Here is a 57,562-nt window from a genome sequence, read left to right as displayed (position 1 = left end):
ATTCTCCTCTTTCATCAACTATATAAATTCTATGGTGTTAGTTGCCATAGCAAAAGACATCTCAGAAATCCTTAGAGTTGGAAGTTACTTCCATTCCGTCATATACTAAGACTGAAAGATGGCTTCACTCTTTCTTCACTATTGATTTTCTGTCTCATTTTTTCCCCCCTCAAAACCGGCATTCTTTTCTATTTCGAATTGTTCATATTGAAACTGAGACTTCCTGGAATGTCAACATCTGACAGTATCTTTCACACTAGGTAAGCTCATTTTCATCACAAAGCCCATAATTACAGCACCGAACAATAACATGTGTTCTTATAAGCAAACCTTTATAAAAATAAAATTGCATATGATTAATCATCACAATGGCCGTAAAAATTTGTTTTTTAAGCCCCCACTCCCACCCCAGGTGGGTTCAAATCTAAAAGGAAATGGCTCTAGTTTTAACAGATTAATTTATTTATGGAAGAATTTTAAAGGTTAGGTGTATGATGCATGGGGCGAGGATCCTGACACTGTAAAATTATCATTAATTTGGGCAAATTTCCTTCTCCACATTGGCAAGACATTAAAGAGGGTTATATAATGCTTTTCCACATTGCCTAATAGACTTAATAAGTAGAGAAATGTAGAGTGAAATTCCAAAGGCTCAAGGAAGGACCTTACCTAAAGAAGATTCATCCACACAGACTGAAAATATTCTTTTTCCATTCCCTGTGGGTTCACGCATAAGGTCTGATGGGATCATAACAGCGTGGACCCAAGGGGAGCATGAAGAACAGACACCGAGGCAGGGTGTGGGCCCCTCATACTTGCTTCCAACTGGCCTCATTAACTAGGAGAGTAAGTCTCCCCTGTGGAGCATAGCAGCAGCTGGAAGTTCCAAGCATGGGATACTTGAAGCCAGGAGGTTGAGACGTCATAGTCTAGGGTGAGTGATTCATTCAGAGCAGACCTCTTGAGCCAGCAAATGATGGGTCTAAGGGACAGGACTTGATGCTTTGTGGGAAGAGACTGGCAAGAACTGACCACAGCCAGGCAGAGCATCACAGCCTCGTGATAATATAACAGGGATGTGGAACCAAGCCCCAGGACTGGTAGGAATTGGGTGCCTTGAAACAGAGCTCAGCTCTGCTGATCAGGAGAGGTTGCAATTCAGCAGGTAGGCCAAATAACATAGGACGTGCCTCTGAGTTTCAGTTTTCCTCATCTGTAAAGGAGGGATAATACATTTTCCTACTTCAGAGAGTTAAAGGGACTTACCCCACCCCAGGGCAGAGGCAAATAGCTGTCTGAGTACACACAGGGAGTTATTTAGTGGGGAGGCCAAGGGTTGAGTGGACAGAATATAAAAGTAATAGATTTTCCGATGATAATCAGAGGAAATGGGGATCCCTGCTATCAGCAGCAGCATTGGGAACTGAACCCAGGTCCATGTCGATATGATTCAGACACCCATTATTATGTATTCCTATATATCTACGTCGATGTATCTGCCATTTATTGAGCACTTACTGTGAGTTAGGCACTATGTTAAGCACTGTCACTGAATTATCTTATTTATATTGCACCAAGACCCTGTGAGTTCAGTACGGTAATCATCCTTATTTTACCAACGAGGAAACTGAGGCTAATGTAGGACAAACTAAAGTAAGGGGAAAAAAAATAGGTCAGACAGATGGTATTGGATACATCACTACTGAATGGCATAGATAGAAAAAGTCTGCACTGCATCTATGTATTTTTTTGGTCTCTTCTTTGTTTTTGTTTTTGTTTTTAAATATATTTTATTGTCAAGTTAGCTATCATAGGGTGTATACAGCGTGCTCTTGGTTTCGGGGGTAGATTCCTGTGATTCACTGCTTCCATACAACACCCAGGGGCTCCTCCCATCAAGTGCCCTCCTCAATGCCCATCACCCATTTTCCCCTCTTCCCCACCCCCTCCCATCAATCCTCAGTTTCTTCTCTGTATTTACGAGTCTGTTATGGGTGGCTCAGTTCGTTAAGTGTCCGACTTCGGTTCAGGTCACGATCTCATAGTTCATGAGTTCAAGCCCTGCGTCGGGCTCTGTGCTGACAGCTCAGAGCCTGAAGCCTGCTTTGGATTCTGTGTCTCCCTCTCTCTCTGCTCCTCCTCTGCTCACGCTCTGTCTCTCTCTCTCTCTCTCAAAAATAAACAAATATTAATAAAAAAAAATTTAAAGTGCACTGCATATATATTTGTTCCCTGAAAACTACATTGATTGTGGTATGAATTACAAATTGAATTCCACTCAAGATTGCACTACAATGAGAAAAAGCCAAGTATCAAGTAATTCAAAATAACTGGTGGTATTCAAGGGCATCAAAGCACCAAGAATTGCCAAGAAATGGGCATAAGGTTGCGAACTTGAGAGGGGCAGCCTTGCTGACCAGAAGGCCAGGCTGGAGAAAAGATCCTGTTTTGAGAATCATAGTCTAAGAACAGTTCTCATTTTCCCTACAGATAGCACAACAAGGTTGGGGCAGTGTAAAAACACTGAAAAGTGAAGCAGATGTGAAAGTATTGAGCTTTTACCACAGACCATGCTCTTTACTAGCTTTACATATATTCCCCTCCCCAATAATGAGAGAGAATATTATTCCCATTTTACTAAAGAGGAAGCTGAAGATTGGAGAGAGTAATCCGTATTATTCCAACGTTACAGAGCTAGCAAATGGCAGAGCCTGGACTCAAACTCAGGTCTGCATAACTTCCCCCCAAATGCTGCCTCGGGAGTTGATGCCAAAAAAGTGAACAATAAAAAAAAGAAGTCAAGAAAGGCTGACATTGAATCAAAGAATAGACATTCCAAGGCTGGCATAGTGAAGTGATAGGAAGGAAGTATGGAGCCTGAATCTCATGCCCCAAATATAATAATAATACCAACAACAATAATAGCAGCTAGCATTTATTGAGCATTTTCTATGTGCTGCACATTATTAAAAGCATTTTATATGTTTAACTGATTAAATCCTCATAACAGCTCCAGGAGATAGATATTATTGTCTCCATCATACAGTAGAGTAAACAGACACAGAGAGGTTAAATACTTTGTCCCAGGTAGTAAATGGCAGAGATAGTATGGGATACTGGAATTCAAGATATGGTTCAAGGAAACTCTCAAAAAGACAATTCTAATGATACAATTATAAATTACACTGATGTAGCAGAAAAAAATAAAGTGAATACCTACATAAACCAGAGAGCTGTCCAGGGTGATGGATAACATGAGAAAAGCAGACTCTTTTAAATCCTATTTTGTTTCTGTCTTCCCTGTCAAGAGAATTATTTCAAGCTGAAAAGTGTAAAACACAACCATTGCTAAGAAGAAAGTTAAGCCTAGGAAGGTTGAAAAGATTGTAAAACACATGCATGCATGCCAAAACCTAGGATTCTAGTGTTTTAAATGCTTTTCTTTCTTTCTCTTTCTTTCTTTCTTTCTTTCTTTCTTTCTTTTCTCTCTTTCTTTCTCTCTCTCTTTCTTTTCTCTCTTTCTTTCTTTTTCTCTCTTTCTTTCTTTCTTTTCATTTCTTTTCTTTCTTTCTCTTTCTTTCTTTTCTTTCTTTTCTTTCTTTTCTTTCTTTTCTTTCTTTCTTTTCTTTTTCTTTCTTTCTTTCTTTTCTTTTTCTTTCTTTCTTTCTTTCTTTATTTCTTTCTTTTCTCTTTCTTTCTTTCTTTCTTTCTTTCTGAAAAACTGAACAAAGAGAAGTGATTTTATCTGGCACAGTTCCAAGGTAGAAAAAGTGGAGCCAGGAGGGCCTTGTATATCACCCTCCCCCATGGGGGGAGTGGTAGAGACACACACGCAATCACTATAAATTGGGAGAAGAAAAACACAACAGATTCCTGGCAAGGGGGGGCGGAGAGAAGGCAACGTACATGGGGGAGCCCAGAGGGGAGACATGGGCCCTCTACTCCTCCCATGAGAGTTTCCCCTTTGACCCCAGGTGAAGACTTGGCTGGCACAGCCAGGAGGCACAGCTAGGAGCATTATGTCTTCCCACTCCCTGGCTTCCATGTTCTCTGTGCTCTGAGGTGAAGGAATGCTACGGAAAGAGACAAGTTGTTTCTGCACCATCCCTGCTCTAGGCCACCAGGAAAATAGATTATCCCATTTTCTTTAACTTCTCTTTCCTTTGCACCGTCACTTTGTGAACGTACAACAATATGAATAGACGGCTCAAGATGGCCTCTGTTCATGGCCACCAATGCCTGGGTGGGCCATTACTTCTTCAAGTGACTCATGTTCCTTGGAGATAAAAAAAAACCATCCCAGGGACTCTTATTTGCTACTCTTGGCCCTCTTGTGTGGCCTATACTCAGGATACCGGGTCTCCTTCCACATTGAATTCCTCATCTGGAGACAGGCTGCCAACCTAATTCAGGAGAACACAACCCTGGGCAACCTGGCTTCCATTACTGTCCTACAACCCTTCTACTCTTTGGTGCAGCAGACCCTCCACTGGTCTTCGTGGATTACTCAATGACTGCCTTCTGCCTCTTTACATGGAACAAATGGTTTAAGGTGTATAAATCCACCTTTCAGTCTCCTGGGACATATGAAGTAAATCCAAGAATGTATACAGTTGGTGAATCTATATTAATTGTCTTTGAGCATTCATGGAGAAGAGAAGAAATCATGGAAGACTGCCAAAGATGCATGCCTTTCTTCTCTCTCCCTCTCTCTCTCTCTCTTAAGATGAGAAAGAATGCAGATTCCACACTTAAAGACAGGCAAAGTGTCTCCATTCTACTCTTGCTCCTGTACAATTAATTGTCCACACACAACAATTAGACTCTTTGAATAATGTAAATCAGACCATGAAACCCTGCTGCTTCCTACAAACTTCACTGCACTTAGAACAAAGTATACATTCTTTATCATTGCCATCCTACCACCCTCACTGCAGTTAGAACAAAGTCTACATTTTTCACCATTGCCAAAACTGTGTTGCCTCCCATTTAAATCCAATCACTTATTATTGCCCCATTATTCACTATGCTTCAGTCACATTGATCATCTTTCTCTTCCTTGGACTCTTCAAGATCTTTCCTGCGCCAGGGCCTTTGCATTGTTGTTATCTTTGCCTGGACTATTCTTCCCCTACATATTTGTGAACTAAATCCTTGTCAACTAGTTCGCAGCTAAAATACCATTGTCTTAGAAAGACCTTCCCTGACTCATCTAGTTACTGCCCTGCCCCCATTTCAGTAACTTTTTGCCCAATGTCGTTATCTTATTTTCTTCAGAGCAGTGACCACTACCTAAAATTATCTAACTTCTGTGTTTGTTTACTGTCTGACTCCCTCACTAGTACCTAAGCTACATGTAACCAAAGACCTTATCTGTGTTTTAGCCCCAGTGTTTAGAATAGTTCCTGGTACAGAGCAAGAACTAAATAACTATTTGTTAAATGAATGATTGACTACCTGAGTCACGGGAAAGATTCTATGATAGATTATTAAAAGAAGTGTTCGTGAGCAACTAAAAATGTAAATGATATTAGCTTAAAGTAACTTCATTTCATGCTCCGACATGGTCAATGGTCTTGAAAATCAGAGGTACGTGATATGCAAAGTATACATATCCAAAAGCATCGAACAAGGTCCTTCATGCTATGCATGTGCTCAAGATGCAGAACCATTGGCTAAAAACTGCTCAAATAGATATTTTAAGTGATTGAATGAATGTGTAGTCAAAGTATTTCTACGCCATTCTAGAATACAATGCCCTAATTTCTTTCGTCTATGCACACCTTTAAGAATATGATAAAAAGCTAGGGGTGCCTGGGTGGCTCAGTCGGTTAAGTGTCTGACTTTGGCTCAGGTCATGATCTCGCAGTCCGTGAGTTCGAGCCCCGTGTTGGGCTGTGTGCTGACAGCTCAGAGCCTGGAACCTGCTTTGGATTTTGTGTCTCCCTCTCTCTGCCCCTTCCCCACTCACATTCTGTCTCTCTCTCTCTCAAAAATAAATAAACATTTTAAAAAATTGAAAAAAAAAAAAGATGGGGCGCCTGGGTGGCTCAGTCGGTTAAGCGTCCGACTTCAGCTCAGGTCATAATCTCGCGGTCCGTGAGTTCAAGCCCCGCGTCGGGCTCTGGGCTGATGGCTCAGAGCCTGGAGCCTGCTTCCGATTCTGTGTCTCCCTCTCTCTCTGCCCCTCCCCCATTCATGCTCTGTCTCTCTCTGTCTCAAAAATAAATAAACGTTAAAAAAAAATTAAAAAAAAAGATTTAAAAAAAATTTTAAAAAAAGAATATGATAAAAAGCTATGGAATTTTGTCCCAGAAAAAAATAGACATACACACATTTGCATAAAATTCATCAAGCTTCTATTGGTTCATGAGTCCCAGGTTAAGAACTTCTATACTAGAATATTTCCAATAAATAAACTTCCTGGTCCTTCTTTCCTTCCTTCCTTTCTCTTTCTTTCTTTCTTTCTTTCTTTCTTTCTTTCTTTCTTTCATCTTTCTTTCTTTCTTTCTTTCAGACATTTATTCCCTCACAGAAATTTATTCTTTCATAGCTCAGGAGCAAAGAAGTCTGAAATCATGATATCAGCAGGGGTGGTTCTTTTTAGAGGCGTTGCTATTTCATGTTCAACAACTGTATCAATTATTTGGATGAAGAAAGAGAAGGTTGAGCTGCCATAGTTGGAGATGGCAGAAGGCAGAAGAGATAGAAGACACATTAAGAAGCATAACCAAGGGGCGCCTGGGTGGCGCAGTCGGTTAAGCGTCCGACTTCAGCCAGGTCACGATCTCGCGGTCCGTGAGTTCGAGCCCCGCGTCAGGCTCTGGGCTGATGGCTCAGAGCCTGGAGCCTGCTTCTGAATCTGTGTCTCCCTCTGTCTCTGCCCCTCCCCCGTTCATGCTCTGTCTCTCTCTGTCCCCCAAAAAATAAATAAACGTTGAAAAAAAAATTGGAAAAAAAAAAAGAAGCATAACCAAAAATTTTAAAAGATCTGGTTGTGATAGATCATATATAATAGAAAGTTTAAATCAGAGTTTTAGTCAATAGGAAGTTTGATATGAGAGAACATTGTGATATGGCCAACAAAAGCAGCATTCTGTCTGCTACCCTCTGAGAAGTATATGTACACATATTCGAAAGCACTTGACAGAGATGGTAAAGAAACATGAAATCGGTTCTTATAGGGAACCATTGACTAAAATGGAAACGTTATGCTGAGACGAAAGAGTAGTGGAAGAGAGACGTCGTCAAAATTGAGTTGGTTCCAAAGATTCGAGAGGTCTTAAGGTGAAAAAAAGTGATTCAGCTTATTCCCTCTGGCGCTAAGTCATACATATAGGACCAATGATTATGAAAGGACATTTTAGGGGCACCTGCGTGGCTCAGTCACTTAAGCATCCAGCTTCGGCTCAGGTCATGATCTCATGGTTCATGAGTTCGAGCCCTGTGTCGGGCTCTGTGCTGACAGCCTGGAGCCTGGAGCCTGGAGCCTGCTTCGGATTCGGTGTCTTCCTTTCTCTCTGCTCCTCCGCCACTCGTATTTTGTCTCACTCTCTCCAAAACAAATAAACATCAAAAAAAATTTAAGAAGACATTTTAGTTTCATATCAGAGAGCACCTTCTAAATAGTAAAAGCAGTCCAAAGATGGAATGTTCTGCCCTATTAAGCAATAGAGAATGTCTATCATATCACTGAATCTGGTGAAGCAGAGGCTCCCTAATTAATTGGCAGCAATTAGACAGGAGGTTGGATACCAGTTATATTAGGTGACTGAGAAGACAAATGCTCCAAATTCATCTATGCGAACTCCACGCCCAACCCGCCAATATCCGTATCTGATGGTCACTCTAGTTTAGAATATTATGGAAACTCATTCTCTTCAAGCCTGTTAAGCTCTTTAGCTTCTTGAGGTTGTTTTGTTTTTTCAACCAAACACAATATATTGCAAATGATCTTTTCTTATAAACACATAAAAAAATGTCCTCATGGAAATGTGGTAGGCAGCACGGAGGCGCTAGTCAATGGTATTGTAGTACATATTCGAGACCTGCCAGGAAAGTGGATCTTGAAAGCTCTTATCACGGGGCGCCTGGGTGGCGCAGTCGGTTAAGCGTCCGACTTCAGCCAGGTCACGATCTCGCGGCCCGTGAGTTCGAGCCCCGCGTCGGGCTCTGGGCTGATGGCTCGGAGCCTGGAGCCTGTTTCTGATTCTGTGTCTCCCTCTCTCTCTGCCCCTCCCCCGTTCATGCTCTGTCTCTCTCTGTCCCAAAAGTAAATAAACGTTGAAAAAAAAAAAAAAAAAAAGAAAGCTCTTATCACAAGAATTTTTTTTCTTCTTTTTATGGTGATGGATAGTGACAAAACATTGTGGTGATGATTTCACAGTTTATACGTGTGTTGAACCATGACATTCTACATCATTTCACAGTGTATATGAGTGAGGAATCATTACATTGTACACCTGAAGCCAACATAATGTTGTATGTCAATTACACTCAATAAAAAAGTTCAGACATCTTCCTACAGCACAAGCAGAAGAACTGCATATGGTAACACTGGGGAAACAACAGAGCCAAATAATGTCGAGTTTTTGTTTTTTCTTTTTTTTCCAAAAGGCAGACTGCTGACAGTTTGATAGGTTTGGGGAGAAGGGGAGTGAAAGAGTGAATTCAATCCTACCACAGCTGCAATAATTTTTGTTAGGTAAAGTTCTGATTACAAATTGCAAAAATGTTTCATGTTTCATGTCTGTGACAGGATCATTTAAATACGTCACCCGTCAACAACAAGCAGACCCAATCAATTGTGGACATTGCTGTGCTCTGGGACATTTACTACCATGAGGACAGAACTTGCACAGAATTGTTTTCTAAATGTCATGCACTAAATAAACCAGGACATAAAGCCACACAAGACACCCGTAATTTCTGTAAACCCAGTGAATCTCCAGAGGGAGAGAAGGAAAAAAGGATTAGTCAGAATGTACATGGAAGAAAGCAAGAAAGAAATGGAAGAAGAGTATAAGATGAATGCACGTCGATTATTTACGAAATCTATGCTCGGTGATTTCACATATTTTATTAACCCTACCCCACAAACATGAAGCAGAAATAATCGTCCTCACGTTAAATGGCAAAGTTGCATACTTAAAGCCGTTAACTAACTTGCCCAATGTCCACCATAAAGAAATGACTGAACAGGGATTTGTCTGACTCCAAAGACAACGATCTTTTCACAAAAGCACATTGTCCCCTACAATGTGTTGAGTTTAAGAATATTTCAATGGTAGGGAAACACAAATCAAAACTACAATGAAATACTGCCTCACACCAGTCAGAATGGAAATTAACAAGTCAGGAAACAACAGTTGTTGGTGGGGATGTGGAGAAGGGGGAACCCTTTTGCACTGTTGGTGGGAATGCAAACTGGTGCAGCCGCTCTGGAAAACAGCATGGAATTCCCCAAAAAATTAAAAATAGGACTACCCTAAGACCCAGCAAATGCACTACTAGAAATTTATCCCAAGGGCACAAAAATGCTCATTCAAAGGGGCACATGCACCCCAATGTTTATAGCAGTGCTATCAACAATAGCCAAAGTATTGAAAGAGTCCAACTGTCCATCAACTGATGAATGGATAAAGATGTGGTACACACACACACACACACACACACACACACACACACAATGGAATACTACTTGGTGATGAAAAAGAATCCAGTGTTGCCACTTGCAACAACGCGGGCGGAACTGGAGGGTATTATGCTAAGCGAAACAAGTCAGTCAGAGAAAGACAGATATCATATGATTTCACTTGTATGTGGAATTTGAGAAACTCAGTAGGTAAACATAGGGGAAGCGAAGGAAAAATAAGATAAAACAGAGAACAGAGAACAAACTGAGGGTTGCTGGAGGGGAGTGGGGGTGGGGGGGTGGGGTTAAGAGATGACGGGCATTAAGGAGGGCACTTTTCAGGATGAGCACTGGGTATCATATGTCAGAGATGAATCACTGGGTTCTACTCTTGAAGCCAAGACTATAATGTATGTTAACTAACTTGAATATGAAAAAAAAAGAATATTTCGATTGTATAACACTTAGTGTCCTTCACTGACTTTCAGCCATGTTCAGCGCACCAAGTCCTTGCCCCTGTTTACTTCTCCAGATTCTTCTTTCATTACCCCACTCCTCAATCTGTACAGGCCAGACAGACTGAATACCTGTGGATCTCCGGAATGCGCCAGGCTATCTCAGCCTCCTTGCCTTTGTGCATTCTGTTCTCTCTGATTTCTTCCTTCACCTGCTTCCCAGCTCCTAGCTTTCCTTCAAGATTAACCAAAGCCCAGTGTTCCCAGAAAGCTTTTCTTGTTTATCTCAGGCAGGTAAGTGCTTTGCCTCTGCTTTTCCACAGTACCTTGAGGATACCTCATATCGCATCTTTTATCAGACTGTGCTCTTTTACTTATCCTTTCTCTCCACTCTAGACTGAAGCCTCTCCAAAGCAAGAGCTTCGACTTGTTTTCACATTCCATCTCGAACATCCAGAATAGTGCACAGAATTTAGTAAGCACTTGTAAGTGCTGACAGAATAGATGACTGAACAAATAACAACAAAAACCACAGAACGAACAAATGAGGAAGGCAGGCCCAGGTTAGTAACAGGCAGACAGATTGCATGGGATCCTAAGTAAAACATCTCAGATGAACAATTTCACAGTAAATCAGGGAGTGTTCCATTAAACCGGGAGTTTTCATCTTCTCTTTGTTAAAAGAAAAGCTGTATCCTCCAACTGGATTCGAATCTCTTCCGAGTTGTCCTCCTTCCACATCAAAGTTGGAGCCCTTAATAGGGAGTAGTCTACTCCCTTTAGTGTCAACATCCACATCTTCTAAGGCTCTGAGCAATTTAGAAGCAGAGTTCCTGAAGCTACAGACTAGTCCATCTCTACTGAAAGAGACAGTTGCAATTGCCTGTTTGCACTCCACCAATGAGCAGCTGTTTGTTTGCTTTCCCTAATGGATGTGTCCTCCGCTCCATGCAGCATTTGCATGGTCTTGCCCCGCTTCCAACGATTCCCCAGCTTCCCTCGCCTCTTGATCCAGAGACAAAAACAGAAAGGAACAAAGAAAGAAGCCACATATATCATTTTTCAATTTTCTTGTGTGAAACCCTGTGACTGCCTCATTTCAATCGGGAGGAAATTAGGTCTTTGCCCTTTGAAGTGAGCTGAGTCACTCATAATTTGAAAACAATGCAACTGTGGAGAGAGACAGAGTCGTGCCTGGAAAGGAATGCATGTAAGATGACAAGCCACTTAACCTCATCAGGCTTTGGTTTCTTCATCTGTAAAATTAGGAGATTGGGCTATATGATCCCTAAAGTCCCTTCTGGCTTTTCAATTACGTCTTGAACACACAAGCACGGAGGCAAAGTGGTTTCACCACAGTACGGAAACCTACATTTTAAAAAATTACTGATTCATTCTAGGTACAAACCTATAAGCCTATTTCCACTTTTTCATTCCTCTGTTTTTGTCTGGTTGAGTGCATGTTTGAAACAAGTGATTCCAATTCAAATCTGATATTCTTGGCCTGCCAAAAGGGTATTATTGGAGACTGCAGCCTCGATACTCGGTTCTAAGTGCCCGGACTAGTTTCTGAAGACCCTAAATTTCCTCTGTCCCATAGGACATTGTGTTGATCCTATGGGACAGGCCACATACATCATTCACCTGACCCCATGCCCACCTCCTGATTCACCTGACTGCGTTTTCTGTCAACATTGGGAAATTGCATTATGGAGAGAGGGTGGGAAACTGGAACTAAGGGTTTGCATAACACGTGAAAATCACAGTCTAAGTGAACTAACAGGTTAAAGGTTGCAGGAGGCAATGAGTCATAGGTGAGGGACATGGAAATAGAAACCTTGAAAGCATATGTACCAACGCTTAAGGAAAGAAAATTGAAAGTCAACGTTTGAACAGGTAGACACGAACCTGGTGTGGTCAAATTCCAAATGACAACATAGCTAGTAAAGCTCTGGGCCAGGGGTTCTGGCCTAAGAGAGCCTCGTGAATCAAAAGCACAGGACAAAGCGGACAGGAGAACAGACAGGAGTTTCTGACTGCCCAAGAGACCTTGATTTTAGTCTCTGCAGATACTCGGTACTAGGAAAACAGTCATTCCAGAGTATGCACACACAGGCAAGTAGATGAGTGAAACCATCTGTCTAGTCTGGGGAGTTAAAAGTAATTAACTATTAAAGGTAGAGCCTGACTATCCACCTGGCTCATGGAAAGCTGTGGCACCATCATGTCAGAATCCAGTCTCACAATATACGGAGCCCCAGATAAAAACAAAAAACAAAAAACAAAAAAGAAGGACAGTAAGACCACATTCCCATCCAGGTTTCAAGGGGTGATCTCATCAGTGAGCAGACAAGTAATCACACTGGTCTCAGAGGCCAGATTCCTCTCAAAGCCTCCCTAAAATCGACGGGAAAAATTTACCCTGGTCATAACTTACTAAGGTGAGAGAACTTGGTAGAACATCAGGAAGGACCGGGCCAGCCGAGATCAGACTGAGATGACAAGACTGAGCCTAAGAGATAGCAGCAACTGCCACTCCAGAAATGGCAATTGCTTGGCAAATTTGCACCTACTTCCAGGTTGATGGCACACTGTTATCGAATCTCAACGTTCCGTCCAGATAAACCTGGGGATCTTTCTCAACGCAAAGCTCACTAACACTTGACCAAACAAATGTTGCCACATGTGATTTAAGTATATGTTCCATCTGCATTGCGATTGTTAGAGAAACTATAGCCCCAGACTTCATGAGGCCTCAGAGAACTTCTTCTGGGTTGACCATATAGTCTCAATCCCCAGTGCCAACGCATAGCCCACAGATGCTACAGGGGGCCCTGGGATTAAGGACAAAATCATGTGACCCAGGTAAGCTTGTTATATAGATTCACAGTTATTGACAGAGTCTACCCAACCATGCTTCGGTCTTGCATTTTGTGGTTAACCCCTCATGACCCGTAACAATGACCTGAAAGTAACGTAACACTGCCCTGCTGACCCAGCCACAATGGATAGCGTCTTAAGGTTTAAGTCTGCAGGACCATCCCACATGCCATTCATGATATTTTCCATTTTTCTAGAGTGATCCAATTTCCCGAAGAAATCATTCTTGAAAAAGCTATCACCTTCTTAGTAATTCTTCAGGCAAAATCGTTCCAGAAGCTGGATGCAATGGCACCTTTCCAATTGAATGCATAAATCAGAAGGTTCGCCTTACTTTAAACAATTTCCACCTATCAAGTTCAACTCTTCCTTTGGAGAAGATTTGCTTCTGGTGCCCTGACCTGATTTACAGGCAATGTAAACAGACTAGTATATACCCCCTTTCTCATTTGAAGATTCACAAGCAAATGAAAACAGCTTGTTAAGTAGAGCAGTGATAGGGCCATCCTGCATGATTGTGCTTAAGAAAATCCATTAGGGACAAAGCAGCCCTATGTTTTCTAATAAGTTTAAGGCCCAGGAAACATCTGTTTTTCCTACCTTTAATTTAGTTGAACCTTGATAACATTTGTCAGTTTGAAACTAAATCGAAAGTAGACAGGTCCTCAGAAAAATATCATATGTTTTTTTTTTTTTAATCTAGGGGAAAAGATTATAAATTTTAGTGTTTGAAAGCACGTTTTAAAGGGAGGTGATTTTATTAACAAGAATTTGCATCTATAAAGGCAAGCAGTTTTACTTTATGGAAAAGAAACTTCTGTTTCAAAGAATCAGAGTGACTGTTTCATTTTGTCGTTTTGCTATTAAAGTCCCACATACATCTCAAATACATCCTGAGTGCCAAAGAACTCTCTTCAAAAGTTAATGGTCCTTGCAGATTTAACTCAGTAGTATCTTGAGTATGACTCAAATATTTTCTTTTTTTAAATTTTTTTTAATGTTTTTATTTATTTTTGAGACAGAGAGAGACAGAGCATGAGCAGGGGAGGGGCAGAGAGAGAGGAAGACACAGAATCTGAAGCAGGCTCCAGGCTCTGAGCTGTCAGCACAGAGCCCGACGCAGGGCTCGAACTCACAGACTGTGAGATCATGACCTGAGCTGGAGTCCGAGGCTTAACCGACTGAGCCACCCAGGCGCCCGACTCAAATATTTTCTAAACAAGAAGAGTGAACTTAACTGAAGCACATTCAATTGTCTCAGAACTGTTGAGATGCACTTTTTAAACATCTGGAGTAACTGTAACAATTTTAAAAAGTAATATCATCTTATAGTCATGAACTTTCATAATTTTTTATTAAGACTTTACATAGGAGTTTACTTAGGTCTCTCTACTGTGTTCTTTTGGCCGATACGTATTTTTGTGCCAGTATCATACTGTTTCGATTTCTATAGCTTTGCAATACAGTCTGAAATCAGGAAGTGTGATGCCAGCTTTGTTCTTTCTCAGGAGTGCTTTGGCTCTTCTGGGTCTTTTGCGGTTCCATACACATTTTAGTTTTTTTTTTTTTTCTTTTTGTGGAAAAAAATGCCATTCGAATTTTGATAGGAAACACGGTGAACCTATAGATGCAGTCAACTAATATTTGGGGGGGCTAAAACTACTCAATGCAGAAAGGATAATCTCTTCAATAATTGTGTTGGGAAAACTGGACAATCACATGTAAAAAATTCAATTGGACCTCTATCTTAAGCCACCTACAAAAATTAACTCAAAATGGATTAAAGATTTTAACGCATGACCGAAAACCATAAAACTCTTAAGACAAACACATAATGAAACAACTCCTTGACATGGGTCTTGGCAATTGTTTTTCGGATATGACACTAAAAGTATAAGCAACAAAAGCGAAAATAGACAAGTGGTACAACAACAAACTAAAAAGTGCCTGCAGAACAAAAGAAACAATCAACAAAATGCAAAGATAACCTACAGAGTGGGAGAAAAGACTTGCAAACCATATATCTGATAAAGAGTTAATATCCAAAATATGTAAAGAATATAAGTATTGGCAAGGATGTGGAGAAAAGAAATCTGCGTACTGTTGATGTCAGTGGAAATCGGTGCAGCTACTATGGAAAATACTATGGACATCCCTTAAAAAGTTAAAAATAGAACTACCATATGATCCAGCTACCCCACTTCTGGGTATATATCCAAAGGAAACGAAAACATGGTATCCAAAAGATATGTACATGCCCATGTTTATTGCAGCCTTATTCACAATAGCCAAGATATGCAAACAACCTAAGTGTCCATCGATAGATGAATGTATAAATGCAGGTGATATAATTATACAATGGGATATTATTCAGCCATGAGAAAGAAGGAATTCCTGAAATTTGTGACAACATAGATGGACCTTGAGGGCATTATGCTACATGGGATAAGTGAGATAGGGAAAGACAAAGGAAAATGACCTCATATGTGGAATCTAAAAAATCCAAAGTCATAGAAACAGAGAGTAGAGTGGTAATTATCAACGACTGGGGGTGAGACCACTGGGCAGACGTTGGTCAAAGGGTATGAAGTTGCAGTTAGATGATGGATAAGTTCTGGAGATCTAATGTACAACCTTGTGATTATAGTCAGCAATACTGTATTATAAATCTCAAACCTGGTAAGAAACTAGATCTTAAAGAGTTTCCCTGAAAAATCAAATAACTCTGTGACATGACACAAGTATTAGCTAACCCTACGATGATAATCATATTGCAATGTATAAATGTATCAAATCAACACATTTTATACCTTAAATTTACAAAATGCTACATGTCAATTTTTATCTCAATTTTTTAAGAAGATTATTATTTTAGAGCAGTTTTAGGCTCACAGCCAAGTGAAGGGGAAGGCACAAAAATTCCTCATATGCTCCCTGCGCCCAAAACATGCATAGCCTCCCTCAATATCAACACTCTCCACCACCAGAGTTGGTATACCTGTTGCAATTGATGAACCCCCATGGACACATCACAATCACGCAAATTCCAAATTTGACATTAGGGTTCATTCTTGGTGTTATACAATCTGTGGGCTTAGAAAAATGTAAAATGATATGTATCTATCATTATGGTATCATATTGAGTGTTTTCATTGCTCTAAAAATCCCTTGTGCCCCACCTATTCATCCCTCCTCCCAACCCCCAACCCTGGCAATCAGTGATCTTTTGTGTCCATAGTTTTGCCTTTTCCAGAATGTTATATAGTTGGAATCATACACTATGTAGCCTTTTCAGATTGGCTACTTTCACTCACTAATACCCATTTAAAGATCCCTGCTGTCTTTTCACAGCTTTGTAGCTCATTTGTTTCTAGCACTGGATAATATTCCATTGTCTGGATGTACCAGTGCATTTATCCAGTCACCTACTGAAGGACATCTTGGCAATTGACAATTGGCAATTATGAATAAAGCCGCTAAAAGCCATCATGTGCAAGCTTTTGTGTGGACATAAGTTTTCAGAACTTACATATTTTAAAAACAGAAAATGGTTGAAAGATTCAAATATTTAACATACAAATATTTGGCATACATCTGCTACATTGCTATTTATATTTCTATTGAAATAATTAAATTTAAAGGTAACACAACTTAGGTTGTTCGAAGTTAGATGCTTGATTTAAACTTTCTACCCTAGAAATAAAATAGAGCTGAAGTTTTCCAGATTCAGATGTCTTCTAATCTCAGCTATTAAAAGCAAACAAGAATCCTCAAAAAAAAAAAAAGAAAGAAAGAAAGAAAGAAAGAAAGAAATCATGAAAATAACTAAGAAGCAAAAGTGCAACGTTTATAGGCTTTGTTGTTAATGATTATTTCACTGGTCAGAGAAAAGGAGTAAAATATTACACAGCCTCCCCCTACTTCTTACCCAGGGAAAGAAAAGGGCAGGAAGGGAAAGAAAGAGAGAGATCAGAGAAAAACAATGGAAAGAGATAAAAAGCAGAGGGAGAAAAGGATCTATGTTACAAAAACCAAAAAGAGTAACAAGCAGCAGACCCAGGGACATCTGTGATCAGAGGCAACAGATCACATTTAAGGAGAAAAGAGGCGTCTATGAGAGATCTGGGGGCTTACAGCCAAAGGGGAAACTAAGGCCTCACTCACAATTGAGAAAATCGCTGAGCTGGGCAGTCAGAAGAGAGAGAGAAAGAGAGAGGGAGGGAGGAAGGAAGGAGGGAGGGAGGGAGGAAAGCAGGGAGGTAGGAAGGAAGGAAGGAATGAAGAAAGAAAGAAAGAAAGAAAGAAAGAAAGAAAGAAAGAAAGAAAGAAAGAAAGGAGGAAGGAGAGAGAAAAGAAAGAGGCAATATATCTGAAGACAGTCACTCACTATAAGTTCACACGATATTCCAAACCTTAATAGTTTCTAAAGGTTTAGTTTCCAAAGTAAAAGAATTGATATTTTTTTTAGCTTTCTATAGCTTTCAGAGGAGGAGAGGTGACTGAGGGGCTGGGTTAAATGGGAGATGAGTATTAAGGACACTTATTGTGATGAGTACTGGGTTTTATATAAAAGTTACGAATCGCTAAATTCTACTCCTGAAACTAATATTACTTTATATGTTAGCTAACTGGAATGTAAATAAAAACTTGGGAGAAAAAAAATAACTTAATTTTTAAAAATTAAAAAAAAAAATCAGGGCACCTGGGTGGCTCAGTCGGTTAAGCGTCTGACTTCGGCTCAGGTCATGATCTTGCGGTCTGTGGGTTCGAGCCCTGCGTCGGGCTCTGTGCTGACAGCTGGGAGCCTGGAGCCTGTTTCAGATTCTGTGTCTCCCTCTCTCTCTGCCCCTCCCCCGGTCATGCTCTGTCTCTCTTTCTCTGTCAAAAATAAACATTAAAAAAAAATTTTTTTTAATTAAAATTACAAAAAAATCAAAGAAAACAAACTTGAAGGAAAAAAAGAATTGACATTCATAAAAACCCTGGATCAATCACATTCGAAAGTAAAAAGAAACTCTTTAGAAAGGCAGTGAAGTTTACGGTATATTTTAGGAAGATGTTCACTATAAACAAAGTTTTTAAAACAAACGCCTGAAGGGAAGAGCTTCAGTTCTCTGAAAAAACAAAAACTCACAAATCCAAGACCCTTAATACCCAGATCGTGTAAGACAACGGAATAATCGTTCTCCATGGAAGAGCCCCAAACTGTCAAATGTTCTTTAAAGTCATGCTAATGGGTGAGTATGGATGACGCTCGGAGAGCTATTGACCTTCACGTTAGAGATGGTACACCGCAGTGTTTAAGCATGAGGGTTCTGGGGCCACAGAGTCTGGGGTCAAATCCTGGCCTTTCTTCGGTTAACCTTACTCAGCTCGTCGATGGTGACCTCATCCTAAGTTAACAGTTTAGGTAAATTTCTTAACTGCATTTGATTTCTTGATTGCTCTGTGCCTCAGTTTCTTCATCTGTGAAGAAATCAAAGGAGATAACACGGAAACAAACAAAAAAGACATGAGCACAGTGCCCAGCATATGGTGATGTTAGCAGTTATTATTGTTGCACATAACCTGGGCATGGCAAATAATCTGCCTGCCTTTAGTCTCTCCTGACGCCAATCCCTGCTACCCACTGCCGTCACACCAATCTTCTTAAAACCAACCTAAGAGGGGCGCCTGGGTGGCTCAGCCAGTTTAGCATTCAACTCTTGATTTCCGCTCAGGTCATGATCTCATGGTTAGCGAGACTGAGCCCCACCCTGGGGCCTGCTTGGGATTCTCTCTCTCAAAATAAATAAACTTTTTTTTTTAAACAAACCTGCTTAAAAAGAGTTTGATGACTTCTTGTTGTGTAAATCCGCATTTCTTATCTTGAAATTTAAGGCCATTAAGATCCTCCCACGATTTAGAACCTCTCTCCTATAATTAACAGTCATTTTGTATTAGTATGACCACCCCCCCCCCCCCCAGTTTTACAGACAAAGAAACTGAGGCTCATTCAGTTAAGAAAAAATATGTCGTGCAACAGTTTTACAGCTTTGCTTCTGGCTCACCAGCCTCTAATAAGCCTTGAAGTTAACTGTAGACAGTAACTTTATTTTAATTTTTTTAATGTTTAGTGTTGAGACAGAGAGAAAGAGAGAGCATGGGAGAGAGCGCGCACACACAGGGGGGAGGGGCAGAGAGAGAGGGAGACGCACAATCTGAAGCAGGCTCCAGGCTCTGAGCTGAAAGATGCAGGACTCGAACCCACGAACCGTGAGATCATCACCTGAGCCAAAGTCATGACTGACTAAGCCACCCAGGCACCCCACACAGTAACTTTATGTTAATCCCCCAGGTAATACTGCTTCGTCTCAGTTCACAATAACTTCAAGCCATGGAGAAGAATCTGAAAAAGGCCCAAAGACCCAGACGGTTCTGTATTTTCCGATACCTCTGTATTCTTGGTGGCAGCGGGGAAAGACTTTTCAAACGCCTTGTAACCAACTTCATGCTTCTCTCTAGTTAACGACATAAAGGGAGACAGAATACGTGAGGAAGAGTAGAAATGGAAAGGAAGACCGAATAAAAACAAAAAGGGATAGGAGGGAGGATTAAGGGCTGGTCTAAAGAAGTTTCCATCACTGCTTGATACACATTGTTTTCTGAGAATAGGCAACACAGTTAAAACTACGCACTGGTAACAGTATCTTTCACAGAAAGAAGGTAATCTTCTCACCATTTGGTGCTTGCTATAGAGTTATTCTTTTTCTGCATTTCACATCCTCCCCGTTCAGAGTATGCTCTGAGGCACTCAGAAAGTAAAATGCCTTCTCTGTCATCATATTGAGGTGAAGACCAGGCCATTTTAGCCCCAAATAGAAAATGAAACAGAAAACAAATACCGCATTGCCAGAGAAAGCTGCACACCGTAAGCTATTATGGGAAACGGCTGATAATCTGGAACAATTTTACGAAACTCTTTGCTTTCCCTCTATTTTTTTTTTTTTTATATTGGCAAGAGTTTCTTAGTTACCTATCCAAACTCACAAAAACCATCCTCTTGGCTGGATCTATATGAGGTCCTTTCTAAGCATTTTAGCACAAATCAATTTGATAGTATGTAAAAGAAAAAAAAGAAAAACTTTACTAGTGGTTGTTTTAACTCCTTTCCTTCCTCAGACTGGAAGGCCACTGGACAGGCCATCGTTCAGGTTTGAGCAAGGTTCTAAGTTGGACATCAAGTCGCATGGAAAATGAACACCACACCTAAATTGGGAAAACTCTCAACAATGCAATGTGCCTATGAACTAGAAATGATCCTAATAGAAAGGAGGGTAATAAAAAAAATTTTAAAAGCGGAGGGGGGCGGCGCCTGGGTGGCTCAGTCAGTTGAGCGTCCGACTTCGGCTCAGGTCATGATCTTGCTGTTCGTGGGTTCAAGCCCCAGATCGGGCTCTGTGCTAACAGCTCAGAGCCTGGAGCCTACTTTGGATTCTGTGTCTCCCTCTTTCTCTGCCCCTGCCCTGCTCACATTCTGTCTTTCTCTTCCTCTCAAAAATAAAGAAACGTAATAAAAAATTTTAAAAAAAAAAAGAAAGGAGGGAAGGTTGTGGTGTCTATGTGGACCAATGACGTCACACAAGTAGCTTTCCAATTATTTTTAAAATTTTTTTAATGTTTATTTTACTTTATTCTTGAGACAGAGGCACAGAGCATGAACAGAGGAGGGGTATAGAGAGACGGAGACACAGAATGCAAAGCAGGCTCCAGGCTGCCAGCTGTCAGCACAGAGCCCGACACGGGGCTTGAACTCACAAACCCCAAGATCACGACCCGAGATAAAGTTGGACTCTTAACGGACTGAGCCACCCAGGCGCCCCATTTCCGATTATTTTTAGAAGGATTTTTTTTTTATGGGAAGAAAAGAGAGGCCACTATAGAATAGTCATGTATCTGAAGAGTAAATACCAGTCTACGAAATGAGTACCGTGTGACCGCAGATTTCTAGTTCATAACGTGCATCCAGGGATTCACTAAGCAATGCAGAAGGGTTGATTTGTGTCCTCCGAAATAGAAATAATAAAGAACAGTGTATATAGCATTTAGCAATTTGATCCACATGAGAAGCTTTAAGGAAGAAATGATTAATGTCTCCATTTTATAGAAGAGAAAATGAGAGGTCAGAATAATTGACCAGAGCCACACTGCTAACTAGGTGGCAGCCCAGGGACTGGAAGCCATGGCTTTTTTTTAAATTTTTTGTTTAATGTTTATTTCTTTTTGAGAAAGAGAGAGAGAGAAAGCATGAGCATGAGCAGGGCAGGGGCAGAGAGAGGGAGACACAGAATCCGAAGTAGGCTCCAGGCTCTGAGCTGTCAGCACAGAGCCCGATGCGGGGCTCAAACCCACGGACCACGAGATCATGACCTGAGCCAAAGCTGGATGCTTACCCGACTGAGCCACCCAGGTGCCCCTGGAACTCATGACTGCTTGCTGCAAAGCCCATGCTTGTTCTTTGCCGCATCCTTTTAGAATGTATTGCCATGTAATTGAGAAAAGTGAGCCTAATTTTATTTCTGTTTGTATTTCACAGAAATTGATATATTTAAAATACACAACTGTTAGAAATTTGTTTACTCTAAGACATAACACGTTATGAATATAATTTAATTTTGTATCGTTTCTACTTAAACAACAATGCCAGGGAATGTAGTTTATTTTTTTTTAGCATGAAAAGTACAATTTTTTAAATCACTGACTTATTGGAGGCTTCAGTTGTAAAGTAGGCTTCATTACTTTTAACCTAAATTGGGAAAGCTGTATTTAAAAATAGTTTTTTTTAACTTAAATAGTTTTTTTCCATTTATAAAAGTCATATATTATTATTACATAAAATTTGGAAAAGACAGAATTTTAGTGCTTTTAAAAATACATTTTCTTCTTTTTTTTTAATGTTTATTTATTTTTGAGACAGAGAAAGACAGAGCATGAATGGGGGAGGGGCAGAGAGAGAGGGAGACACAGAATCGGAAGCAGGCTCCAGGCTCTGAGCCATCAGCCCACAGCCTGATGCGGGGCTCGAACTCACGAACCGTGAGATCGTGACCTGAGCTGAAGTCGGACGCTCAACCGACTGAGCCACCCAGGCGCCCCTAAAAATACATTTTCAATCATGACCCCATAATTATGCTCACATTTTGGTTTCACAAAATTGTGATCATGTTTTATTATATAGTATTATAACTTAATTTTTGTTAACAAAATATCATCACTACTCACATCACATAGAATATTTTTTGAAAATATGGTTTTTTATGCTCGTAAATTATTCATCAAATAATGTATCCTAATTTGTTTAACCAAATCCTTCGTTTTGGAGGTAGATCTTTCTAGTGTTTCATATTTTATTATTTTATTTTATTTTTATAACTTTTTTTTAATGTTTATTTATTATTTTTGAGAGACAGAGAAAGACACAGCGCGAGTGGCAGAGGGGCAGAGAGAGAGGGAGACACAAAACCCGAAGCAGGCTGCAGGCTCTGACCTGTCAGCACAGAGAGCGATGCAGGGCTCGAACCCACAAACCGTGATATCATGACCTGAGCCAAAGTCGGACGTTTAACTGACTGAGCCACCCAGGTGCCCTGTCCAGTGTTTCATATTTTAAATTATGGTTACTCTAAACATGCATGTGTATGTTTGTGTAGAAAAGGGAGCTTTACTTGGAGCTGTTGGTACTGTTGAATCCCCTCAATGAGAGCAATGTTACTGTTCTTTTGAAGTTGAATAAACAAAAACCCATTAGTTTAGATGGTCTACCTACTACAGACAAAATCTACTTGGGGGGGGGGATTTTTTAATTAAAATTTGATTTTTGAGATAATTTTTAGATTCACATACAGTTGCAAGAAATAGTACAGAGAGATCCCACATACCCTTTTTAACCAGTTTCTCCCAATGGCAGTATCTTGCAAAACTATAGTGCAATATCAGGGCGTCTGGATGGCTCAGTCGGTTGAATCCCGCCCTTGTTTTGCTCAGGTTGTGATCCCAGGGTCATGGGATGAAGCCCTGCCTCAGGCTCCGTGCTGAGCATGGAGCCTGCTTAAGATTCTCTCTCTCTCTTAAAACAAAAACAAAAACAAAACCCAACTATAGTGCAATGTCACAACCAGGAAATTGTCATTGATACAGTCACGATACAGAACGGTTCCATTATCTCAAGGATTCTCCATGTTGCCATTTTATAGCCAAACCCACTTCCCTCTCCCCCAGTTCCCTCCTTAAATACTGGCCACCACTACTGTTCTCCATTTTCAGTTTTGTCATTTCAAAAATATATAAATGGAATCACTTGGTACACGACCTTGTGGAATTGGCTTCTTCATGCATAATCTTCTGGAGATTCACGCAGGCTGTTCCATGTACCAATAGTTCACTGTTCTTGCTGAGTAGCATTCTGTTGTATGAATGTACCACAGTTTGTTCAACCATTTGCCTATTAAAGGATTGACCGTTCCTGGTTTTGACTGGTACACATAAAGCCACAGTAAACATCCGTGTACATGTTTTTGTACAAACATAAGTTTTCATTTCTCTGGGATAAATGCCAGAAGGGTAATTGTTAAGTCATGTCGTAGCTGTGCGTTTGTTTGTTTGTTTGTTTGTTTTTTAAACTGCCAAACTATTTTCCAGAATAGCTGTACCATTTTACATTCTCATTATCAACGTACATGTGATCTAGTTTCTCCATGTCCTTATCAGCATTAGGTGTTGTCACCTGTTTTAATACATTCTGATAGATATGTCATGATAGCTCATTGTGGTTTTACTTCCATTTCCCTAATGGCTAATAATGTTGAACATTTTTTCATGTGCTTATTTGCCATCTGTGTATCCTTTTGGTGAAATGTCTCTTCATGTTTTTCGCCCATTTTCTAGTTGATTTTTTTTTTACTGTTGAATTTTGAGGGTTCTTTATATATTGCAGGTACTGAGTCCTTTGCAAACATATGCTTTGCAAATATTTCTTCACAGTCTATAGCTTTGTCTTTCATACTCTTAAACAGGGACATTTATAAAACAAAAGTTTAAATTTTGATGAAGTCTAACTTATCAATATTAATATTTCCTTTTATGAACTGTGCTTTTGGTGACAAATCTAGGAACTCTGTATATCCCTAGATACCAAAGATTTTCTCCTTTACTTTTTAAAAAAGTTTACATTTTACTTGTAAGTCCATGATCAATCTTGAGTTATTTTTTTTATTTTTTAAAATTTACATCCTAACTAGTTAGCATATAGTGCAACAATGATTTCAGGAGTAGATTCCTTAGTGCCCCTCACCCATTTAGCGCATCCCCCCCTCCCACAACCCCTCCAGTAACCCTCAGATTGAGTTAATTTTTTTTTTAATTTTTTTTTCAACGCTTATTTATTTTTGGGACAGAGAGAGACAGAGCATGAATGGGGGAGGGGCAGAGAGAGAGGGAGACACAGAATCGGAAACAGGCTCCAGGCTCTGAGCCATCAGCCCAGAGCCTGATGCGGGGCTCGAACTCACGGACCGCGAGATCGTGACCTGGCTGAAGTCGGACGCTTAACCGACTGCGCCACCCAGGCGCCCCCGAGTTAATTTTTTAATAAATCTTCAAATTGGGTAGACTGATTCCTATTTTATTTTCACGATACTTTTATTCTAGTATATGTATTATTCTATTAAGCTATTCTTTTCCTCGTAAATTCTTAAATAATCTTGTCTATATCTATAAAAATCTTGTAGGGATTTTGAAAATAATTAAGTTAAACTTGAATATTAATTTGGAAAGAACTGATATCTTCATATATTGAGTCTTTCAATCCATGAAAAAAGTATGTCTGTATTTATTTAGGTTTTTTATTTCTTCCATCAGTGTTTGTAGTTTTCAGCATATAAGTCCTATATATGTTTTGTTAGATTTCCCCCTATGTATTTCATTTTTTAAGCAACTGTAAGTTTAATTTTCAATTTGGATTTTAATTTTTAATTTTGGTTTCCGTGTGTTTGTTGCTAGTATTTAGGAATAAAATTATTTTTTTATAATTTTATTTTTTATTTTTTAAAATATAGTTTAAATTTAGTTTAAAATTAGTTAGCATATCGTGAAACAATGATTTCAGGAGTAGATTCTTTAATGCCCCTCATATGAGGACTTTAAGAGACAAAACAGATGAACATAAAGGAAGGGAAACAAAAATAATATAAAAACAGGGAAGGGGACAAAACAGAAGAGACTCATAAAAATGGAGAACAAACTAAGGGTTACAATTAATTTTTTTATATTTATCTTGTATCCTGAGACTTTGCTAAACTCACTAATTCTAGGAGGTTTTTTGTTGATTCCCTGAGATTTTCAACATAGACAGACATGTTATCTTCAACTCCGGAAGGTTATATTTCTTCCTTTCTGATCTGTATGAATTTTATTTCCTTGCCTCACCTTATTGCACTGGCTAGAATTTCCAGAACAATATTGAATAAGTATGATGATATTGACAATCCTAACTTTGTTTCTTATCTTAGGGCAAACATATTCAGTCTTTCAGCATTAAGTATAAAGTCAGGTGGAGTATTTTTATAGATGCTCTTCAAAAAATTGAAGAAATGCCTCTCTATTCTTATTTTTCTCAGCGTTTTTATCACGAATAGGTATTGAATTTTGTCAAATGCTTTCTCTGTGTCTGTGATGTGTTTTTGCCATTTGTAATCAAATCCAGCACATATAAAAATATACATACCAAGAATGTAAGTGTGTTTAATATACAAATAGCAATCAATGTTAAACATCGTATTCATAGAATAAATGGCATATCATAGGGATGTTGAGGACTTTTACATCTATATTCATAGGGATATGGGCTTCTCATTTTCTTTTTTTGTGATGTCTTTGTCACGTTTTAGTATCAAGGAAATACTAACTTCATAAATGGGGAAGCGTTCTGTCCTTTGTTTTCTGGAAAGGATAGTGTACAATTAGGCTTAATTCTTTAAGTATTTAACAGAATTCTCCAGTGAAACCATAACTAAAGTTTTCCTTTTGGAATGTTGGTTTTTTAAGTCATGAATTTAATGTATTTAATAGTTACAGGACAGTTTAGGTTATCTATTTTATCTTAGCTGAGATTTTATAGCTAGTGAGTTTTCAAGAAATGGATGTATTTTCTAACTTGTCAAATCTATAAACGCAAAGTTGCTCATAGTACTCTCTTATTAGGTTCAGAATGGCTACAGGATCTTTGGTAATATTCCCAGCTTATTTTTGATATTGATGATCTGTGTATATTCTCTTTATTTTTGTCAGTCTTGCCAGAGATTTGTCCATTGCTGTGACTATTTTCAAGGAACCAGATTTTCATTTCATTAATTTTTCTATATATTTTTTTGATTTCAGTTTAATTGACTTCTGCTTTTATCTTTACTATTTCCTTCCTTCTTCTTGCTTTAGGTTTATTTTGCTCTTCTAGTCTCTTAAGGTAAGGACCTAGATTATTAATTTGAAATTTTTCCTCTTCATTCAGTTGTATATCTGTTTTAAATTCTAGTTGAGACCTCCTCCATGATCCATGAATTATTTATATTTGTGGCTTTTCATTTCCAAGCATTTAATGATTTTCCTTTGCCTTTGTGTTATTATCTTATTCAAGTTTGTGGTCGTCAGAGATTACAATTCTCTTACATTTCTTAAGATTTGTTTTATAATCCATGAGATTGCATCTCATGGTGAATATTTAATGGGTGCTTTAAAAGAATACATATTGTGCTGTTTTGGGGTGAAGTGCTCTCTCTATATATAAATTAGATACTCGGAGTTGATGGTTTTGTTTATATCTTCTCTATCTTTGATGATTTTCTTAAACAGAGAATCTGTTAAACTTAAAAAACTACTCGGGCACTTGGGTGGCTCAGTCAGTTGAGCGTCTGACTTTGGCTCAGGCTGTGATCTCACGGTTTGTGAGTTCAAGTCCCACATCAGGCTCTGTGCTGACAGCTCAGAGCCTGGAGCCTGCTTCAGAATCTGTGTCTCCCTCTCTCTCTCAACACCCCCCCTTCTCTCTCTCTCTCTCTCAAAAATAAATAAACATTACAAAATAATAATGGAAAACTATTTTTTTAAATTTTTTTTAACGTTTATTTATTTTTGAGACAGAGAGAGACACAGCATGAACGGGGGAGGGGCAGAGAGAGAGGGAGACACAGAATCGGAAACAGGCTCCAGGCTCTGAGCCATCAGCCCAGAGCCCGACGCAGGGCTCGAACTCGCGGACCGCGAGATCGTGACCTGAACTGAAGTCGGACGCTTAACCGACTGAGCCACCCAGGCGCCCCAATAATGGAAAATTATTAAATGTAATTCTATTCATTGCTGAGACTTGGGTTTTGAATTTCCCAAATACAACTGTGGGTCTATGTCTCTTTTCAGCTCTGTCAGCTATTGTGTCATGTGCTTTGAAGCTCTGTTGTTTGGTTTGTATGCATTTAAGATCATTATATCTTCCTGGCATATTGATTTTCTTTTTATGATGTGATGCCTCTTTCTTATATATACAATTTCCAGAGCTGGATATATAGTTGTTTTTAGCAGGAGGGATAGGGAAAAGTATGTCTGTTCATTGTCTCTGGAACAGAAGTCTCAAAACTTACTTTTAAACATGAACAGATTGAGTGAAATTATGTTATTTCAAAAAAATGAGGATCTGTTTAATTTCCATTGGTTGTTTTCAAGGTAACTGATGAAGGAAATCTACTACTACAAAAAGCAATGCTACAGGAATATTCCCAAGAGGTATGTTCAAGGCTGTGAATGTCAACAAAACAGATGAGAAATAATCTAAATGCCCATCAGTAAAGGATTGATTAAATAGTTTGGGGCCCATCCATGGCTGATATTTAGCCAGCATTAACAAATGCAAATAAACTTGCTGGTAAACTATTGAAATAATTCCAGAATAGCCTGTTGATAGCTGCTGCTTTGACTCCCATACCAAGTACACCCCTCCAGCACTCTGGCCATTTTGATCCTTTCCCTAGGACACCTTGAAACTCTCCACAATCTAACAATTCAAGACTTAACATTTGCATAGCAAGAAGCTTCAGGGCCATGCTTTACCACTATGACCGGTGCCCGTTCTGATTGGTCAGAACCCATGTTCTACTAGATGTTAAATACTTTATGTATCACTCCTTGGTCCATATATACCACCGAATACCATAGAATACCATACAGCTATTAAAAAAGAATGAAGGGGAGCGCCTGGGTGGCGCAGTCGGTTAAGCGTCCGACTTCAGCCAGGTCACGATCTCGCGGTCCGTGAGTTCGAGCCCCGCGTCGGGCTCTGGGCTGATGGCTCAGAGCCTGGAGCCTGTTTCCGATTCTGTGTCTCCCTCTCTCTCTGCCCCTCCCCCGTTCATGCTCTGTCTCTCTCTGTCCCAAAAATAAATAAACGTTGAAAAAAAAAAAAAAAAAGAATGAAGGGAGCTCCAGGTAAGCATAACAGATTGAATAAAAACATTTATCTTCACTCATTTCTAAAATCTCACTAAAGTGACAGCAAAGAATTTTAACACTCATAAAACCCAAAAGGACAAAGAGAACACAAGAAATGACAGCAGAATAGAAATGTCAACACAAATTTTAGAAGCTGGAAAGCAGATGGACAGGTGGTAACTGATTTAGCAGAGTAGATAATACTGAAACCTAAGCCTGAAACTGGGTAGAAGCCAAAAAAAAAAAAAAAAAAAAAAAAGAAAAGAAAAAGGAAAAGAAAAAGAAAGAAAAAGAGAAAAAGAAAAAGAAAAGCAAGGCAATTCATGCACCTCTACAGGCGGGGGTGTTTGTAGGACTGAAAACAGAGAGATTGGCAGTTACTATGAGGAGTATGCAGCTCCTCTTAAGTTCACTCATGCACTCCATGGAGTAATTTCTCTGTGACAACGCATGTAGAAGACTGGGGCGGGGAGGGGGGCGGGGACAATTCTTGCTGGAAAAGTTTAGAAGGACTAGAGTGAGTTGCCACGCTGAAAGCAAAGATGCAAAGATGTGAAGTCCGCATATTACCTAGTGTTATATCCAAGAATATCACTACTCGGGCTTATCGCCTTAGAGGAAACTGGAATATTTCTCTCTGTGGAAACTGAAGTGTCCGTGGAAAAGACCTAAAAATAGTGACATTTTGGAGAACCCTAGTGGAAAAGTGGAGTTGCAACCTTTCAGCTCAAAGGCAAATGTACCACATAACAGTGCTTATTCATGTACAAAGAACTTCGAATCAGTGTCTTCATCTCTTACTATGATATATAAACGGGCCATCCAGGAAAGAGAGATGAAAACAATAAAACAGGGGTGTCTGGATGGCTCAGTCTCCAGGTTGTGAGTCCAAGCCGCACACTGAGTGTAGAGGTTACTTTGAAAAAATACAATCTTAAAAAAAAAAAGATTCTAAAAACAATAAAACAGAAAAAGTGAGCTTGTAGGAAACAAAATTCAAGGAACCGAAGAAAATTTATAAAAAAGAAACCTTCCTTTTCAGAGAGATGAAAATATACAGCATTCATTAACAATTGGGTACAGGGGCGCCTGGGTGGCTCAGTCACTTAAGCTTCAGACTTTGGCTCAGGTCATGATCTCATGGTTCGTGGGTTCAGGCCCCCATCGGGCTCTGTGCCGACAGCTCGGAGCCTGGAGCCTGCTTCCGATTCTGTGTCTCCCTCTCTCTCTGCCTCTCTCCTGCTCGTGCACTGTCTCTCTCTCTCTCTCAAAAAAATAAATAAACATAAAAAATTTTTTTAATTAAAAAAATAAAGGAGAAAGCATTAAGAATGCTAAGCAACAAGGTTTTCAAGGAAAACTTTTCCAAAAATGATGGGAAGACACCTAAGAAAGTTGTGAACAGAGGACGATGATACAGAATTGTATTTTCAGCACTACACGGAGAATATCCCACCCAAGGTAGTCTTGAAAGTTACCCCGGTGGACGGATGGCAGAATGGCAACCATGCTGTCTAACCTTATCTAGAAGTCACAGGTAAAGGCTGGCTTTCAGGAAGGTGGAGCCATCAGGTAAAGTTGGTGTAAGTATCCTGCCACTTCTCCGTTCTCTGTGTGCACCCAGACGCCTTACATCATCATGCTTCCCTTGCCCATCCAAAGCTTACCATTACTGTACCCAGACCTCTCCTCACCTGAACCAATATCAAATCTTGCAGACCTGCTATCCACCTCACCAATATCAAATCTCGTTCTTGCCAGTCCTTTTCAGCTAATTATCTAAATAAACGTCTGCTAAATAAACCTGTGCTACGATGTTAATGACAGATGACAGATTCATACACCTCCCACCGAGAGTTACTTGGATTTCAACAGACTACTCACAGAGGTCAAAGACCTTCTAATTTCAAATGAGCTAGTGAGGGAACTAGTTTTTTAAAGGTAGAAGGGAAGGAAAAAGACGATAAAAACAGAGAGGGAGGCAAACCCTAAGAGACTCTTAAATACAGAGAACAAACTGAGGGCTGCTGGAGCGGAGGGGGGTGGGGGGATGGGCTAAATGAGTAACGGACATTAAGGATGACACTTTTTGGGATGAGCACTGGGTGTCATATGTAAGAGATGAATCACTGGGTTCTACTCCTGAAGCCAAGACTATACTGTACGTGAACTAACGTAAAGTTAAATGAAAAGAAAAAAAAGGTAGGAATCCTCAAATCTCACAACATACACAGTCATCTAATTCACCAATGGGCAAAGCTAGCTAGAAATATGTGTAATACAATATATAGTCAGGGACTTGGCTATTCACATGGTCATGGTGAGCCATAAATCGCGGCTCCTCACCCTGCTAAATAATAAAGAGATCCAAAAAGGAGAAATGTTTTTCAGATCATCACATGGTTATCCTGGCTTGAAATAATTTTATTTTTTTATTTTTAATTTTTTAATGTTTATTTATCTTTGAGAGAGAGAGAGAACAGGAGAGGAGACACAGAATACGAAGCAGGCTCCAGGGCCTGAACTGTCAGCACAGAGCCCGACGCGGGGCTCGAACTCACAAACCACAAGATCATGACCTGAGCCGAAGTCAGACGCTTGACGGACTGAGCCAGCCAGGTGCCCCGAAATAATTTTAAACATGATCCAAGAAATGTTAGTGGTTAATGAGTTTGCCGCTAAAACATACCTCAAATTTAAAATCCAGTATGTTTAGAATGAAAGCACTGAGAGATGATCAAGTCCACTTAAAGCTGCTTTTTATCAAGATGCTATACTGTAATCTGATACAATGGAGCGTCTGAAAAGAAATGAGATGTTTTCACAATAGAAGATACAAAGGGATTGAATGCAATCAACTCATTTATAGCGGTAATCCAATCACACTAAAACATGTAGACCAAGGTAATTGGCAAAAGAACCATGCCCAGAATAACACTTAAGTCATATCAGGTCATTCTGAGCAAACATACTGGACAATTCCATAACTTTGAAATCTAAGGAAAGTGATAGGGGACTGAGGGATTTTAGTAAACGCAGCAAGCACATATCTCAAGTTGAGAGCTATCAAATTCGCATTGTGAACTTTAGCACAAATCTCGCTGCGACTCAGGGGGCATGTTCTAATTGTGGCAATAACATTTACTGAAGTGTTCTGAAGGTCTTCAAGTAAATCGTATCTAAGTCAAAGTGTAAGATCTGAGTTAGGGCATAAGGAGGAATACCAAAATCAATACGTTGGGATATATAACGTGAGGATATTATTTAAATGCTTTGCAATATGCGATGGGGCCAGGAACTCACTTTGGTATGCTGGGTACGGTGGCAAGAGCCCAATACTCAATGCCACATTCTCTGAGGGGCAGGCGGCAACGATGCCATAACATTCCACAAATGTCCTTTCACACGGTAAAAATATTTCTGACAGTCACTCTGCCCAAACCTTCCTATTCATAACACTGTCAGCTGGCGTGTCACTCACAGTGACAGGAAAGGAGAGAGGGAAAGATGATGGTAGGAGTTAAATCACTACATGGTGAACAAGCAAGTTGCACCTGAACTGCCCGTTGTCACACGGATGGCTGACACACTCCTGACTCAAAGGGCTGCGGGGGGGAGGGGGGGAATATTCTGGTTGCCTTAAGGGAAATGAATAGTGCTAATATTCAAATGATTGCAATCCAAAAGAATGGCATGAAATCCAGTTGAAATCGAATGTCAAAAGATGGTAAATCCTGAAGGGATCTTGATGGGAGGGACACTTCATCCGGTGATTTTTTTTTTTTCCCGTGGTAGCCTAGCTTCAAATTGAATCCTATACAGTGTTCAGTATTTTAAGTAAGTTAAAGAGACCCACTTTGACTGAGGGGGCTAGCTAGTACTCCCCTCTCATCCCCCACAACCGCCAGGCTCATCTCTAAGGCATTCCTGACCTCTCCAAGCACGTGATTCTGCCCAGGGTCTCCTGGAGTCAGTCCAGATTTCTCCTAAACCTATGCATCGAAACATTGCCTGCTTCAGGTCATATGATCCTCCTTAGTTTCCCCAAAGAAGCGCTTGACATTGCTATCTCTCATTCACTGAGCGGCTTCGGCAACGCAGAAAAGCTTTACTGTAAAGAAATCTTATAGAATATAGATTATACGTAAATGTAAGTGATGTTTATTTCAAAGAAGTGGTCACAATGTTAGAAACCAAGTACGGTCAGTCTTAAGACGCTACTACAGTTTGTTACCATATTTTGTTTCATGTTTGCTTTTTTTCTCATTAACATTCTGTGGCATTCTGTGGCATTTTCAGAAAGGATCTGTAATATGCAAACTTAAACATTGCCTTTTTTAGGTACCTGCAACATTTTTTTAGGAACTTAATTGTCTTGGTAGGAAAAAATGTTACCAAACTATTTGTTGCATATTTGGTCATGCTAAGCTGTGAGCTATGTAATAATATGTGACTAGCCGTCTTGCATTTAACCTTTGTTTCAAGAGAAAAAAAAAATCGAATAGGTTTGCCTTAGGGCATCTTAATGACCAAAACAATCGCATCATTTCATTTCAGACTCTTCAGAAAAGGTGGCGATAGATCAAATCCAGATTTTTTTTTTTTTCCCCTGGCCATGATTTGTAATAATGGTCTCTTAAGACACAGAATCAATTTGACTGATTTTGCCTTTGCGTCCATTCTAATGTGTTCCTTCTGAATGACCCTCGGTAGGCCTGTGGTCAGGAGTTTCACAGCCACAGGAGTTACTTTTCACATGAAGCTGAACTTTCTTTGTCTGACATTTATTTTTAGGCAGCCTGAGAGAAGACTGTGGCTCTTGTGCACTGAATTTTTGTTTCCTTCATTGTTTGAAGCAGCCGTGATTTTCTGCTTTAGGTCTGTTTGGTTTGGGACAAGGTGACAACATGACCCAGGAGGGTAGGCATTTGTATCCAGAGTTGCCTGAGAATTTTTGTTATCTTCATGACCCCCATACACCCCAGCTCCACTGCTCCATTCTCCATGGTTCTGCTACTTCTCCAGGCCATGCAAGATGCTTAGTTCTCTTCCCACGTATCCTGTTTGATGTCTGGAAAGGCCTTTTACTTTGATCCAGTCAAGATAAGGTGACTCATTGTAACCAGACCATTTATAAAGAAAACTGAAGGAAAATAAAGCAAAAACAGAAATATAGCAAGGGATGATATCTCAGACCAAACTAGTTATTCTAACTTAAAATCCACTTTAGCTCAGTTTGGCTAGTGCAATTTCAAAAAAAAAAAAAAAAAAATCTGTTTCTTTCTTTTGCCTCACTCTTTCTGGGAAACAAAGAGCATGCTAGAATAACCTATTAAGAGTTTTATTCTGGAGTAGATTTAGGTTGACACCAGTTTCAGATAAGTGGGATCCTTATTTTCTCTTAGAACTTAATTTGCGGGGCACCTGGGTGGCTCAGTCAGTAAGGCGCCGATTTTTTTTTTATTTTTTTAATGTTTATTTTTGAGAGAGAGAGACAGAGAGAGACAGAGACAGACTGTGATCAGGGGAGGGGCAGAGAGAGAGGGAGACACAGAATTGAAGCAGGCCCCAGGCTCTGAGCTGTCGGCACTGAGCCAGATGCGGGGCTCAAACTCATAAACCAGGAGATCATGACCTGAGCCGAAGTCGGACGCTTAACCAACTGAGCCACCCAGGCACCCCTCTTGTTCACTTCTTTTAAGACATATTCATCAACCACTTGAATTCTTCTCCTAATGTTCTAGTCATGGTGGCCCCTTCAAACCATCAGGGACTCTTTACCTCTTTCTTTCGGATGGAACTCTGCACTCTTTGGAAATACCCACTAAGTTCCATTTGTCCTGTATTCATTTTCAAAGTAGAGCTCACCGGCATGCCCTTGGCCCAATGGATGGTCAGGACATTCCAGGTTACCTGGTTTTTCTGTGTTCCTGGGGGGCAATCATCCTCTCCTTGGATACAGCCTCCAGAATTGAATCCAGAGTGATGTGGCCAAAAAGTAATGGCATTCCTCATTTCTTATTCATGAATATGCATAACCTGAATATAAATAATATGTGTACTTAGCCTTCACAATAGAAGCTAGTTAAGGGGCGCCTGGGTGGCTCCGTTGGTCAAGCCTCCGACTTGGGCTCAGGTCATGATCTCACGGTTGGTGAGTTTGAGCCCCGAGTCGGGCTCTGGGCTGACAGCTCAGAGCTCAGAGCCTGGAGCTTGCTTCAGATTCTGTGGCTTCTTCTCTCTCTGCCCTTCCCCGTCTTGTGCTTTGTCTCTCTCAAAAATAAACTTTAAAAAATGTTTTAATTTTTTTTTATTTTTTAATTTATTGTCAAATTGGCTTACACACAACACCCAGCCCAACAAGTGCCTTCCTCAATGCCATTCACCCATTTTCCCCTCTCCTCCACCCCCACATACACCCTCAGTTTGTTCTCTGTATTTAAGAGTCTCTTGTGGTTTGCCTCCCTCCCTCTCTGTAACTATTTTTCCCCCTCCCTTCCCCCACGGTCTTCTGTTAAGTGTCTCAAGATCCACATATGAGTGAAAACATACAATATCTGTCCTTCTCTGACTGACTTATGCCACTAGCTTTTTTTAAAAAAAGAAGCTAGTTGGGGCGCCTGGGTGGCGCAGTCGGTTAAGCGTCCGACTTCAGCCAGGTCACGATCTCGCGGTCCATGAGTTCGAGCCCCGCGTCGGGCTCTGGGCTGATGGCTCAGAGCCTGGAGCCTGTTTCTGATTCTGTGTCTCCCTCTCTCTCTGCCCCTCCCCCGTTCATGCTCTGTCTCTCTCTGTCCCCAAAATAAATAAACGTTGAAATTCCTATTTAAAAAAAAAAAAAAAAAAAAAGCTAGTTAAGGACTGCACCTTTCAGTAGAGTAGTATGTTTAACATACTTCATTAGCAAAGGTAAAGAAGCATGTTGTCACCGTTTATCAGCTTAGGTAATCCTATGAAAATAAATACATAATTCCACAAAGAGAACCATGATGGGTGTAGTGTGGGTACAAAAAAAACACGGTAGCGTGATGGCACTTTCAATGTAAAGTAATGTGACAGAGTTGGGGCTCACCGTCTCACTTTTGGACCTCTGAAGGCAACGTGGTCGAAAGAACAGTTCGATCTGCCTTTGCTTGCTCAGACAGGTTGGAATTCATTGAGAATGGGGACCAAGTCTTCCTTTCTTCAGATATTCTTTTTCTTAAAAAAATTTTTTTTTACATTTATTTATTTTTGAGAGACAGAGACAGAGCACAAGTGAGGGAGGGGCAGAGAGAGGAAAGACAGAATCCAAAGCAGGCTCCAGGCTCTGAACTGTCAGCACAGAACCCGATAGGGGGCTCAAACCCACAAACCTTGAGGTTGTGTCCCGAGCGGAAGCCGGAAGCTTAAACGACTGAGCCACCCAGGCGCCCCTCTCTAGCTATTCTTAGCACAAAATGTTTATGAACTATGGATTTCAGCTCCAACTTTGCCACTTACTGGATTTGTGGCTCTGAGCATTTTATCTAACTTCTTTGCTCCTCAATTTCCTCATCCGTAAAATGTGAATAAAAATAGTAGTACTTGTAGGATTGTTCCAGAGATTAAATTAATTGAATGCATGCAAAGGGCTCAGGACAGTTTCTGGCTGCTAGTATTTTCCTAGTTCAATAAATATAACTAACATTATACATCAAAAAAAAAAAAAAAAACAAAAGAAAACATGGTAGTGTGATATCAAATCGTTTTTCCTTTCAAGGGCTAATTTGGTTTTTTTGGGCACACCTCTCACCAGCCAGAAATTATCAGCCAACTTCTCAGAACATCCATTCTTTTCCACATGCATCGACTATCCACACTAAAGTCAAATTGATAGTTTTAAAACTGTAAATCTGACTATATTACTTCTCTGGTTAAGACCCTATAATGGCTTTCGTTTGCACTGAAAATAAATTGCAAATACTTTAAGACAGCCCTACATGATCGGGTCCCTGCCTACCATTCCCATCTCATCTCATGCTACTGTCCAACTATCTTTTCAAGCTCTAGCCACACTGACCTTTTCACAGAACCCTAGTCCACTCACCCTCTCCGTGGCTGGCTCCTCATTCTTCAAATCTCAGTTTAAATATGGCCATTACAGAAAGGGTTTCCCTTATGCTTAAACGAAATTAAGTAATCGTTACACACAACGTGGGGCTTGAACTCATGACCCTGAGATGAAGCGTTGTATGCTCTACTAAGCCAGCCAGTGCTCCTGACAACATATTATCTAATATAGGACCTGGCACCTGGTAGGTAATCAATAAATATTTCTCCATTAAATAAATGGTAAGTAGATTATTTGTTGCCAAAATTTAGGTTTTCTTTATATACGGAAAATAAGACTAAATTAGCCGGCCTAAAATAAGAACCTGATTTCAACCATAGTTATAACCTTGAGTACAACTGTGGAATGTTTTAGAAAGAAACAAATATAGTTTTTAGATAGCATCAACATCAAGTATTTCTTGATACATCTGATTTGTAAAAAAAAAATATAATGAAAGCCTTTTAAAACTGCTTTCTCTTCAATTTAGTGCGTATTGGTTGAGAATAACTGCCTTTTTTCCTATACAGGCATAATGTTGCATAATGTTGTATATTTTAAACTATTTTTTTTCAAAGGCATATATTTGGTCCTATAGACATTGTAGTTAGAGTAAAGCCAAGAATTTGAAATTGGGATCCATTTGTCTCCTTTGCTCTTAAAATGAAGACGGCGAGGGACATCTGATGGTTGAGCATCCGACTTCAGCTCAGTTCATGATCTCACGGTTCATGAGTTCGAGCCCTGAGTCTGGCTCTCTGCTGACAGCTCAGAGCCTGGAGCCTGTTTAGGATTCTGTGTCTCCCTCTCTCTCTGCCCCTCCCCCACTCGTGCTCTGTCTCTCTCTCCTTAAAAAAAAAATAAGTAAACATTAAACATAAATTTAAAAAAATAAAATGAAGCCTGCCAAAAGATGACTATGATGTTGCACTGACATGTGCTAACTGGGTAACTACGGCAAACGAATAAAATCTTGAATTACATTTTAAAAGATTCTTCAGATCAGAGAGTAGGAATGGTGAAATACCTCTGTTTTAGCCTGAAACCTACAAAAAGAAAATCCAGAGGTGGTGCTAACCTTCAAAATATTGAAGGGTATCTGCCAAAATAAGCAATTCAACTCTCATGGCATATACATTCACTAAAGGAGCAGGAAGCATGAGAAGAAATCCCTGTTCATGAAAACTGTGCCCACTAACTTTCCCTAGGAGTTTCCAGACTGTCAAGGACTCTGATTTTCTGGCAGTGTCCCCTTCAAAATAATTGGTCCTATATTTATGACTTAGTGCTAGCTGCCACAACACAAATCCTTTTATCACTGTGCTAACACAGGTCCAAAATGGCAAATACCTGAAACATGCTAAGCTCTATTTCACTATTTGGGGGCTTTATGGTCTGTTACATTTATTTGTTTGTTTTTTAAATTCATGTACACGTACCATACTGTTTTAGTTATTGTAATTTTTGAACCAGCTTCCACAATTTGTTAGAATAAGTCTACCTCGTTAGTTTTGATTTTCAGAATATACTTGTTATTCTTGGCTATATATATTCTTTAGTATGGAGTTCATTTCATCAAGGTACAAAAATAATTTCTGCGACTTCTATTGTAAATTTTATTAAAACCATCCATGAATTTGAGAGGACTTAACAACTAAAAACCATTTGTATTCTCATCTGTTTTTCAAGTTTTTTGTTTTTTTTTTTGTAAAGTTTTGTGGTTTTCTCCCTATGGGTCCTGCACATTTATTGTCGAGACTATGCCTAGATATTTTCTGTTTAGGTGTTACAGGAAATGGATTCTATACTGTGTTTTATAACTGATTACTGAAATGTTTAGGAAAACTGGTAAATTCAAACTCTCATTCTAAATGCATTTCATTCAGATTCTCTTGGGTTAGGGAATCATCTCCTTTGCAGGTATTGATCATGTCTTCTGACTTCCAGAAGTGATGTCTCTTATTTGTTTCCTGTCTCATTGCCCTGGTTAGGAAATTAAATTAACAAATAAACCATAATGGTGATAGCAGCTCTTCTTATATTGTTTCTGATTTTAACAAGAGTACATTAGGGTGTTTTGCCACTGCATACGATGTTAGCTGTTAATTCAGGACAGATAGTTACTATCCCAGTAAGGAAAATATGTGGTATTGTTTGTGAATTGACATGCCATTCTTCCTCTTCTAATCTTCTCCCCATTGCTCCAAATTCAGCACATGTGCTGTGGAAGAGAGGGGCCACATTAGTCTTTCAATAATACCGGCCCGTTATATTTAAGTCTTTTTAAACATTTTGAGGGTAGAGGTCAGAGGGTATTTTAAAAGCAGTCTGAATTAAAAGTAGGGCTAGTTAAGGTCTGTGGCAGATTGGAAAATATTAAACCTGAAGCGTTATGATAATGAACCCTATTTCTATGGATATGAGCCATTCATCTAGAAGGAGGGGAAGTCAATTGAATGAGTTGGTAACTTGGTTTCCACAAGGAGCTTTTCTCTGATTAGAGGCAAGGCATTTAGGAGGAAAATAAACACAAAGGGGAGAGAACCAGAAAGCCTTCTTTGCTGTGAATATTAAAGAAAAGAAGGCAAAGGACTGCCACTGCTCTCCAAATCTAATTAGCAGCACTAAGTGAGTTGTTTCCAGAAAGGATAGAAAAGACAGTTAACAGCTTTTGAAACCTGTAGGAGAGAGGAGGCCGAGCTGGGATATTTGACCATTGTTAGTTTGAGAATTGTTAGTTAAAGTAGTAGCTTAAGAAAACTGCCAGCCCTTGTCAGGATGCTGTGAAAATACAGAGTGCCAGACCTTTTCAATGCCTCGAAGCATTGTACCTGAGAATGCTCAACGTTTTCTTGAACACGGAGAGAAACACCAAGCTTTATTTAAGCTGATTAATAACAGTTGAACATAGTGAAAAAGGCCAGCCTAAGTAGTGGTAGTATTTCTTTTTATTGCATCCGTGTTATATAGATCTAGGTTTGATATAATGAGTGTTAAATGTTTGCCCTGCTTTTTTATTTACCTCTTGTGTGCAAGATCTTTATTCATTCTAACTTAAGATATATTTCCACAACACATGTTGGTATTTAGAAGCATCCTCTCACTCTATAAATGAACGATCATTGCTCGTAAAAGAAATGAGCATTTTTAAATATTTACGTTTAAAAGTTTAAGAACATTTATCAACACTGCTTATTCTTTTGCACTATTCGAATGATCATGTGGGTATTACTTATTCAATGTAAAAAACAGGCCTATTTGCAAATATTTTCCTAGTAATATACATTCACTGTGACAAATTCAGAAACAGGAAAATGCAGACATTTAAAATTTATGAAAAAGTGAAATTTGAGAGTGGCTCCCCACTTCTGCCCCCCCTAAGCCCAGGTAGTCACTTGTACCTGTCTGTTGTGTATTCTTTACGACTCCTTCCTATTCATATGCAAACATATAAACACAGGTTTGGTGGGTTTTTTATTTAATGTGAACACACTATATAGATTTTCTGCAATTTGCTTTATCCCCCCATGTAATTGATATATTTGCATATCTACACAGTAATTTTGGAACAGTAATTTTTAAAAAAATTAATGTTCATTTATTTTTGAGAGAGAGAGAGCAAGCCAGCGGGGTTGGGGCAAGAGAGAGAGGGAGACACAGAATCCGAGGCAGGCTCCAGGCTCCAAGCTGTCAGCACCGAGCCCGACGCGGGCTCGAACTCACGAACCGTGAGATCATGACTTGAGCTGAAGTCGGACGCTTAACCCACTGAGCCACCCAGGCGCCCCTAGAACAGTAGTTTTAGAAACAGGCAGATTTCCATAGAAAAAGGTAGCCTCATCTAGGTAAATGCACTATTGTACCAAACCTGTAAGGCTAGATTGAACGCCATCCACTTGGGGGCAGCTACTGGAATTGTGAGCTAAAGTCTTAAAGTAGTGATTCTCACTCAGTCCCAGGAGAATGACTTACCAATTTCTTGAGAGCAGGGCTGTGAAATCGAGACCATAAACTCTCTTCTGAGAACTGCTTTATCTCCAAATGATGCCACAAATTACCTATTATCAAGTCGCTTGCACGATACAGTTGTCCTCATAAGCAGACAAGGGAGAGAACACATAGGCCCTGGTCTCAAGGATTGCTCAGACCAGTGGTTCTCAAACTCTAATGTGTACCGAAAATCACCAGAGCACTTGCTAAAACACAGGCTGCGGGGCTCCACACCCAGAGCTTCTGATTCTCAGGCGGGGGGCCCAAGAATTTGCATTGCTAGCAAGGTCTCAGAGGACGCTGCTCCTCAAGTCTCAGGATCCCATTTTGAGAACCACTGCCTCAAGAAAAAAAGAAAAAAAATCAATCCCTGTAGTAGGCATCCATTTCCCAACGTATTTGACTTAGACAAACAAACTTCACATCACGGAATTCACCGAAAGGCAAACAAAGCAGACCCAAATGAGAATTTCTATATCACGTACTCCTTAACTCTCCAGCGTTTAAAACCTACTGCAGCAAAAGAGGCTGAAGCCTTCATTTCTATTCACTGGGTTGAAAACGCAGCTCTTTTTTTTTTTTCTTTTTCACACCTTCTTACCTCCCACCTAGCTAGTTCCCCAATATGCCACCTGAGAGCCACCACTTTTTTGAAACCTATTGTAATCCTAGAATGAACAACGAATGCATATTGTGTTCCCACTAAGGATAAGATCCTGGTGAGAAATGTAGTCTTTCAAAAGAAGCCCTTTTTCATTCTCAACACTTACCGGGGCTCGTCTTCCACGCTATTGTCCAACATTCTTCTGAGAGAGTGTAAGGAAGGCGTAAAGAGCTCTTGCCCACGTCATCAAAACTCTCTACCTTCAGTTTTCTCATCTGTAAAACTGATAAAACAGTAACATCTACCTGAAAGGTCGTAAGGATTCAACGAGGCGATGTGAGACGATGTGTAAAGTACTTAGCATAGTACCTGGCCCTTAATGAATGTTCACTAAATAGATGTTACTATTCCTACTGCTACTTCATAGTAAATAATTGGAATAGAGAATTGGGTTCCTGGCTGTATCTCTTTCTTTCAATACAAACATAACTAACAATGTACCATGGAAATTCCTTTCGCTTGGGTGGCTCAGTGGGTTGAATGTGTGACTTTGGCTCAGGTCGTGATCTCACAGTTTGTGGATCCGAGCCCTCCGTCAGGCTCTGCGCTGACAGCTCAGAGCCTGAAGCCTGCTTCGGATTCTGTGTCTCCCTCTCTCTCCCCCGCCTCCGCTCGTGCTCTGTCTCTCTCTGTCTCGAAAATAAATAAACATTAAAATTTTTTTTAAAAAATTAAAGTGATGGCAATGGGAAGGAGTATGAGGTTAATGTGAAAGATTTTAGAGACAACAGACCCGGGAATCGATTCGAGATCAGAAAGATCAAAGAACCTAAGGTAGCTCTTAGTTTTTCTACTATAGGCAACCAAGGGGAGAGTGATCCCATTGACAGAAATGAGAAAGAAGCAAAGGTTGGGAGAGGGGGCCGTAGAGGCAAAGTTGAGTCGAGGATGGTCTGCCATGGGCCCGAGCTCTCCTGCAGGTCATTGCTCTGTATGCCAAACTGCAAGTCCTAACCATCCTCTGTCCCTGTCCATGACATTGCTTGCTCCCTGAAGTGAGAGACTGGCTTGTTTACTGCTTGCTACAAAAGGTGCTGAGCCCTTAGTCCTGGCTTCCTCAGGTTGCCGTGCAACTCACTGCATGCCAGCTACCAACCAGGGCCATTGGGACAGCACATGGGACACAGGGCAGAGGAACAAGCACTACCACGTGAATGCTCCTTCTGCTTGCCATGCTGTGAGCAATTGTCTTGCTCTGATCCAGGTTTCAGAAAAGTTTTCCTGGAAAGGGCCAGGTCGTAACTACATTAGGCTTTATAAGCCACCTGCAGCAATAACTGAGTTCTATCATTGTTCCCTGAGAGCAGCTACAAACAACATAAAAACAAATGAGTGTGGATGTGTTACATAAGAAACTTATTATGGACATGGAAAGTTGCCTATCATGCAATTTTCATGTGTTATAAACTATCCTTCTTTTGGCTTTTTTAACCATTTAAAAATTTAAAATAGATATTTATTTTTTATTTTTTTAAGTTTATTTATTTTGAGAGAGACTGAGAGAGAGAGAGAGAGAGAGAGAGAGAGCAGAGGAGGGGCAGAGAGAGAGAGGGAGCGACAGAATCCCAAGCAGGCTCCGCCCTATCACTGCAGAGCCTGATGTGGGGTTTGAACTCACAAACCATGAGATCATGACCTGAGCCAAAACTGAGAGTTGAACGCTTAACCAACTGAGGCGCCCAGGTACCCAAAAAATAATTTTTAACATACAAAAACAGGTAGTGGGCCAGATTTTGCAGGGGGATATAGTTTGCCCAACCCTTCTCTGAAAAACTGACTCAAGTACTCTTACTGTCACACATGCAGCACTATGGCAAGCCAATAGGTTTGCTTGCTTAGTCACCTCTTTTGCAGCTTTGTTATTCCTTGCTATTCTCTATGAGATTGGGATCCTTTCCTTATCCTGCAATTCACTTTGAACATGTTTTGTTTGACGTACCTACAGAGGATAAGACATCCAAGTGGAGATGCATAACCCTGCCCTTAGGAAAGATATCAGAGATAACGATAAATATATCAGAAAGAAATTAGTTTATAGGTGGCAATGAAAACAAAGAGAATAGCTGAGTTTTCTCAAGAATAGCACAAATAAGGAGAAAAGAAGAGAGCCAACAATACGAGATCCTGGAAAAACAAGTACATGTAGAGCAGTGGTTCTAAAATGGGGATAATTTGCCTCCCAGAGATATTTGGAAATGTCTCAAGACAGCTGATTGTCACAACTGAGGGAGTGCTACTGGCATCTAGTGGGTAGGAGTTAGGAATACAGTGAAACATCCGACCATGCATAGGACAACCCTCCATAGCAAAAAGATTTGGGGCTCAAAATGTCAATAGTGAAAGGTTAAGAAACCCTTTTTTAAAAAGAAAGGGGGGCACCTGGGTGGCTCAGTTGGTTAAGTGTCCGACTTCGGCTCAGGTCATGATCTCGTGGTTCATGCGTTCGACCCCCAAGTCAGACTCTGTGCTAACAGCACAGAGCCTAGAGCTTACTTGGGATTCTGTCTCTCCTTCTCGCTCTGTCCATCTCTGACTTCTGCTCTGTCTCTCTCTCTCTTAAAAATAAATAAAACATTAAAAATATTATAAATAAAAAGAATAAAGAGAAGAGAAAATGCGTCATAAAATAAGACCCAGGGAACACACCCAATGCTCAGACCTTGGGTTCTAATACCATAATTAGTGATCCTTAAAGAAATGACTGATTTTAGGCCTGGGGTAGAAAATATAGAAGTGAGCCTAAAGCAACTTGTGGTGCCAGAAGGTAAGTATTAATACACACACACACACACAACACACAACACACACACACAGAGTCTGATCAGGTGTGTCAAGGGGTACAGGAACCAACCAAAAGAGCTCCCGATGATCAAAGCTGGACAATTGGAACAACAGAAGTATTAACAAAATTATTGAGCTAATATTAGATTAAAACCCAAGAATAAAATACATATTCATGAGCCCACCCTGATATAAGTGAATGATTAAATAAATACACGGGAGAGAGGAGACAAATCTCACATGCATAAGAATTCCAAACGCTTAACGTAAATACTACTTTAAAGGAAATGGAGTAGCACTACCCATTCCTTAAGGGCGGTATGGATGATGCACGGTGACTTCCTTCCAAAAACTACAGTAATGGGAACAGAGGGGAAACCTGAGCCACTTGAACCAGGCGATCAAGGTTAACATCAACAGTAATAAATCACGTTGATGTCACCTACCATTGACATAATGTGAGGAAAATGGCATTTTACCTCTGATCTTCCAATCTGAAACCCATAACCCCAGTCTAATCATAAGAAAAAACATCAGACGAATCAGAATAGAGGTACATTCTACAAAATGCCTAACCAGTAGTCTTTAACACTTTTAAAGTCAATCAAAAACAAGGAGAGACGGAGACCCTGTCATAGCCAAGAGGAGCTTAAGAAGACATGACAACTAATTATAATTTAGTATCCTAGATGAGATCTTGGAACAAAAAAGAACATTCAGTTAAAAACTAAGGTTATCTGACCATAAAATCTGGACTTAGTTAACTATAATGTACCAATGTTGGTTCATTAATTGTGACAAATGCACCAGACTGTTCTGAGATAGCAATAATAGGGGAAGCAATGTGAGGCATATGGGAATTCTGTGCTATCATCACAATTTTTCTGTAAATCCAAAACTTCTGCAACTTTAACATTTGTTTTTTAAAAAGTAAGGCCCAGGAATGGCCAGAGAGGTAGAATAAGAGAAGTGGCAACATCAAAACCAAGGAAGAGTCTGGTTTCAAAATAGAGGGATGGGTCAACTGTGTGAATTGAAGACAGAACAAGTAAGATGCGATTAAAACGTAACTCATGAAGTTGGCACGTGAGAGCTAAATTAGTGACTATTGCCTGAATGACAGGTGTAGATTCTTCTTTTGAGAAGAAGTTTGGTTATGAGTTTAAAAGAGAGAGAGATGACTATAAAGAGAGATTGGTTGGAATAGTTTCCTCTCTCTTTTTAGGTCGGGGAAAACCATATTTATTTCTACCTGCATACAATTCCTCCTATCTGGAGAAACCATGCTTCTCATCTCTGCTTGTCCACTTTCTATCATATTCTTGCACAGGGGCCATCTTAATCTTCTCCGTTTCGTTCCAATTTTAGTATATGTGCCGCCAAGGTGAACACTATCATATTCTTTAAGGCCCAGCTCCAGTCCTCTCTCTTCTCTTAACCCTTCTTCAATTCTCTTGCAGTGTCTACCAGTATGCACTATATATAAAGGCTACCATTTAAAGTATCTGGCTCACTGGATGAATTTGAATATTCTAGCTAACTCCAAGAAGCTAGTGATGATCAACTTGCTTCACCCCATAATCCTTACATGTGTTCAGTTTGTCTATATGGTGGTTTGTAAAAATCTTCCTCTGTCACTCCTCACAGTTGTCGGTATAGAATAAGCACTTACTAAATATTTATTGAATGAATGAGTGAGTGCGCATTCTGTTATCCCCTCTAGAAAGAAATCTTGAAGGAAGAGTTTGGTTTTCCTGATATGTCTCCTGATGTGTACTCAGAATAGGCTTCTTTCACTTAGTAATATGCACTGAAGCTTCTTCTATGGCTTTGCATGGCTTGGTAACCAACTCATGTCTTTTTAGCACTGAATTACATCCCAAATTCCGGATGTACCATAGCTTATTTATCCATGCACCTCCCGAAGGATATCTTGGTTGCTTTCAAGTTTTGACAGTGACGAATAGGCTTCTATAAAAATGTGCCTGCTGGGTTTTTTGTGCACATAGTTTTTCAACTCCTTTGGGTAAATATCCAGGAGTGTGGTTGCTGAATAATATGGTAAGACTGTGTTGAGTTTCTTAAGTTTGTAACTGCCACACCGTCTTCCAAAATGCCCATACCATTTTGCATTCCCACCAGCAATGAAGGTGAGTTTCTGTTACTCCACAGCCTCACCAGTGTTTCACGGTGTCAATGTTTTGGATTTTGGCCATTCTAACAAGGGTGTAGTGACATCTCATTGTTTTAATTTCCATTTCCCTGATGACACATAATGTGGAGCATCTTTTCATATGCTTCTCTGCCATCTGTATATCTTCTTTGGTGAGGTATCTGTTAAGGTTTTTAGCCCATCTTTAAATTAGGTTGTTTTTTTTTTTTTTCCTCACTGTTGAGCTTTAGGATATATATGGTGTGTGTATATATATATATATGTGTGTGTGTGTGTGTGTGTGTGTGTGTGTGTATACTATGATATATACTATGATAATAGTCCTTTAGCAAATATGTCTTTTGCAAATATTTTTTCCTAGTCTGTGGCTTGTCTTCTCATTCCCAGGACAGTGTCTTTGACACGGCAGAAGTCTTTAATCTTAATAAGGTCCAGCTTGTCGATTATTTCGTTATGGATCATACCTTTGGCCCCATAGTTGGTGCCTTTGGAAAAACTGAATAGTCTCACTGTTGGATTCAATTTGTTTTGATGTTGTATATAATAACCATCACCAAATCCAAGGTCATATAGGTTTCCACCCATATTATCTTCTTGGAGTTTTACAGTTTTGCATTTTGCATGTAGCTCTCCAATCCATTTTGAGTTAATTTTTGTAATGTGTGTGAAGTCTGTGCTTCAATTCATAGTTTCGTGTGTAAATGTCCAGTTGGTCTAGCACCATTTGTTAAAAAGACCATCTTTCCTGCATTGTATTGCCTTTGCCCCTTTGTCAAAGATGAGTTGACTATATATATGTGAGTCTATTTCTGGGCTTTCTATCCTTTTCCTGTTTTTGTTTATTCTTTTGCCAATACCACATTGTCTTGATTACTGTAACTTTATCCTAACTCTTGAAATCGGGCCGTATCGGTCTTCCAACTTTGTTCTTGGCCTACAGTGCAGGGTTGGTTATTTTGTAATTTTTGTTTCTCTACATAAACTTCAGAATCAGTTTGTCAATATCCAAAAAAAGAAATAACTCAGTGGGATTTAGATGGGGATTGCATTGGATCTACAAGTCAACTCTGGAAGCACTAATGTCTTGGCAATATTGAATCTACCATCACTTCTGAAGAATAATTTTGCAGGGTCCATAATTGTAAGTTGGTGTTTTCTTTTCTCTCAAAACTTTAAATACTTCGCTCCACTCTCTACTTGCTTGCATTGCTTCTGAGAAGTCAGATGTAAATTCTTATCTTTGTTCCTGTATAAATAAGGGATTTCCTCCCCTCTGGCTTCCTTCAAGATATTGTCTTTACCTTTCATTTTCTGCAGTTTGAATATAATATGCTTAGGTGTAGTTTTTTGGTTGTTGTTGTCGCCATTATTTATCTTTCTTGATGTTCTTTGGGCTTCCTGGATATGTGGTTTGGTGTCTGTGATTAATTTGGTGCAATTTTCAGTCATTGCTTCAAATATTTATTTTGTTCTTCTTTCTTCTCTTTCAGGTATTCACTTTACACACACATTATAACTTTTATGGTTGTCCCATGGTTCTTAGATATCCTGTTCTGGTTTTTTTCAGTAATTTTTTTCTCTTCACTTTTCCATTTTTGGAGTTTCTATTACTGGGGCGCCTGGGTGGCTCAGTCAGTTAACTGTACAGCTCTTGATTTCAGCTCAGGTCATGATCTCACAGTCGTGAGATCAAGCCCTATGTCAAGCTCAGTGTGAAGCATGAAGCCTGCTTGGGATTCTCTCTCTGCTGCTCCCTGCTCATTTTCTCTGTCTCTCAAAATAAAGAAATACACTGAAAAAAAAATGATAAGTTCAAGCTCAGTGATTCATTCCTCAGCTGTGGTCAATCTACCAATGTGCCTATCAAAGGCATCCTTCATTTTTTACTCTGATTTTTTTATATAATTTTTTTTTAATTTTTAAATGTCTATTTTTGAGAGACAGAGAGAGAGAGACAGAGCATGAGCAGGGGGAGGGGCAGAGAGAGAGGGGGACACAGAATCCAAAGCAGTTCCAGGCTCTGAGCTGTCAGCACAGAGCCCAATGTGGGGCTTGAACCCACGAACCACGAGATCACGACCTGAGCCAAAGTCGGACACTTAACCGACTGAGTCACCCAGTCGCCCTTGGTACTGTGCTTTTTATCTCCAGTATTTATTTCCTATTCTATCTTAGAATTTGATCTGTCTGCTTACATTACCACCTGTTCTTACCTGTTCTTGCATGCTGCCTACTTTATCCATTAAAGCCTTTTGCATATTAATCATAGTTATTTTAAATTCCCAGTCTAACAAAGCCAACATCCCTGCCATATCTGAGTCTTGTTGTGCTACCTTGACATTTTCTCTGATAGCTAGACATGATGTACTGGGCAAAAGGAACTGCTGTCAATAGGCCTTTAGTAATGTGGTGGTAACATGTCGGGGAGGGAGACTGGAAGTGTTCTATAGCCCTACAATTAGATTTCAGTTTTTTAGTGAGCCTATGCCTCTAGCCTGTGAACTTCCCAAGTACCTGTCCATTTATTTAACCCCCTTAGGTGGCACAGGATGGACATGGAGGGCTGGAGTTGCAGATTTCCCTTCCCTCTGGTTGGTTAGTCTCTGAAAACAAAAACCCAATAGTTTAGGTTCTGGTAAAATAATGTATCTTGAGGGAGGCCTTATTAAGAAGAATAGAATGTTCTAGCTTATTTCAAAATGGTTACTTTTCCCCTCCTCCCTCCTGCCAAAAGCCTGGGGGAATTTTTCTCTGACGTTCACTGCTAAAACCAGGTCAAGCTCCTAGAGATACCATTCACGAAAGTGTGGATCCCTCCTTATGATTGGCTCCTCCTGGAGTTTTTAATTCTCCAATTTGTCAACATTAAGCATCCCGAAATTTGTCAACTGTAACTCAGGGTTTTCTACTCCATCGCTGGTTCTGGCAGAGGCTTCTAGTTATGGGTTTCTGCTCTGGTAACCTGTGATTATTTGTATTCACTTGTCTCTCCCATTTGGGGGGTAACAGTTTGCCCTGTGGCCTTACTTCTCTGATGGATCTAAGAAGAGTCGTTGATGTTTCCACCTGTTCTACATTTTTACTTGCTGGGATGTAGTGGCCACTTCCAAGCTCCTTACACGTTGGACTGGAAACCACACATCTCAGTCTTTTTAGTCTGCTATGACAAAAAGGACATAGTCTGAGTGGCTTCAACAGCATTTGTTTCTCACAGTTCTGGAGATTAGGGAATCCAAGATCAGGGTGTCTCCAGGTTCTGTGTCTGATGAAATCCTTCTCTCGAGTCTCTTTGATAAGGGCTCCTCCCTCATGACCTCATAATGCCATGGGGAATTTGGCTTCAGCCTTTGAATTTTGAGGCGACGCACACGTTCGGTCTATAGCACCAGATGGTCTGAGGTTTTCATCACACTGGGAAATATACCTTAAAACAAATGATATTCCAATCTAGAGAGCATGCTACGAATTCCTCACACTGATACCAAGAGATCAATGGTTTGGCAAAGATTGTGTTCACACATGATATCGACAGTCACAAGAAAAACAATATCATCACTGGTCCTAGCATCAAGGAAAGACAAAATGAAGCCTCATGTAAAAGTAAAGTATCCTACAATCCCATGACAAACTCAGTATTCCTCATGTGCAGGTTCCTTAACACACTTGCCCTGAAGAAGAGAGACTTGTTGTTTAGTTTTATCTGTTTGTTATTTTGTTAGCAGGCAACATCGGCAAAAGTTTTCCACTGTTTTTTTTTTTTTTTTTTTTTAATGTTTATTTTGGAGAGAGAGACAGAGTGCGAACAGGGGAGAGGAAGGGAGAAAGGGAGACACAGAGTCTGAAGCAGGCTCCAGGCTCCGAACTGTCAGCACAGAGCCCAACGTGGGGCTCGAACTCACGAACCGTGAGATCATGACCCGAGCCCAAATCAGCTTAACCAACAGAGCCGCCCAGGCAGGCGCCCCAAAAGCGTTCCACTGCTAGGCAGGTCATATGTGTCAAACCTCTCACATCCAGAGGCAGAGGAACTGATCTCAGGGGTCTTTCCCCACTGTTGAGCAGTGGGATGGCAGGGTCCCCTCGCAAAATAAAAGAGAACTTCCGAACGGGACCATTTGGACAGGTGGAAGACCCAACAACTTCTCATGTCTGAGTGCTTATAGTCACTGTTTTCCTTTCTATTTTGTCAGTTGCCTAGTTGCCATTAAACTTGCCGTGCCAGGTGGGATCATTGCTTTAGCGTCAGCACCCCAAAATAGGTAACCCTCCGTGTCATGGTACCTTCATCCCCAGAACTGCTTCAGATACCTTGCAGAAGACGTGTCTTTCTTCCAGCTATTTGGTGCGAGTACTTCCTTTTGAGCCATATGCTGTTATTACTAATTTGCTGCAAGACATGCTATTAGTAGCAAGACTAGTCTTACACAAACATGGGGTATACAGCCTCTTTGTGTTATTCCAGGGACAACAGGAAGTTGCCCTTCGCCAAAAATATCTCTCCAGCTTGTTCTATGAGGCTTGAAATCATTTAATGAGGACCTTGCATTCTCTTTCAGAATTAGGGATGCAGATGATAAATCAGATACTCTTGGGAGACAGAGCATTCCGGTTCCTACAGTATTTGGCTCATATCTCGGCAATCGCACTTAGCTATGTCACTTTATAATTTATCTGTTTGCTTGTCGGTCTACCTCCATGAGGTTGTGAATTCCTTGAGGGTACAGACTATGTTTCATTCATCTCTGACTCCTCAGGATTTTTACCAGTGCCCGGCAGAAAGCAAACACTCAGTAAACAACGTGACAAAGGAGTGAATTAATTAATGAGCAACTTTATACTTGTTGTGATGTCTAAAAGGACTGAGAAGAAGCCCTTTCCTGGGATTAGGGATAGAGGAGAAAACAAAAACTCTGTCTGGACCCAAAAAGAGGTGTAGGGAGAGAGTAAAGATAGTCATGACTATAGAATGTCCACTGTTAAAAAGACTGTCATCTTTTCCCAATTCAGGGTTACTTCAACCGCTTACTTTTCAAGGCGCTACATCTATGCTGATTGTTCTAAGAAAAAGAGTTAAACCATTGTCTAAATGTTTCATTTCTCAAAAAGTCAGAAAGACCTAGCTGAGTTTGCCCCCGAGGATTGAGCTTTGCTGTTCCTTTAGAAAATTAGCTCTCACTGCAGGAAGTGATTTGTGAGCAGTTTGAGAGAAGACCAACGTTATTAAAGTCAAATTCTGTATGAAATGAAAGCTCATCCAAAGTCCAGATCTGAATTAGAAAAATTAAAAGTCCCAGCCTGCCTGGTTCATTCTTATGTTCTAAGTGTCTTTAGAAATATGTTGCTGAAACGATCCAGTTGTAAAAATCCAGTAGGGTCATTATATTTTCATACAAACAAAAAAAAGCCAACTCTAACCATTACATTTTCAGCTCTTAAAAAATACCAAATAATTCATTTGTTTTGCAAGTATTTATTGAGCACCTACCATGGAACAACATCTAAACTCCGGTTCTCCACGTGAGAGCTTGATTCCTCCTGACCCTGGGTGAGAAGGATGCAATGGTAGATAGAAGAAGGACCAAAGTGTTTGTGGGGTATGTTGCTCGTTAATTTAAAACATAAAACAGTCTTTTTAACCCTGTTCCTGTTATCAAAACAGCTGCCACAAACTAGCTGTGTCATTAGGAATCAGTTTTGGTCAAGAAGATAGAGGTCTTTGAGAGACTCCTTTTTAAAAATATTTTTTAATGTTTATTTATTTTTGAGAGAGAGAAAGAGACAGAGCATGGGTGGGGGCGGGAGGGAGGGACAGAGAGAGAGGGAGACACAGAATCCGAAGCGGGATCCAGGCTCTGAGCTGTCTGCACAGAGCCCGACCTCATGAACGGTGAGATCAGGACCTGAGCCGAAGTCAGTTGCTCAACCGACTGAGTCACCCAGGCAGAAGGTCGTTCTATATTCTTGCCTTCTATATTCTATATTCTATGGCTCTATCATTATCTTCCTGTAAGATGGAAAGCAAATCAGTGAAGCTTTATGTGTCCATTTCTTCAAAGGCAAGGTAAGAATCATCTTCCCTGATATTTCTGTACTATAACATGATTTTGATTAAAAGATTTATATTAATAAAGAACAATAATATTAGTGAACATGTGGACACCCTTAGTGTTCTAGGCCCTTTTGTATAGTCTGATTTAACGCTCTCAACTCGACAACGTTATTGCTACTATTTTCAGTTAGTTTACAGGTAGAGAACACAGCTCGAAGAGGATAGATAAGTTGGAATCCAAGCTCAGATCTGTGTGATTCAAGAGTGTGACCTAGAGGTGACTAGGCCATTTAACATATTAGATTAGAGTTAGATATTATACCTTAGTATGAACTAATTTATTATATCCTGAGCTCTGGAACCCAAATGAAACAAAATGAGCTAATCCTACCGGATATGATTTCTAAACCTACGCCTCATCCTGCAACTTTAAGTTATGGCTGAAACAGATTTGATCACACAATTCACACTAAGATCTTACTACCTGATAAATGCTACTCTGTGTTACCCTTCTAAGGATCATCGAGCTATACCAGGAGACACGAGCCACAGGAATTGTGAAAAAGGCATTTTTAGATTTGAGTGTCTCTTTTAATACTCTGGATTACAATCATGGGCAATCGCTTACTCAGCATATACACGGGGAACCAACATTGCAAAGCGTCATATAATTATCTGTATAAGCTAAGACAGAGACTAGAGATGAGAATCTAGGAACATGGTTACAGATCTGCTATTTTAGGGCCATGCCTAATCTATGTATACAGGAAACATTTGAGGATCTACTGTGTGTGAGGCATTTTTAAAAGAAATATTTCATTGGATGTCCTATGAGATATGTGTTATTATGCCTAATTTGGCAGATGCATTACCTGAGAATTAGAAAAAGTAGCTAATTTGTCCAAGGTAGCATAGCTAATAAATGTACAAATCAAAATCATAAAGGCATTGGTATATGTGGTGTTTCCTGGCCAACAGTAATTTCTCACTCTTTCTCTCCTAACGGATCCCCAATATGGTTCTGGCAGCAATATGTCCAGACCTACGAGGTGAATCATAATGATTTAAGCCAGCAATGGCAACCCCATACCGCTTTGCCCGTGACTAAAAATTGTCTGTGGCTTCTGAAAAAGGCACGGAAAAAGGAAGCCCTTTTGGCATTGCTGGTGCATCCTGCTTTGGACGCTGCAATGTGACAATGTGGTACTTGGAACCACAGCAGCCACTTTCAAACTGTGAGGGAAGACATCGCTGACTCCCCGAGGAAGGCAGTGGAAGGATCAAAGCAGCTTGTCTCCTTAATGACATGGTTAAGACACCAGATCAATTCTGGGGCTACCTCCTTTTTGATGGCCCTGTGGTTTGGCTGCTATGAATTAGGCATGCTATTGTTTGCAGCCAGAAGCAGAAAGAGTTACATACAATAGGATGACCTGAGTCGGGTCTTGAAGGATGGTAGATACATTTAAAGATAGAAAGGGGTGCCTCGGTGGCTCAGCTGGTTAAGCATCTGACTCTTGCTTTTGGCTCAGGTCATGATCTCGCTGTTCATTAGATCGAGCCCCGCATCGGCATCCACACTGACAGTGTGGGGTCTACTTGGTATGCTCTCTCTCCCTCTCTCTTCGCCCTGGCTCACGTGCATTTGCGCTCTTTCTCTCTCTGTCTCGAAATAAATCAACTTAAAAAAAATAAAATAAAGATAGGAAGAAAAAAAGGATGTTAAGCCAAGACCACATCTGTCCTATTTATTGCCATAATTCCAATTTCTGGCACAGTTCATACCACATAGCAGGCGCTCAAAACACGTTTGTGAAATGAATTAATAAATGAGAACAGATGGGGGGGAGCAAGAAAGCACGGAGCATTTTAGACAGATAATGGACAAGGAAAAGAATGTACAGGATGGAGAGTGGTGGGAGTTAACGGAGGTGGCAGGCAGAGGATGAACAGTTTAGTCTGTTGTCTTGAGAGATTTGCCTCTTTCTTTCACCATTCCTAACCCCCTCCCCCCATCCTACAATCGTAACAAAATCTACCGGGGCATTTGATATGGTGACCTATAGTATATCAAGTGTATATCTGAGTGACAAAACAAATTAAAAGTCATGGGTCAGGAGCATTTCTAGGTGGACTGAGAAATCCAAATATCACAGACAATAGTAAAATAAAGAGTTTAGGGGCATCTGGGTAGTGCAGTCAGTTAAGTGTCTGACTTTGGCTCAGGTCACGATCTCATGCTTTGTGGGTTCGAGCCGTGCGTCGGGCTCTGCGCTGGCAACGTGGAGCCTGCTTGGGATTCTCTCTCTCCCTCTCTCTGTCCCTCTCCCACTTGTTCTCTCTCACGAAATAAATAATAAACTTGAAAAAAGAAAAAGAAAAAGAAAGAGTTCAGTACCTGAAAAGTACCTAATTCTGCCTGTCAGCCTAGATACTAAGCCCCCACCCCAACAACTTTTCCTGGAGATATGAAATATGCCAATCTTGAGAAAGGCTTTCTTTTTGCTAAGTGATCGCTTCTCTTCTGACAGCAATTTCTTAGAAAATGAGCTCTGACACCCTTAACAGTATTCTTGTGCAGTTGCCATATTAAGTGCTTTGGTCTAAGAGACGAAAATAATTTACCTGGAGTCATTACTTCCATAAAAATTAGAATTAGCATATCAAAGAAATTTCCTTCCCCTATGCAGTCAGGAGAACAAGTTTTATAATATAAAATGACATATAGATGTAGTACAATAAACATCATGTGGAGTAAGATTTATCCAAACTGGGGGGTGGGGGGGAATGTTAAGATTGAACTGGAATGCCATGAGATAGGTCTAATCCTTAGTGAGTACATTTTGTCCCTCATCATTTTCTAGCCCCCCGCTCTACTCTCCATGCTGCACTGTCTACTCTTTCTAGAATCCTGACTCAGGAAAGAGTTTGAAACTTGCTCATGGCAAGAAATCAATGACTGACAATGATAATAGCTACCATTTATTGAGTGCTTTTCATAGACTAGGTAGTATTCTGGGTGCTTTACAAACATTATCTTATTTAACATTCACAACCTTATGAGATAGGTGTGATTATATTCCCACATTTTACAGTTGAGGAGAGAGGCTGAGAGAGGCAAAGCAACTTCCCCAGTGTCATTCAGTGAGTGGCAGGGCTTGTGTTTGAACCCAGGCATTCCAGCGGGCGCGCCTATTGGCTACCTCCATCCCACATTTATTTTGCTTTTCTTAACATCAGAGATAAAACATTAGAATAGAGAAATAAAACCCCTCAGGTTGAATTGCAAGTATCAGGTATGGGGGCAGGTATCATTGGTTTGGCATTCTGGCACTTTCGGTCCATGTTGAGTATGAATTAACACAAAATCCCTAGATTGAGGCCACCATTACAGTTTTTAAATTAAAAAAAAAAAAATTTTTTTTTTAAGTAGGCTCCATGCCCATTGTGGGGCTTGAACTCACAGCCCTGAGATTAAGAGTCTCATGCTCTACTGACTAAGCCAGCCAGGCCCCCAACCATTTCAGTTTTGAGTTCTTTTTTTTTTTTTTTTTTCAAAAAGATCATTTAGCTCCTGAAATCAACCCTATTAATTTGATTTGTGTTGCTGTGATCCATATCCTCCTACGACCTATCAAATTGCTTATGTGTTGATTGGGTTTGAGTTCATGATGATTTAACAAGAACGGTTTGCAGCCTAATGTTATTTTTATGCTACATCCTCATATTTTCGTGCTTACTTTTCTTCTTCTTAAAATTCTTTTTCAACAACTTGATTCCTTGACTCTCTTTCCCAGTGTTTGTCTACCATGTAGAGAGTATAACCCAGAAATAGGTCTTGGTATAGTGCCAATGTACAAGAAGAACTTTTTTGGGGTGCCTGGGCGGCTCGGTAGGTTAAGCGTCCGACTTCGGCTCAGGTCACGATCTCACGGTTCGTGGGGTCGAGCCCCGTGTCGGGCTCTGGGCTGATGGCTCAGAGCCTGGAGCCTGCTTGGGATTCTGTGTCTCCCGCTCTCTCTCTGCTCCTCCCCCATTCATGCTCTGTCTCTCTCTGTCTCAAAAATAAATAAACATTAACAAAAAGAAGAAGAACTTTTTGCTTGTCTGCCCACTCTCCAGCCAAGAAATCCTGATTATAATCAGCAAAGGAGAACACCAGTTCTAATACATGAATAATACCAGACAAAATGCTTAAGACATGACCTACAGGTTGAAAAACCTACTGTATGTAATGGACTATGTGTGTAATTTATTAAGCAGTTCACTTTAGCATGAATATGTATAAACCGATATGCAAATAATTTCAAGCATCACTAATAAGGATTTGGGTATTGACTTCCAGTCCTTTCTTAGGAATTCGTGAAAAAAATTTGTTATCCTGTCTTCATCCATCATCTGTGCCCTCATTTCCTTATATCATGGCAAATATGAAAACCTCAAATGATTCTCAATCTCTCTGTATGCAATTATTCAAAACTCAGACTTCGAAAGTCATGATTCCCAAACCTGGCTGCTCTTGAAATCTATTAAATCAGAAAGCCTAAACTATGTCTTTTAAAGTGACCCAGCAGATGTAGCCAGGTTCGGGAATCACTGAACTAAATACAGTTGTCATCAAATATATTTCTATAGCTCTTGGTTTTTTTTTTTATTTACTCCTGCAATGACTTTTATAGATGTTCGAAGAACTATGGACTCTGTTAAATATTTTATCTCCAAAACTGAATCTATTACAGCTGCCTGGAAATAATTTTTTTTTCTCTCTGTGCTGTGCTGGGTAATGTCCTCTAGAAGGTTAATAAATATTCCTCACTAACAATGAAAAAAAATGAGCTTGGGAAGTAGTGGGTTAAAGAAAGTTCAACAAGTTTCCTTATTGGAGTGATTCTCAACACTAATACTATGCTAATATTCAAGGCAAATACCTAAAGGAAGATTCAACGTATGATATTTTCCACAAGCTTTTTTTTTTTATTGTGGCAAAAAAAAAAACGCATAATAAAATTTACTATCTAACTACTTTTAAGTGGAGAGTATGGCACTGTTAACTATATGTACATGGTTGTGCAACAGATCTCTAGAACTATTTCATCTTGCAAAACTAAAACTCTATACCCACTGAACAACAATTCCCCTTTCCCTCCTCCCCACAGCCGCTGGCAACTACCATTCTATTTCCTGTTTCTATAAAGTTGACTATTTTAGGGCACCTGGCTGGTTCAGTCTGCAGAGCATATGACTCGTGATCTTGGGGTTGTGAGTTTGAGGTCAACGCTGGGTGTGGAGATTACTTAAAAATAAAATCTTACACAAAAAAAGAAACTGACTTCTTTAGATGCCTCATTTAAGTGGAAT

General features: G+C 40.0%; 1 pseudogene; it reads right to left on the bottom strand.

Annotated features, from left to right (window-relative positions):
• Positions 1-45,259: 45,259 nt before the first annotated feature.
• LOC123595531 lies at positions 45,260-45,374 on the bottom strand (annotated as a pseudogene).
• Positions 45,375-57,562: the final 12,188 nt, after the last annotated feature.

The sequence above is a fragment of the Leopardus geoffroyi genome, chromosome X (assembly GCF_018350155.1).
Source record: "Leopardus geoffroyi isolate Oge1 chromosome X, O.geoffroyi_Oge1_pat1.0, whole genome shotgun sequence".
Classification (NCBI taxonomy): domain Eukaryota; kingdom Metazoa; phylum Chordata; class Mammalia; order Carnivora; family Felidae; genus Leopardus; species Leopardus geoffroyi.
This window is presented reverse-complemented; position numbering and strand designations above follow the sequence as displayed.